This window comes from Asterias rubens, chromosome 21, assembly GCF_902459465.1.
Source record: "Asterias rubens chromosome 21, eAstRub1.3, whole genome shotgun sequence".
NCBI lineage: Eukaryota > Metazoa > Echinodermata > Asteroidea > Forcipulatida > Asteriidae > Asterias > Asterias rubens.
In genome coordinates, this window is record NC_047082.1 from 12,230,094 (window position 1) to 12,301,719 (window position 71,626).

A 71,626-nucleotide genomic window follows, 5' to 3' on the forward strand; every position below is an offset into this window, starting at 1 on the left:
GATAAAGACAAGAGACCAGCCGTCAATTTCACCAAACTCTCCCTAATCTTGGATTAATCTAGGACGAGTTAAGTTCCGTATCCAAAGACGTTGGGACGCATTGAACCACTCCTAAGTTAGGAGGATTTACTCGTCCTAATTTGAGTTAGGATTAATCCAAGCCTTTCGTGAAATCGGCTGCAGTATACGTGGAGCCGTGCTAGCGCACTCTAGCTGGCCGAGTGGCACCGCCGAACGACCTTTAATAGAAAAGTTCACCATTAGTCCCAGTATAATTATTGTTTAAATGTTTGTTTGTTTTAATTATATTTCTTATCCTCGTAGTTTTGACCCGGATCCCAGGGTTTACGTGACGTTCTGGACCGTTATAATTGGTGGCACCTTCAGCTGGCTTCCCCCTATGTCAGTGCTTCAGATCCAGGTACAAAGATACGGAACGTGCAAATCACAGCAGACTGCCCACATGTGAGTAAAATTATCGATCGATAAACTTGAACTGATTAGCATTTTGAACACAGTCATGAAAAATCGTTGTTTATTTATTGCAATATGGATCATAAATCTTAGTTCGTTACACTGCCTGTTAGAAATTGGCTCTGCGTATGAATTACGTTCAATCCCATTTCCGCTGACTTCTGAGATAATGTGTTTTTGAGAAACATAATTTAAAGTTTGAGTGGCCAGGGCAAGATCGTTTACCCGCTGGAGGTTTTACAACCTAGACTAGTCCACTGTCTATATAGTAAACTCTCCATTGACTATAAGACACAGATGAGCCTTAATATTTCGTTGAGTAATACAATTGTTGACACACCTGCCGTCGATTTAAAAAAACTCTTCCTACCTAAAGACTAATATTAGGACTTAGGACGAGTCCCAACCCTGCACTGTTGCATGCAGACCTTAAGATTAATCCTCAGTTAGGACGAGTAACTCGAGATAAGACGAGTCCTAACTCTTTGTGAAATCGACCCCTGCTATCAGTTTATCCCGCATCAGTATATCAAGCATTGCCAATTGTCAAAATAGCAGTTTTTATTATAAAGTCCCAAATGGAATCTTGCCTTACGTGCACTTGAATGGAAAATATTGTGGGTTGGAATACAACTTGAGTATTATGCCTTCGAGAGTTGCTTCATCAAATAAGTACACATAAGTGCTAAACACAAACATCATGTGTATGGTAAAACACAAATAATTTTAATCCATTTTAATTAGGGTAAGATGTCAGTACATAATAAGGAAATGATATATCTACAATGTGGTTCTGAAAAGAACCCGCATACAAGTACAAAGTCCTGCTCCTCACTTTCCAATGCTGTCCATGGTCTCTCCCCTCATTACATTTCTGAACTGATAACGCCTTACACCCCGACAAGGTCACTTAGATCCTCTTCACAGCTTCTTCTTCAAGTTCCCCCATACAGAACAAAAACGACGGTAAAAGAGCCTTTGCTTTCAGCGCACCCACCCTTTGGAACTCTCTTCCTGCTACTCTCCGTTTCCAGATAAACCCGGACCTCTTCAAATCCCATCTCAAAACTCACTTGTTCACTCAATGTTCTTTGTAATAATATTGCATTGTTTAGTTTATTTGTTGCTTTCTATTGTATAAATGTGTTTATTTGTTTTGTAAAGCGCATTGTGAGTACTTGCAGTACTGAAATGCGCTATATAAGCATTTCTATTATTATTTTTATTATACCACTTACAAAGCCTCCGCAACCCGAGAGAGATTTGTTCATGGTTTTACTGTTAACACATCTAGATTGCGTCATCAAAACATTTAAAGTCTGTAGGCCTTTATTTTACGTTGATCTCTGAGGAAAACCCTCAAAAGTTATAATTACTGTACTTTTCTTTGAGTTTACCCCGGCCACAAAAACAATCGCAAGGCTTCAATGCAACGACATAATGCATTGAAAACTTAATTTTACAGCGGTGGTCGATTCTGACTTTTAAATTTTCTTTAACATCATGAGTGCAATCCGGTCTTAATTGTTTTGGCATGTCCACTGTAAAATCTCTGCGATATTTTTCTTGACCATATTGTCTCATAATTATAACGGTTTGCTTATAACTTAAAGACCCTGGACACTATTGGTAATATTGTCAAAGACCGGTCTTCTCACTTGGTGTATCTCAACATATTATGCATAAAATAACAAACATGTGAAAGTTTGAGCTCAATTGGTCGTCGAAGTTGCAAAATAATTCTGAAAGAAAAAAACACCTTGTCACACGAAGTTGTGTGCTTTCAGATGCTTGATTTCGAGACCTCAAGTTCTAAATCTGAGGTCTCGATATCAAATTCGCGGAAAACTACTTCTTTCTCGAAAACTACGTCACTTCAGAGGGATCGAGCCGTTTCTCATCAACCTCTCCCCATTACTCGTTACCAAGTAAGGTTTTTTGCTAATACTTAGTTTGAGTAATTACCAATAGTGTCCACTGCCTTTAACTCTTCCCTCTATGAAACATTGTTTTACCTGTGTTTATAGGGCATTTGGCGTCTTCGTTGCTGGTTGCATCTTGTTGACATCCCTGTGCGTAATAGCCGGTGTGTCGATGTACGCCCTCTACGTTGACTGTGATCCTCTCTCGGCTGGATATCTTCGTGAAGCCGATGGGGTAAGTGCAAGTGGGGGTTATACGATCAGCAAAAAAAAATGAAAAAGAAAAAGAAAAAAAACATACACAAAAACACAAAAAACACAGAAAAAACACCCAACATTGAGTGTTTCCGATTTTCATTTCTGTGTATGGGTTCAATCTAGACCGTGTTTGGTCGCTAACTTGTTCATAGCCGATAGTAATGGTTTACATTCCACACCAGACTTTCTGCTTCAAAGGGCAACGCACTTATGCTGATGTAGTTCTCTTCTCTCTTCATCAGCTTCTGCCTTACTACATCTTGAATGCATTCCAGCATCTTCCCGGCGTTCCAGGATTAATGATTTCTGGTCTCTGCAGCGCTGCTCTTAGGTAGGTTTTGTCGAATTCGTTCTTAGCTTTGTGTGCTGCCTCGTATAAATTAGTCCAGGATAACCAGGTGTAGAGTGTCGTGGCCGAGCGGATGAGCACCGAACTCAAGCTCGGGTGATTCTGTTCAGCAGAGGGTGGCGTTCGGGAGTCGTGACACTTGCGTCCTTGAGCAAGACACTTTTGAATAACTACATGCTTTTCTCCAACCAGGCGGAAATGGGAACCTGTAAGGACAGAGATGGTTCTTGAAATTGATTTAGCCGAGTAGCGCATTATTGTTTGCACAGGCTGTACAAACACTTCCCACCAGAGCTGAGATGATTCAATGAGTGATTTAAGGCCCCCAATGACCAGTGGTCACAATATTGGAAGCGCTTTGAGACAGCCGTCTGATGTGAAAAGCGCTATATAAAAACTGGTTACTATTTCTTTTATCAAGCAAATATAGGTTTTCTCGGTCAATTTCGGGAAAAGAGCAGCCAATTTAACCACCGACTATTCTATTTCGCGCAAAATCGAATGCTAGACTCAAATGGGTCATTCGATTTCGTTTTGAGATTAGTCAAATGTAATGTTGTGTCATTCGAATTAACAAAATAATCTTTCAACTTAACAATTCATCAAAGAGGCATTCAAGTTCGCAGACGCTTCTTGGGGCGTGTGTGTCACGAAAAAAGAATGACGCTACGCTAAATTGAACAGAGTGCTTAAGGAATTTGACTCGACCCAAAACGAAATTGAAAGGCCGAATTCTGAATTTGAAACTGGAAAAGCAAAACTGCCGAATTTGAGCGAGAAAACCTATAGTACAGTCCAGGAGAAGGTTTTCTATCTGCTATCAGTTAACTTTTTTTTTATTTTTTTTTTTATTTTTTTTTAACAAACACAGATTGCTCTCTGCGGGAAAACAATATTTCGAGGGATAGAAATTATATTTTGAGGGTTAACAAATATAGTATTTTGTTTTTGTTTGAAGGTTGTTTTTGTTGAACCTTTTTAGTGTGTACACCCCTCCCCTGGGGCTACGTTATACCTATGGGCCTGTTCAAACTGTATGAATTTTGCTGTTTAAATGCATCACACTTGCCATAAGCCTTTTTGAGGTATGACGGACGTGATAGGAGTGCACTGTGTGGTTTGGATGTATAACACACAAATTTACCCGAACCTTAATAGTGTTGTAGCATTGTGTCTGCCATATCTCAAAAGGCTTATTTATTTATGTTCATCACCTGCTCCTCTAGCAGGTTTGGTTGAAGTAAATATGCCTTATTTGTTTTTGTTTTTCATCAGTACCACCTCTTCTATCTTGAATTCCATCGCAACAATTACTAGCGAACACGTCATTTCCAACATTTGGAAGGATTTGCCAGATTCAAGATATCTCATGATAACGAGACTTGTCGGTGAGTATTACTATAGAAACTATTAAAGCCATTGGACACTTTCTGAACAGAACAACAATTAAAAGTTCAAAGATTTACAAATAACTTACATGGTTTACAGAAGGAAAGACTCCCCTTGAAATATTATTCCATGAAATGCTTTACTTTTTGAGCAAAACATTGTGATACATGAAGTATGGGCCTTTGGACAATACTGTTTACCGATGTTGTGCGACTGATTTAAGAAATGTTAAATGTCTTATTTACTTCTTATTTAACCTGGGCGAGACGTCTCAGCGAAACACTGTTTTCCAGAGGTGCCCAACATCTACAAACAAGTTTTTTTTTTAGACTTTTGTCAAAAAGATAGTTACTAATTGGTTGGAAAAACCAAGTATTTATTTTCCTGGCATGCTCGGACAATGGCTTTCGTGTAAATGGTTGCAATTTATTTTGATTAATATAAAATTATTTCATTTCTTTTATTTTTAATTTCTCATCCAATAATAATAATAATAATAATAATAATAATAATAATAATAATAATAATAATAATAATAATAATAATAATAATAATAATAATAATAATAATAATAATAATAATAATAATAATAATAATAATAATAATAATAATAATAATAATAATAATAATAATAATAATAATAATAATAATAATAATAATAATAATAATAATAATAATAATAATAATAATAATAATAATAATAATAATAATAATAATAATAATAATAATAATAATAATAATAATAATAATAATAATAATAATACTTGTAATGCGCACATATCCACCCTGCTGCCATGGGTGTTCAAGGCACAGACGAAATTCACAGTTTAATTGTCATACCATTATAAACACTAAGCACCACGCAGATATAAATGATATCTTTATTGTGTTGATGTTTTTTTTTTTTTAGCCATGATCTTTGGATGTGTGACAATTGCCTCAGCGACGCTTGGTTCACGTATTGGGAGCATTTTTCCAGTAAGAGAATATAACACAAGTTTTATAACATTGCAATGGTCTCTTTAGTATATTATATCAAAGTGCTTCATAATTATCAACATAACTGCTGAAAGATTAATTCTAAATTAAAGCAAAAGTTATTCAAGTGGCCATCATCTTATCAAACAACATATCAAATAGTCATCTTTGAAGTTATGATCCTCATGTTTAAAGCATTACCCAAAACAAGTCCCTTGAAACGTCACGGACAGGCTTAAAAATTGAGGTGCCAAGAAAGACGTCTTCGTTCGTTTACACCTTGTTGTTGTGCCTAGAGCTCACTATTGAACTTTTGCAGATAGATCTTTAGTTCTCCTTATATGTCCCCAAAATGTGGACTAAGCTTCTTGTATACCTCATTCAAGCGATCCTGAACTCAACTGCCTTCAGCCGCCATACAATTTCAACTGTGTCTCAGCGCCTACAGACAACTTATTGATTATGCCGCTTTATAATTGACTTTTGGCCGATTGACTGACAACCTATGACAACCCTAACTCATTACTCCAACTTATCTGATCTTTGGAACAGCGGAACAGAATTTATTTCAATTTGATTTGCTTAATCTTGCTATAAATAGCACAGACGATCGTGTGCTTTTTACACTTACCTCCTTTTTTTTCGAGAAAATTTGCTTGAGCTTTACTTCAATCCTAGCCAAATAAACTTGACTTTAAACATAGCATTCCCCTTGGTTCAATGTTGTTACCCAAACTAGAGCCTCGCAGACGCTCAATAAGAGCTAACATTAACGGGGGCTGGGGGCGGGGCACAAATGGCAGCTAGCGGACATTATCACCCGTTACTCTACATTTCTGTTAGTAAATTTAGTTAACCACAGCAATGGGTCATTGGAAGTATGGTACTTATCAAACACCGATTACTACCTCGTCTCCCTGGTAAACATGACTGTAGGTACCTACCGAACACCATGAAATCTGAAAACGGTGCCTAATAAAGAGGTGTGTTTAACCTATAAATTAATGTCGTTATTATTCAGGCAGTCATCGGCGTCATTGGTGTTTTTAATGGCCCAATCTTTGCTGTATTTTTCCTGGGCCTATTCTTCAGGAGAGCTAACTCACAGGTAAATATTGTTCCCTGAAATGCTTTACTTTTTGAGAAAACATTAAAACAATATAAATTCTCGATATCGAGAATTACGGATTTATTTTAAACACATGTCATGACACGGCAAAACGTGCGGAAACAATGGTGGGTTTTCCAGTTATTTTCTCCCGACTCCGATGACCAATTGAGCCTAAATGTTCACAGGTTTGTTATTTTATATATAAGTTGTGATACACGAAGTGTGGGCCTTGGATAATACTGTTTTACCGAAAGTGCCCATTGGTTTTAACGGGCCGAATTCAAAAGAAGTAGCAATTGCTTTTTCTAGGCTTTTGCTTACATTTTCATACATACAAATAAGCAGTTGCTAGCAAGTAAAAGCTATATAGTTTTAAGCAAAAGCAAAGGCTTGTTTCTTGCAAGCAAATGCTACCTTGGTTAGCATTTGCCTAAATACGTAGTCATGGCAACAACCCTTTGCTTGTGTTACTCGGCAATTGCTTGAAGTGTTGCAAGATCCTTACAGGGTAGCTTGACCTCTTGCTGGTTCGTGATTTTACAATTTACAGAGAAGATTTCAGAGAAGATTTCATCGGCCTAAGGTGTACAAACCAAAAATTAATTGAGAAGAAATATCCAATCCTACCTTATCGTAAATTGTTTCGTTTCCACAAACAAAAATGGTCGATTTATTTTTCTTATCAGTGCCTGTTGCCACACTCATACCATGCAGCCATAAAGTTTTCTTATTTTTGTATATAGTCCTGCACAGCTGTGATGGACACAATTCTGCAAAAACATAATGATAAAATATTCATCACACGTTTGAGAATTATTTTTCTCATTTGTAGTGATAAAACTTAATAATATTTAAACTAAATACTATTTTGGCTTAATTCTTTGCATTTTGGGGTCAACTACCCCCCCCCCCCCCCCCCACACACACACACGATATTATAAGGGTTATGTTTGGACACTTTTAGACATTGGAAACAGGGAATAAATATTTACAAAAAACCTTAATATTCCTTTATGAAATGGGCAGATCTCCGGCATCCGCGTTTTTGTTTAAAGAACACTTTCATATTATTTGTAGTCCCATGGTGATTTATAGTTACTCAAGTTATAAAGTGATGCGACTGCTTTTTATTTTTGTTGAATACAGACTTTTACTATGTTGGATGGGACTTTAATATCAAGTAAGATAGAATAACAAAACCAACAATACTTGATCAAATCATTTCTAACGAGTACATTTCGTACTACTACTTTCATGTTGGCAACCTTCTTCAACATTGTGTTTGTCATCCATGTTCTTTTTTCCGGTGTGTGTAGCAATGTTGCATTGGCACCCTGACGTGCCTTCTTTCCTTGCTACTAGTTGAAATTTGTCTAATTGCACATGGTGTTTTGGGATGATTTTGACCAAAGCTGCACACAAGCTGACCAAAGCTGATCACATTGATCGCACATTAACAGCGCCTTTATTAAGAACCTCCAAGCAGTTGCTGGGCTAGCTTGAGAAAAAGCAATTAGTCAAAGCAAAATGTTTTGTATACATTTTTAATCAACTGCTTTTGCTTCAGCTTCTGCTGATGAACTTTTCCATTTGCTCGGTGCCTGTGCTTATAAGCAATGGGAGACTTTCTGGGACAATAGAGGGCAGCAGACTTACCGGGTAAATCCATTGTTCTCAGAATTATGCGCATGTTCAGAACTACGTAAACAATGGAAATTTACCCGGTATGTCTGCTGCCACCTACCGTTGGAAAGTCTCCTATTGCTAGTTTTTATGAATTCGGCCGTTAAGCAGACGTCTTTTGGAACGCAATGTGTACGCAGATTTATCAGGTAAATCTACTGTCCTCAGTAATGTGGGCATGCTCAGAACTACGTGAAACGCTCAGAAAGATACCTCTTTAGTCTGCTGCCACTAGCGTTCCAATTTGTCCAATATTGTTAATAATACCTCAGGGGACAATCGTTGGTTTTGTTGTTGGAGCATCCATTGGCGTCTGGATTTTCATAGGTTCACTGATCTATCTGCCACTACCTGGTAGTTTGGAGCTGAGGACGGATGGTTGTGAAGACTACGATTTCGCAGCCAATGCAACGACTGATTCTTCAGTGATGAATGTTGTAACTACAATGATGTCTATGGTTACCAACGAATCTTCAACACTCGTGCCGCCAGTTGCTACTTCAAGGTAACTGTCTTTTCATGTGTGAATTTTAATTATGAATTACACAGGTAAAAATGCAAAGTAAAAAATTAAGAACGATGAAGAAAACATAAATATTCACACATAAGGCAAGAGAGAAAACAAAAAAGTAGCACCCCTGATGGATTTCAACTCGAGTTGTCGTCGAAGTTGGAGGTCTCGAATTCAACTCAAATATTTTAGTGAGAAACTGATGTCTCAAAATCTACGTTACTTCAGAGGGACCCGTTTCTCACTGCTCTCCACTGCACGTTACCAAGTAAGTTGTTATTATATAACAAGTGATTTGGGTAATAACCAATAGTGTCCAGTTCATTTATAACAATTACTACAAACAATACTCACAATGTATTCATCCTCAAAGTTTCCAATAAACACGGCCTATTATAATTTTGTGAATGTTTTACCTTTTTGGTTAGAAATAAAAACAAAATCCCATCGATATTTCAATTTATTATTTACTTATTCACAGGCCCTTCGTAATAGAGTTGTACAATATATCCCGGCTCTGGTACCCTACGCTGTGCATCGTTCTCGTAGTGGTCGTTGGACTTGTAGCTAGTCTGATATTCGAAGGTATTTTATTTACAATTATTGCGTCTTGTTGGGTGGTGACGTACAATTCTAATGGATGCAACAATCGATCAGTCTCCTGACGATGACAAGAGCAAGCTTTTCGAAACGTTCAGACAAGTTTCAAAACTCACTCCGCGGCAGTGCAGTTAGTAACGATACTCTAAGCTAAAGTCGTATAGTCCCAGCCGATTTTCCAGAACTCCGGCCAGATAGTAGTAAAAAAGCAGGCGTTCTTTTCAGAACGTCTCCTGGACAATTCGATAAATCTACCCCGCGGTAGTAGAATATGATTATAGCAACAGTTCTCTAACGAACTCTTCCTGGCAAGTAGATATACACATGGTGATTCCGCAAACCAAATATAGGCCTATACTGATACCTCACCATGCAATGCCTCAAATCATAAAAACATTCGATCATTAATGAAAATATACAACAAAAGTTGAGAAGCGTGTTAATTGTAAAATTATTGATGTATTTTGATATCGCTGTTGCTTTGTATGTTCTACTCTAGTTGTGTTATTTTACAAATTATTTAATTCTTGAATCGCCATCGCTCAATATAATAATGTCTAACATCATCAACAGTTACGATGTGTTTACAATAATCTTGTTAAAGGAAATATTGTATTGAAATAACGATGATTACATTCTAGGGTCTGGGTACTTTTTGTATGACACAAAACACAATGTCTACAACATAATAATGGTAGAAAGCTTCCCTTCAAATCATACTTAACTGAGGACATGTAGTTTTTTAAAAAATGATTAAAACAAGTCACGAGAAATATTTTTCGTCTAAGTGAGACAAACATTATTTTAGCATTGTAAAAAGGCTATTTTCGTGACACTGTTTTACTAATTTCTCAAAAACTAGAGCACCTCACCAAGTAATATTTAAAGGAAAGCCTTTTGCTGGGAAGAAAGGGCACAATGGAATAATAATATCGAAGTCTTATAATATATAGCGCAAGTATCTACCAACAAGGTACTCAAGGCGCTGAGTAAATACAAACTTTCAGAAAGATTATTTAAGTGATGAATCCTGAGACCCATTTAAGCACCTTATTAGGGTTTACAAGGTGCTAAGGCACATTTAGCAGCCACAGCCAGGAACACCGATAAGTGCACTGGGTTATTTTACATGCGCTACACAACACATGGGACTACGTCCCATCCAAAGGACGAAGCAATGGTCAAGTGTCTTTCTTAAGGACACACGTGTCACGGCTGGGGATTGTTGTATTCGTAGGGAGAATTTCAATAATAATGTTAATTACTTTCAAGGACCTTTCCATTTTTCTGAAAGGAACCACTAAAACAAACTTTAAGAACCAAACAACAACAACAACAACGACACTGACAAAACAACAACAAACATGTAAGAAAGAAAAATGAAACACGCTTACTGCTCGTATTGCATACCCTCTGTGGACGTTCCTTGTTCTGTAAACTGAAGGAAAATCATCGTCTGAGCACTTTGTTGACTTGTGTAAAGTCCGCATGAGGTTTCAGAACCCTGTGCCTTTTGAGGTTTTTTTTTTGTTCAGGTCCATTTATATATCCTTACTCATTACTTGTTAATCCAGTAAACAGGGGACTCCTCTTTGGTTTCCCATTGTTTGGACTGTTTGTAATTTCCACTTTACAACGGTATCTTATAGCGATTGCTGGCAAGCAAGAGGTTGATTCCGCTCTACTGTGGAACTGGAGGGAATCATGTTGCTGCTGCCCGAAAACATCACAAGATGATGATAAGGTGAGTGTGTTTATTTCACCCTAAAAGCTGTAAAATTTATCCGACAGAAAGATAAATAGAATTTTGTTTAAAGGATTTGGGTACCCTTTCAAAATTTCCACAAATTTGCACTAAACTTACACGGTTTGAAGATAATGATAGTAAAAAGCTTCCCTTCAAATCATACTTGCGCTGAGGTGCTGTAGGTTTTGAGAAATGAGTAAAACAAGCCACAAAACAATTTTCGTCTCATGAGACGAACATTATTTTAGCATGTAAAGACCCGTTAACCAGTTATGATAAACATATCATAACTGGTTAATACGTTTTTACATGCTAAAACTGAGACGAAAATTAGTTGTTTTTACTCATTTCTCAAAAACTACAGCACCTCTGTAAGTAAAATTTCAAGGGAAGCTTTCTACTATCATATACTTCAAACTGTGTAAATCTGTGGACATTGTGTATTGATGTTAGGAATAAGTGCATTGACACTTCAAAGGGATATTACTAATTTCCTTCACATTCAAATGGCCGAAAACCACACATCCTTCTCACTAAATAACACAAATTATAAACAAAAAGAGAAACTGACTGGGTAAAATTGTTACAGATTTTTGGGGTTGAACAAAGATTAAATTTATTAATGTTATGTTACTTATGTCAATTCTTTGTTCAACCCCAAAATCAAAATAAAAACAAATTGAAGCAGGTTTACAATCAGAAAACAGCTTCACTGAGTTTGCCCACATTTTACAAACAACGGTCTCTTATAGCGATTGCTGGCAAGCAAAGGCTGATTCCACTCTACTGTGAACTGGAGGAAATCATTTTGCTGCTGCAATGTCGGAAAATGAGCAGCCAATTTAACCTCCAAGCTATTCTATTTTGCGCGAAATCGAATGCAACTGAAAAGGGTCATTCGATTTCGTTTTATGATTAGTCAAAATGTAATGTTGCGTCATTCACAAAAAAATCATTCAATTAAACAATTAATCACTAAGCAGCATTCAAATTCGCACGGAGCTTCTTGAGGCGTGTGTTTAGTCATTCAAATACATTTTGGGCAGTCATTTCTGGAATTTGTGCAATCTAAAAAACGTTTGGTATGGTTGAAAGGTTGAGTGAGAAACAGCGTAAACAATAAAAAATAATTAAAAATTAAAGGAACACGTTGTCTTGGATCGGTCGAGTTGGTCTTTGAAAAGCGTTTGTAACCGTTTGTTATACAATGCATACGGGAGAAAGATGTCTTAAAAGTGGAATACAATGATCCACACAAACATGCCTCGAAATTGCACGGTTTTCCTTTTACCTCGTCGACTAACACGGTCGGCCATTATTTTATGGGATTCAAATTTTTGACTCCCATAAATGGCCGACCGTGTTTTTTTCGCACAGTAAAAGGAAAACCACGCAATTTCGAGGCAAATTTGTGTGGATTATTGTATTCTACTTTTAAAACATCTTTCCAACCATAATGCATTGTATAAAAAACGGTTATTATTATTATTATTATTATTATTATTATTATTATTATTATTATTATTATTATTATTATTCGGTTGGATTTTTTTTGCAAATTTACATAAAGAAAAGTACTTAGCAATAATTCGATTTAAAGACACTAGACACTATTGGTAATTGTCAAAGACCAGTCTTCTCAAGGTGTATCTCAATATATGCATGAAATAACAAACCTGTGAAAATTTGAGCTCAATTGGTCGTTGAAGTTGCGAGATAACTATGAAAGAAAAAACACCCTTGTTAACGAAGTTGTGTGCTTTCAGATGCTTGATTTCAAGACCTCAAAATCTTATTCTGAGGTCTCGAAATCAATCTCGCGGAAAATTACTTCTTTCTGGAAATTTACGTCACTTCAGCGGGAGCCGTTTCTCGCATTGTTTTATATTATCAACCTCTCCCCCATTACTTGTTACAAAGTTATGTATATGCTAATAAATATTTTGAGTAATTACCAATAGTGTCCACTGCCTTTAATTTATTAATGTTATGTTCTTTATGTTTCGTTATTTTATTCTAGAAAGTGCGCATCACACGCATACAGAGCGTTAGCGCCACTTTTCCTGACGATGCTGGGAATAAGAATCACGACGACTCGAAGGAAACTGGCTATGCAATGGGTGAACTCAGTAGCACAGCTGTAGAATAAGTTGGGTAACGCCTAAATATTTGTACACAACTCGCGGTGTTTGAGTAAAACCACCCAACTTATGATACTAATCGCTGTAGGCCTATTATTCGGGTTAATTCTTTTGCCATAGCGCATTGTAAAGTCATGTTTGTTCTGGGTTTTTTTTCTGTTTTTTTTTTTTTTTTTTTTTCAATTCTGCCGGAGGCTAGGCCTATTTGCTATTATTTTTTAGGGTGCTTTCTCAATTTATGCGACATAAGGTTTTTTGGCAAGTGCTTTTTTGCATGTACAAACATTTAGTCGGACAAAACTATAGCGTTTTGATGTAGCTCATCATTCGGTTGTAATAGTTGTAGACGACTACCATGTTGAGATTTGAAACAGTTATGTGTGTGCCGCAGCAGTGAGCATTGTTGTTGTATGGTCAAAATAAAAAGGTAAGTCTAGTGTTTAAATTACAAGTTACAAGTTCCAAGCAAATTGTTGGGAGAAACAGCTGACCGAGTTCACAGCTGAAAGTGTAATAGAATAACACATGTCAAGATAATCTCAAGCTTAGGGTGCTTTTTGCAGCTAAGGGTGTCAGGTAAAGCGCAGTAAATTTCACAGTGAAAGTTTTGTAAACTACCCCTTCAAAGCACAATTATACAACATTTCCACTGTGAAATTTACTGCACTTAATCTGGCACCCTAGCTGTCAGAAAAGCACCGTAATTTGTACGTCTTTTTTCTGTTTTTCTTTTTACGGTGTACGCTAGTAAACGGTGATAGGAAACAATCAAGGTTGCAATAAGTATTTGGGGTCAAAATATTCACAAGTATAGAGATAAATGCCGTATAGGTGTCCGGGAAGGTCCTCCTTCCAACGTGCTGATTGTCACATAGCAGTATGATAACGGTTGTCTAATGAACGATGATGGAACACTTTTAGATGCTAGGTGGCAGCAGACTAATCAGTTCTGAGAAGGCGCATCAAGGAGGACATACTGATTGACATGAATGCAGAAATATTTTCATTTTGGTGTTTTGTAATCTTTCCCGTGTTACCTCAGAAGTCATGTAGGTTGATTTAGTAAAGCGATCTTTTTTTTCAACAGCTTATAAATAATTTATAATAAACTATTATGATATTATAACTATTATGGAAGGTTGGGGTACAAAGTGAGTTGTTAATTATATTTGAGTATAATAAGGTTTGATTTTATTTTTTTATTTTTCTTTATTAAGAGTTTTGGTACTTTTTTTTGAACAAAAAAACACAATGGCCACATCAGGTTTACATTAGATTTTCATTGTTTATGTATGACCCTATGACCCTTTTTTCTAAAAAAGTTGTCGGATTATTTTATCTTTTTAATATGATATGTATATAGAGACACGGTAAGTACGTCAATAATTATTTGCGATTCAGGGCGAATGTTTGCGTTCCATGAATATTGACTTCAATATTCACGTAAATATATATATTCAATGTCCCTTCAGGGCCAACATGCAAACCAGACGTGCTCAGAAATTGTAAGGGACAACATGGACTCGGTAGCAGTAAATTGTTTTTCTCTACCGGAGTATTTTTACGGGCAAATAATGGCACTCTATGCACCATGTTTTCAGGTTAACAAAATCAAGCATTTATATACTTCTCAATCACTTGCAAGATGAGTGTGGTGAACATATAGATAGGGACGTATAGTTAAATAAAAGTGTATATGTTTCTACAGATGGTCATTACATAAACGGGTAATTGGTTAAATGGTGTATAAATAAAAAGTTCGATTTTAAGGGTCGTCATATTATTTTAGTATAAATCAAAACCTACAAAAATAAGAACGAAACCATTGTTTCTTAACCGTTGTGCTTGCTGTTATAGCTTTATTTTAAACGTGAAAGCAGTGATAACATTAAACCGACACAAGTAGTTTTTGTATTATATCTAAACGAATAAAAAAAAAGTTAAATGTAACCAAAAAGAATACCCCACAGCAATTTGAAAATAACTTACTATACAATATTTATATGTTTATGAACCACTACCAATGAGCTGTACTTTTTATCTCGTTTATTCTGCATTACATAATTACCTTAACAAATCTTAGAGAAACAAAATAGCCAAAACAAAACAACACTTCAAACTAAAACCACCACAATTAACTACAAGGCTGCCACTGGACTTTTTTTTCCGATGTTGGAGTGGATGGTGCGTTTTTGAAGTTTTACCCGGGATGTGTTTTGCTAATTCATATCACTTTTCATTCATTCATTCATTCATTCAAACTGATATTTATTTCCATACTTCATGAAAACAGAGTACAAACAATGTTCTTAAGGAATAACCAATAAACAAAGCTATTTAATGAGGGTGAGAAAAATAAATACATAGAGTATGGAGGCATCATCTGGAAGCCGAGGCTTATGTAGGGATGCCTGGGGACAGACAATAAACTGGGACAAGAACGAACGGACTGACAAAACGAACATGAAGACAACAATGATGAGAACACTAATTGCACAATAATAATAACAATAATAATAATAATAATAATAATAATAATACTACCAATAATAACAATAAGAATAAGAAATCGAGAAATAATAAAAAATCGTTTGCTGACGACTTAGGCAAAAGTAAAATGAGAGCGAGAAGGCAAACTATGTCAAATACTGGGAGAGGAGAGCTCTTTTATATGCGCGTTTAAATCGACCCACAGATGATTGTGATCTAATCGACTGGCTTAAACCATTCCAAAGACGCGGCCCAAAGAAACGAAGTGTTTTTAGGTGGAATGATGAGCGGGTGAATGGCACATAAAGGTGTGATTTGTTATGTGATCTGGTAGAGTACCCCATGAGTGTCACGGACAAAGGTAAAGAATGAACGAAAGGAGGTGGGTAAAAGTTTGTGGGTGAATTTGTACATGAAGATACCCGTATGAAGTTTATTAATGTATGCAAGTGCTAGTGAGTGCAACTGTGCGAAAAGAGGTGCGGTGTGCTCCCGGGGATGCGATAAGGTGCATATCCTGATAGCCCTTTTTTGAGTGGTTAATAGTGAATGGAGTTTGTTTTTAGAAACTTGTGCCCAGATGATATTACAATAGTTAAGATATGGAAGAATGAGGGTATTATAAAGTTATACCAAAGATTTGGGAGGAAGAAAAGCACGAAGTCTAGACATAACACCAGTGTTGCGGGAAATGGTTTTAGTAATGGAAGAGATGTGTTCACCCCAGGAGAGTTGATCATCAATAATGACACCTAGAAAATTAGTGGAGTGAACTTGAAGAATAGGATTATTGCCGATACGAAGAATAGGAATGTCTTCTGAGAGATGAGAGGATTTACTGAAGAGCATGAACTTAGTTTTGTGTTCATTGAGGGAAAGTTTGTTGGCTTTAAACCAGGAAGAGACTTTAAGAAGTTCGGCATTCATAATATTTAAGGATTTAGCAGGATTGGAGTCAGAGAAAGCAATAGTTGCGTCATCTGCAAAGAGCGTAAAAGACAGAAGGGAAGAAGAAGAATGCAGATCATTAATATAGAGCAGAAAGAGGAGTGGGCCAAGAATAGAACCCTGTGGAACGCCATGATGAATTTCTTGCCAAGGAGAGTTGTGATTTTTAAAAGAAGTGAACTGTTGTCTATTGTCAAGATACGAAGAAAGCCATTTGAGAGCAACACCTCTTATGCCGTAGAAATTAAGTTTGTCAAGGAGAATGGAGTGATCAATGGTGTCAAATGCTTTCGAAAGATCAACAAAGACACCGACAGTGCTCAATTTATTATTTAGAGCCGTGGACACTTTATCAACAAATTGAATAAGCGCCATGTCTGTAGAGTGTTTAGCTCGAAACCCGTATTGAGAGTCAGAAAGAAGATGGAAGCGAGAAATAAAAGTATTGAGTCTGTTGTAGAAAAGTCTCTCAAGAATTTTAGAAAAGCAAGGAAGAATGGAGATAGGTCTGTAATTGCTGATGTTATGTTTATCACCGTTTTTGAAGACGGGAATGACTTTAGCAACCTTTAGATTAGAAGGAAAGGAACCAGTAGTCAAAGTAAGGTTGAATATGTAAGCAAGAGGGCGAGATATAAAGGAAATGCCAGATTTAATCACAGAAGAATTTATGCCATCGAATCCGCAGCTGGAGCTGCTTTTTAAATCATTGCTTATTTTAATGACTTCAATAAAGTTACTAGGAGTCAGAAAAAAAGAAAAGCACTATAGTTATTTCCCAGGAAGTTCCCGGGACCTTTTGGTCGACCTTTTCAAAAAAAATATATGCATCCCACACAAAGAAACCGACTATGATGCAGACAACAAGAAAGATGCAGAACACTTCTACAGCAAACAACGGCCAATCTGGGCAACTCAAACAATGACCAATCCAAGAGTAATAATATGAGAAACATCGCACATACATTGTACATTATCGAATAATGCAACGTTTGACACGCCATAGTGCAAAGGAGCTGTCAAACTGGAAAAACGTTTTATTTACTAAACCTAGGAACGCAGGTCATGGTGTGACCTTTGACATGAGCTGTACGCAAACTATACGTTAATACTGAATTTATGAGCTTGTGTAGCCAAGTGGGCCAAAGCAAATAATTATCACAGCTCCGCCATGGCTGAATGGCTCTTTACAAAGGTTTCCTTTGTATTATAACTCCCCTTCACTGCTTAGTACGCAGTCACCCGCAGGTCACTCGATATAATAGTTGTTTCCTTTGTAAATTATCTGCACGAGTTGGCGTGATTTTTCATGGTTTGAATATGTCCAAAGGGCTTTTGAAATTCAGTCTTTTTCGGCCTTATCTGAAAAGAATTTGACGAAAATAACAGAGAAGTGCATTGCAATGAAGAGAATAACTTATCTGTCGTTTTAAAAATCGTTGCAACTCAGGAGTTTTGGATTAACGGTGGAAATCGCTGTATCCTGACTGGACTAGGTACGATCCGGTCTCGCTTTTTAAAATTTCCAGGTAGAATATGAAATAATCTTACCATACATACCATGGAGGTCATGTTCATACTAATTTGGGATTGTTGCCGACATTCATAACGGGAAAATTTGCCGTGTTTTTGTGACTTGTTTTCTCTGTGTTTTTGAAGCCATTTTTTACGTACAAATTTCTCTTTTTAAAATTTGAGTTGCACCGATTTTTTTGTATACACAACAATAATAATAATAATAATAATAATAATAATAATAATAATAATAATAATAATAATAAGACTTGTAATGCGCACATATCCACCCTGCTGGGTGTTCAAGGCGCAGATAATTATGCTTTAATTTGTTTCATTTTACTGGTACATTATTTTGGTTGAGACTTTTCAGAACTAGCTGAAAATGACCGAATTGCAGAAGCCCTTTCGACTATAATTAATTCACACAGAGGTCACGCACGAAAAACGATGCATACTGTGCAGATGAATCACAAAGGGAATTAGTGACCTGCGGGTAGACTGGGTATTTAGGAATTTGTAAATGTGTTTAAATTTTAAATTTATTACTCGTATGAGTAATTTATATAATAAGCATTGGTTACTTTGTGGAGCTTGTAACTCATCCCATTAGGGTACACTTTAAGCAACATTTTGTGCGCTATTTTAATATGGGATTGAATATGGGATATTCATCACAATGCCGGGTTCAGTCTGCTTTAACTTTTTGGGATACCTATGATGCATTTTAGGCTTAGGGACACGATGCCTTGGATCGGGCGAGTTTGTGGCAGTGAAAAACGTTTGAAAACTGTTTGTTATAAAACTATGGTTAGTAGAACGGTGTTTTACAAGTAGAATATATTAAACAAGACAAATATGCCTCGAAACTATAACACGGTCGGCAATTTTGTGCAGTCAACAAAAAATAATGGCGTGACGTGTTAGTTCACGACGAATGCCCTATAAAGGCAGTGGAAACTATTGGTAATATATGTCAAAGACCAGTCGTCTCATATCCCATGCATAGGCCTACATTAACAAACCTGTGAAAGTTTGAGCTCACAATTGGTCGTCGAAGCTCGATATATGAATGGAAAAAAACACCTTGTCACACGAAGTGTTGTGTGCTTTTAGATGCTTGATTTCGAGACCTCAGATTCTCAAAATCAATTCGTGGAAAAATACTTTTTTTTCTCGAAAACTACGTCACTTCAGAGGGAGCCGTTTCTCACAATGTTTTTGTTTTATACTATCAACAACTCCCCATTCCTCGTCACCAAGTTTTAGCTATTCATTATTTTTTTAGTAATATTACCAAAAGTGTCCACTGCCTTTAAACACGCAATTACGAGGCATTGTTGTGTGGAGTATTGTATTCTTATTTCAAACAACTTTCCACCCATATTATGCATTTTTAACAAACGGTTTACAAACGCTTTTCATACAAACTCGCCCGATCGATCCAAGGCAACGTGTGTCCCTATTGTCCTTTGGCTTGGGAAGTCGGGGCTTCATGGAACTGGCAGCAAGCCGCCGGTTGGGGAAGAAACATAATTGTCGGGGTTTTTAATTTCTGGGGATATAAGCACAAGTTCAAAAGTTCAAAAGAAATCTGAAGTTAAGTTCTTATGATAGTTTTCATCAAGAGGCGGGTGATGAGAGCCGTCCACATAGCCGTCTCATAATTTTTTTTATTATAGCGCCACCAAGAGGTGAGTGTCAGCCATGCGATTTACATTATAAAAAATGGCGGCGCCCATCAACGTTGTTCCAAGGGAAAATTAAACATGATTGCATATAATCGTTGATTGGGGTATCACAGTTGAGTAACATCATGGCAAATGACGGAAATAACACGGTGAGTCCACATGTACATCCCAAAGCTCAACGTGGCTCAACTTGGCGCACCGATTTAAGTTGTTGTGGTGGCCGAGTCGGTTCAAGTTTTTTAACACTTAACCAACACTCAGTAAATATAATAAAACCGTTACCACAGTACACTACAGTTTACTCCTAGAACTATTTCGGTTTCGTCCGGCTATCGTCTCCTAGAACTATTTCGGTTTCGTCCGGCTATCGTCTCCTAGAACTATTTCGGTTTCGTCCGGCTATCGTCTCCCGTTACGGGAGACGTCCGGCTATCGTCTCCCGTTACGGGAGACGATAGCCGGACGAAACCGAGACGATAGCTGGACGAAACCGAAATAGTTCTAGGAGTAACTACAGCTGTATCACATCCACAATTTGTTTTTACTTTTTGTAATGAAATCAGACTAATGCCATGGATTCGAATCATCTTGATTGATTCTTGCAATCTTGGTCCCGGCATACCTAGGTCACAGCAAGTCTGAGACTGCGGTTATTTCTCTGCATGATTCACACAGAACCCCCTTGCCCTTGCATATTTATTTTCTACAAAATTATCACACGCTATACTTGACTTAGGCTAATGATGAGAAGCCGGCGGCAAGAAGGCACTGTTTCTGCCATTATCATATTATATTGGCTATTAATTAATTTGATGACGACTAGCCTGTATTAATTTATATGTAGCTTTTCCGATAAGAATCTTATCGGAAAAACTACTTGTTTTAAATTGTGCATTTTCAGTTTTTTTAAGCGCTGTGTAGTTTTCTATATGGGGAGCGTTTCTAAATACCTGTTATTATTATTATTAATATTATTATTATTATTATGACTAGTAAAAACCACGATCACAGACTTGGAACCAAGTCTAACTTGTGCCTGGCTAAATACCTGGAAAAGTAATATTTAAAATTAATTTGAAATATGTTGGTAGGCTACATATTATTGCATATAAATTATTTGTTACTGTGGAAACAAATATACCTTGAAGCATTTGATTGGAGGAATAAAGATAATTTTATTCTTTCATGCTTTTTTGCTTGGAGTTGGATTGGAGCAAGATACTTAAAACCTTAATCAGTTATGGTTTTTGGTGTTTTTAAATTATTTGAAGGAAATCCTTTCTCATAAAAAAAAGTTTTTATTTTATCAATAGCTACAAAGTGTCTAGTGCCCTTCTCACCAAGAAAGTGTTTACACGTGGTCAATTATTTTTGTGTAGGGTCTTCGACCCTACCTTTTAATTAAACCACATGCAACTCACTTTCAGCTGATTACACTTTAATAAAGGTCCACGTTAACAAAGCTCCCACGAAAAGTCGCCTGAAAGGAGGTCTCATCGTAGTTGGAGTATCGGGAGCTGTCATTGGTGGCCTTTATGCAATAGCAACACCCTTCATCCTTCCAGCCTTCCGTAAGATATGCTTGCCATATATTCCAGCCACAGAGAAGCAGGTCACCAATGTCTTCAAGATGCTGCAAAACTCTGGTAAGGCCAAAGGGTCTCTTGTGGATCTTGGCAGTGGAGACGGGAGGATTGTAAGTACAACACTCTTTCAACTAGATGTTAACTATCCTCTTTGTTCTTAAAACTGTCTTTTTCTGACAGCATCATAAACAGTCAAATCTGTCTGTCAGTGACGCTCAGTGAGCACTAAGCTATCAGTATTTTTTGCTGTAAGGTATGCAAAACTACGTTTTGAATGAGACCTACTCCTTCACATAGCACTATTAACAAAATGAAACCAATCAAACCAGGCCAGGAACAGATGTGGTAAACCCCTTATTTCTTGATTCCTTCATGTGAGCTACACAATACACAGGACCTTAGGCTTTACGTCACCATCCGAAGAACGCAGTAAAGAAGGTTAAGTGTTTGTTGCTATTAAAAGTGTCCCCCCATGACTCGAGCTAGCACTCTGCTGATAAAAAAAAACACCAGTGCTCTAGTCCGGTGTTCTAATCGCCCCAACTGATGTTACACCAAGACAAAAAAGAGTAAGGGAACATCTTTTTGGAGATGTAATGAGTCAAGTTAAGTTACAAGATAACCTCGGGAAAAACACCCTCATGTTTGAAGGAATATTTGATGACTGTGAGTGTGTTCAGAATATAATCCAAATGATAAAAGCCTTTAATCCAAATATTTGTAATACTTGACCAGGTACTTGAGGCAGCCAAGATGGGTTTACAAGCCACAGGGTATGAGTTGAATCCGTGGTTAGTCTGGTACTCCAAACTAACAGCACGACTTCAAGGATTACAACCAAAGGCTGCATTCTACAGAAGAGACCTCTGGAAGGTAGATCTTACCAGGTACGACAGCGCCGTTGTATTCGGAGTTCCACAAATGGTAAGATCTCTTGAGAGACACAAGGTGGAAGGAAACATACAAATAATAACAGTGATATAGCATATTTGTAAGGCACCAAAATCCACCAAATTAAGGTGCTCAAGGCGCACCATAGTGAATCCTCACACAGTGAAGGGAAGTCAGTCAAAGGCCCTTTTGTAATTACTGTATTCATAACTGACATGCACAATTTTTCAAACAGAGGTCAGTTCACCAGACAATGCTGGCGAACTTCATTTTAAAAGTCTGCCAACTGGTTTTTGAACAGCAAAAACGTAACATTGTCTATCTCGAGGCAATGTGGGTCACAGGCCAGTGTTTATGTCCAGTTTCATTGGCTATAAGCGAATGAGAACCATTGTAGTTCTCCTGGACAGGTCGCAGTCCATTGCATGTTAAACTCCCAAGCTCTGACAGGTGCCCATGTGTACTCCTGGGTGGAGAGTAGCAGTTGTGATAAAGTGTCGCGATCCGCGACTGACAAATCCAGGTTTTGAACCCGCGTTTTCTAAACTACAGAGCTTGAGTCCTCGGCTCAAAACCACTTGGCCAGGACCTACTATTTGACTGCAGATGTGTGTCAATCTTAATCGCAAAACAAAGTTTGGTGGTACTTGAAAATTCGTCTTTTGGATGATTCTTTTGCTTTGTGGAATCTAGTCCCGGTTTGGTTATTCGAGAGGGGACAATTCATTTACCCTTTGAAAAAACAAGTACCTACATGTATAATAAACAGACATTTTGACCACTGCTACCATGACGACTTCTCTGCCAAAATTAGATTTTGCTGACAGATTGTTGTGCACATTTAATTCTTCTTTTCAGATGCCAAAACTGCAGGAGAAGTTGGAGAAGGAACTTAAGGATGATGGTGTAGTGATTGCCTGCCGCTTTCCATTCCCTGATGATTGGGAACCTGCAGACTCCATTGATGAAGGCATTGACACTGTGTGGCTGTATAAGAAACAGCAAGCTGGAGCATCTGCTGGAGCATCTTGCATTGAGCAGGAAGGAGAAAGGGAAAGGTGACAGAAATAAACTGATGGATTATTAATCGGAAGACTGAGGCTTATCACAGGCTACGGCTACGGCTGGATGGCCATATCATTATTGGTTGAAGACATCTACATCTTCAGCATCTCCCTTACTAATGATAATAACAACAATTAGTTATTATGCCTCTAGCTATAGTATAGGGCAACCTCGGTAGTCTAGTTGGTAAGACACTGCTTTAGAATTGCAAGGGTCGTGGGTTCGAATCCCACCCGAGTAATATCTTGCGATATTTTTTCACAGGACTCAGGAAAGTACTGAGTATACAGTGCTAGCACACATCAGTGTATGGGTAAAAAAACAAAATTAATTATTATTTATTATGTTGTGCATTTTTTACAATAACGCATCAATGGGCTTTACAGTAGTGCCCTTGTCATTGGACCAATAACATTCATGTAACCTTTCTTAGCTCCATTAGGTTTATCGCGAATAGCAAAATATCAAGAGAGGGCTCTGTTGAACCCACGCAAAGATTAGATATAGGCGATGCGTGTGCGAGTCGTGCCTGACAACATACACCGCATAGCAAACTGCCCCATATGCCTTCCCACAACCGATTGCGGTTCTGAATCGGGATAAACCTTATGGGGAGTATACAAACAATATCAACCTCGACCCTCACTGGTACCCATTTGTTCTTGTGGGTGAAGAGAAACAGTAAAACATCTTGCCCATGGACACAAGTTTCATGACCGGGGATCAAACCCACACCCAGCAGCCCATTTTCACCCCATTAGGATTAATCATCATAACTTAGAATGGGTTCAATGTGTCGGTACGTCTATGATTACAGAACTTAACTCGTCGTAAGTCCTAAGATTAATCCCAAGTTGGAAAGATTTTGGTGAAAGCAATGTTTGTTTGTTTGTTTAATGATCTTCCCATCAAGGGAACTCGGCAAACTCCCACAAAGGGATATAAACACCAAGCTGGCAACAGCCAATCTCGCTCATACAAACATTGGTTACACAAATCAAGAAATTGTGATTTAGTAACTAGACGACAATATTTAATCTAGTCATTGTGAAATCAGTGGTAAGCAGGGGGATTCAAACCCACAACCTTGTGATTGATGGCTGGGCCCAATTTCATAGAGCTGCTAAGCACCAAAATTTGCTTAGCATGAAATTTCTTCCTTCATAAAAACAGGATTATCGACTAAATTTCCATTTGTTGGATATTGCTTGTTACTGGTATTCAGCTGTTGGTTGCTTATCCTGAAAATCATGTGGAAATTAGGCTGGTTATCCTGTTTTTATCAAGGAAGAAATTTCATGCTTAGCAAATTTTTGTGCTGAGCAGCTCTATGAAATTGGGCCCTGGTGACTTAACAAAACTATAATTTAATTTTGATGTTCTCAACTGCTCGGACATGGCTAATAACCATAGCTGTAGCTCCTAATTAAAATACAACACAATTCCTATCAGGTAGAAGTTTTGCCGAGTTCCCTTGGTGGGAAGATTTAATCTACACAATAAAATGAACTAAGAAGCTGAACATAGACTGTTGGACATGTGGACCTTAGCGGGTGCAATGACCTCAAAGTGAGCAAAAGGGGGATGTAGTGACAACTGATAAGAGTATGACACTGACTCGTGAGAGTCAATATAATAGTAATACTAATGGATTTATAGAGCACCTTTATGCGAGCCTCGAATCAGAACAAAAGAAAGGAGAACATTGTTTGGATAATAGGTTCACATCCAAAATTTGTTAATTTTAACAGAGGGCTCGAGGGCTTGCTTGCAGAATTTGAAAGGAAAAAGTGTAGCTTTCTACACAGTTTAACTTGTAAACTGTTTTTGTTTGAACAATAATTACCAAGAGAAGCTCATCTTGTTTTTAGGAGTGTGTAGACTTTGATCCTCGGCAAATAAGACAGAATCAAAAGATATTTATCAGACGAGACAAACTCAACATTTGACTTAAATGAGTGTTTTTACTAAAGATTTGAAATACAGGTATTTAATTGCTGGACCCCTTGGTTGACTTGTCCTGTCTTAAACAGCTACTTGATTATTCGAACCACTTTGTGGTTGTAATTATCGCGCGACCTTCGTTTTTGTTTAAATATGTTCAAAAACGGCTAAATGTGATGATTTTTTCAATGGACTGTTCTACTTCATTCCTGGAAGACCGTTGAAGTCATTTCTTAGTCTATTTTGTAGCAAAAATAGCCCAAATCAGCCGGTGTGCCCCTTTAAGCTTATTAAGGCATGGGGTGCGGATTGATTGAAGGGCAATCAAAATGATTTTTTTTTATTACATATATGAAATCTATTTATAGTCATTTGACTCGATTTCCTTATTGGTTGAAAACATTTTAAATGAAATTCAGCAAAGATTACGACTTGCACAGTTAGTTCAAGAATCCGTTTTTGCTATACAGAGTAAGAACTTCATGTAATCCACCATGTTAAAATCAAACCAGTCAGTTTATCTTGTTGTTTAATTACTTGATATTTATTATTAGTTGTTATAAGTCACATTCGCGTATTTTTCCAATCGGACGACCCTTTGCTGTACGGCAGCTGGAGGTCACACACACGCGCCAGCACATAGTTTTCTGGCGATGGCACGGGATTGAGACTCGAGTCAAGTCTACACGGAAGCTAAAGGTTATCTTCCACTGCCACTAGACTTGTGGAAAAGTCGTTTATGGTCCCACGTCGAGATAGTCGAGTTGTGGCTGTGCTGTGGCGAGATCACTGCTCTCGCGCGAACTGCTTGTTGCCGATTTCTACTCCCCAGTAGTAGTAGAATATCGCTGGGAGAGTCGGAATGCTATCACCGCGACAGACATTTAACGACTTGTCCACAACTCGAACCTGTCACCAACGAAAACTGATATCGAATAAAAAGGGGAAATGCCAATCCGGGCTGGATACCTCAGTCGGTAGAGCACCGGTACGGTAATTCGGAGTTTATTGGTTCAAGTCCCGCTCCGGTCAACTTGTCTTATTGTTCAAACTCTAGTTGTAAACAAATACAAATAAAGCCGAAATTGGGTAATTATTAATACACTGATTGATGGTACCTTTAAGGTCACCGTATCACAAAACAAGTTTTGCGTTGTTATTCGATTATTTGTTTGGTCTTTGAACTCGTGACTGGCTTGGCAATCATGATTTATTTATTTGCACACCATCGGTTAGATGCCAAAGTATTTTTTGAATTGTTGTACAGGGGCATTGACTGATAAGCCTACTACTTTGAATCTATTGCCGTGAAGTATTTATTCAGAATAAGTAGTGTTATACTAGCACCCAATATACATAGACATGTACATGCCTCTCTGCTTTCATATTATTTTGAAAGTCTGAAGATTTTGTGGACGTTTGTTTGTGGAGGTAGCGACTACGAAGGCGTGGAAGGATGGATGTTGGCCGGGCGGTTTTCAGCTGGGCAGACTATGTCGTTCTCAGTGTGGTCTTGTCTCTATCTTCATTCATTGGGATATTCTATGCCGTGCGGGCCAGGAATAGGGGCACCACCAGTGAGTTCATGGTAGCAAACAAACAGGTAATCGACACATAAACAACGGGGGGAAAGAATAAGGGTTAATTTCAGTTCAATTCTGGAGGTGAATTAGGAAACAGTAACTAGAACGGGATTTAAAGGCAGTGGACACTATTGGTAATTACTCAAAATATTTATTCGCATAAAAACTTTCTTCGTGACGAGTAATGGGGAGAGGTTGATGATATAAAACATTGTGATAAACGGCTCCCTCTGGAGTGCCATAGTTTTCGAGAAAGAAGTAATTTTCCACGAATTTGATTTCGAGACCTCAGATTTAGAACTTGAGGTCTCGAAATCTACCATCTAAACACACACAACTTCAGGTGACAAAGGTTATTTTTCTTTCATTCGATGACCGATTGGGCTCAAATTTTCACAGGTTTGTTATTGTAGCCTATGCATATGTTGAGATACACCAAGTGAGAAGACTGGTCTTTGACGGTTACCAATAGTGTCCACTGCCTTTAAACCAGTGGCCTCCGGATGGCGTCACCAGCCACCCTGAAAACCCAATCCACATAGTGCCCGTGGCGGGATTCGAAGAGGGTTAGTGGGTCTTTTTTCTTTCTTTCGTTTTATTGAAGATGGAGTGAACGGACAAAAACTCACTTTGGTTTTTTGTCCAGTTCTTTCTGTGTTGTTTTAAAGACAGTGTAAACTATTGGTAATTATCAAAGACCAGTCTTCTCACTATGCATAACATAGCAAATCTGTGAAAATTTGAGCTCGATCGGTCGTCGGAGTTGCGAGATAACTATGAAAGAAAAAACACCCTTGTCACACGAAGTTGTGTGCTTTCAGATGCTTGATTTCGAGACCTCAAGTTCTAAACTTGAGGTCTCGAAATCAAATTCGTGGAAAATTACTTCTTTTTTGAAAACTACTCAGAGGGAGCCGTTTCTCACAATGTTTTATACTACGAACCTCTCCCCATTACTTGATACCAAGTAAGGTTTTGAGCTAATAATTATGTTGAGTAACTACCAATAGTGTCCACTGCCTTTAAAGGGAAAGTATTCCTTTCGGGAAATCCTCTCAGAATTAAAACTTGGAAGCATGAAGTCATTTACAATAAAATAAAAATAAAACAAAATACAAATTCAATCTGAGAAGCGTTTCTGTTTTTGTTTAGTTAGTTTCCCTAATAGCGTGTAAGGATTAATCTTCCTCCTTCGACATTTTCACCCGGGATGTCAAAAAAAAAAACGTAAAAAAATGAAATTTCAACAGGTTAGTTTTCTTGTAGATTATATCTGCATTATTTTAGCATTAAGCATCGAATATTGTTCCAACAACCAAAGGTCAATGTTTGTTGAAAATTTTGCAGTTCAGTTTAGCTCAAGTAGGCATAGGCATACTCTGTGTATCTTCATATCAAGGTAAAATGATTATCGTTTGCCTTTCACCATGTATTTTGTTGTGGTATAATTTATACACATCGACCTTTGTAAGGAAGTCCAACAAATTATGTATTGTCAACAAGCCTAAAGTCCTTGCGTCCATAAAAATGCTCCCAAGTGTCCGAGATACTTGATCCTGTTTCTCCGAATCCTGAAGACCACGTGAACCTTGTTTAATACAATAAGTGTGACCTTATCCATTCTGTGAGTATTCTGGCTGGCAAGATATACACATTATGGGAAAGTTGACATTATTTGTGTCATAATTTTCACGTAAATCCAAGAATTATAAAAGTAAAAGTTGGTCAAGTTTTGAAATGTGGACCCTTTCATCATATCAAAAGTTGTTAAGAATTAGACAGTGCAATCTCCATAAAATATTATAAGATTTTATGTTTTCTTTCTTTAGGCTGTACAAATCACGTTGTAGGAATTCCAGGCTCTGTGGCTCTTTTATAAGCATGTGATGTCACAGGTCACATCGTCTATATGATTATTCAAGTTTCAGATGATCGATTTTAAATCAAATCCATCACATCCATATCATCTTCAACATTTTACAATGGATTTCGCACTTCGAAGTTAAAGATGCTATGTCAGATTTTTGGCCGATTTTACCCCCAAAATTCAATAGGTATTTTGATGGGGGTTGAGAAAGTTACAAGCTTTCATTTGAGCCATTGCTCGAAAAAGTCCGCCAATTATTAGTAGCAGTGAAAAGTTTTTGTCGGCATCCCGACAATATATCACGTGTCCAGTTCTTATGTGTTTTATAAGAAACGTTTTAAATTGTTGTCATGGTTCCTGACCATTAAAAGTAAAAGTTAAACTTTTTTTTCGTTAGAGCGGGTGATCTCTTTGAAATACCATTCACTCAAAAAAAATTTTTTTTCAATGTTATGGGGCCAAAAATCTGACAGAGCATCTTTAAAATGTTTCTCAAAATTCGTTATATACCTACTATCAGAAGTTGCTGCGTATAAGGTCTCTTACCAAAAGTGTGCTATCGCCATTCATTTTAAAGAGGGATTACCAAACGGACACACTCTATAAAATAGGAGAGATTAAAAAGTCATGCAAAGGATTGTATTTAAGAACCAGTCCATTTTTAGATTTAGAATTAAATCTTTTTAGATTTAAATTGTAAGTGCTTTGGGTTTATTTTTAAATTATACAATTTATTGGTCCCTTGTTACAATACTTATTTCAATGCGAACTCCCTCCTATTAAGAGTGCATTTGGCATTCCCATTTAGCACATTGTTATCGGATGAATCCTTTATAAAAGAGGACCCAATATGTACATCGCAGTACTTTCTTGTAAAACCAGAAATTACAATTCAATTTCCTCATATTAATGACATTTTTTATAATCTGAATACAAAGCAAATATTTCGTTCCTTATTTGTTTTTAGATGGGATTTTTTCCAGTAGCCATGTCTCTACTCGCGAGTCTATTCACCGGCATATTCATCCAAGGTACGGTGTCAGAGGTGTACTTCCGCGGTGCTGTCGTTCCGTTTTGCGGCGTGATACCACTCATGTGTTCCGCTTACATAGGCGGTCGCATTTTCCTACCTACCTTTTATAAGTTGGAGATCAAGAGCGTTTATCAGGTACGCAATAGCCAAGATTTTGAATAAATTTATCGACCTTAGGAGACATTTAAAGATTCCATTTGTTTTAAGTAGGTATTTATAGGGCCCACCCTCTATGGCGACCAGATAGTTTGACAACTTTGGTTTGTCCCTTAGCCCACGTTCAAATATATAATTTTTATAGGCAACGGCAAATAAACAAGCAAACACTTTCTAACTTTTGACCCTTTTTCCCGGGTTTTTCCCCTGTTTTTTCTTCTTCTTTTTGGAGGGGGGGGGGGGTGACGTTTTCTTCTCTCAAATGTCGTTACTATTAACTAAAATTGTTATTTATTAATTTTTTTTTTTTTTTCATTGATTGATTTATTAAGTATTTGTTATGTTGGTGCTTTTTGTAGGGGGCGGTTTAAATCTTTATCTTCCTTTGAGAAACTTGTTTTGTGCACTCAAAGTATGTTCTACATATTATGTTGGGTTCATTTATATATTTTCTTAAAGGGTATAATATGTACTTTTTCCTAACAAAAACACAATGTCCACAGATTTACATTAAACTTACACAGTTTGAAGATTATGATAGTAGAAAGCTTCCCTTGAAATTTTACTTACTGAGGTGCTGTAGTTTTTGAGAAATGAGTAAACAAATAATTTTCGTCTCAGTTTTAGCATGTAAAAACGTATTAACCAGTTATGCCATGGTTTGGTATAATATCATAACTGGTTAACGGGATTTTACATGCTAAAATAATTGTCGTCTTCCTGAGACGAAAATTATTGCTGTGACTTGTTTTACTCATTTCTCAAAACAAACACAACCTCAGTTAGTAATAGTTGAAGGGAAGCTTCCCACTATTATTATCTTCAAACCCTGTTAGTTTAATGTAAATCTGTGGACGCTTTGGAAAAGTACCCAAATCCTTTAAACCACCAAAATATGCTCACTACCTTTACGAATCTCTGTGTCTTTTTATTATTTAGTATTTGGAGATGCGCTTTAACGTCTCTGTTCGTAACTGTTGCCTCATCATTGGATACGTGTTCATGGTATGTGCCTCAATTTAATATATAAACAAATTCACAAAGAAAACCTAGACATCAGTAAATCCCAGCTATACGGCTACGGCTATAGTCCGACAGCTACGACTGGCTCACTGCGTCACCATGCATTGCAACTTTCTTTGGCTAGAACTGTTACTAAGGATCTGGCTTTACTTCAATGCTTCAATGCATGATAGCGTAGAGATCAAGCCATAACCATTACTGTAGCTACCAATGTATGGTCCGCCAAAGAGGCATTTAATCATCGGTGATGGTCTTTTGCAACCGGTGATTAAACTTGTCATCGGTGGTGGTCCTATGCGATCGGTGATCAACTTTAGCGAGCGGTGATAAAACACGATCGGTGGTCCATTTTAGCGATCGGTCATGCATATTCACGACCGTTGATGGCTTTTTGCAATCGGTGGTCAACTTTAGTGACCGGTGGTGGCTATTTGCAATCGGTCAACGTTAGGGATCGGTGGTGGCTTTTTGCAGTTGGTCAACTTTAGGGATCGGTGATGGCTTTTTGCAATCGGTCAACTTAAGGGATCGGTGATGGCTTTTTGCAATCGGTCAACTTTAGGGATCGGTGGTGGCTTTTTGCAATCGGTCAACTTTAGGGATCGGTGATGGCTTTTGGCAATCGGCCAACTTTTGCAACCGGTGATGGAATTTTGGGATATCCGAATTTTGCGTCCGGTCAGTGCAGGCCTACTCCAAAATCTATGATTGCGTAGATTGTTGGTATTTTCTAGTTCACACCACCATGGAGGAATAAATTACACTCCACTCACCAGCGGGTTAACTGACTTGCCAAACATTTTTAGAAGAGTACCATTTTATACCCAGATAACATACATACATTGGGCATTCAGTTATTCCAAATTATTACATTATTGCAATCAAGATTTATTAATATCTACAATTTTTGGGGTATTTTATAGAAAAAAAACTCCACAAATTACATTAATTTGTCATTTTTTAATTGTTTTGACAATCTTAAGACATCCTGTGCCACAGCTTTGATGACACCCTGCCCAATGGTGGTCGTTCCCAAATCAGTATTGGCACAAAAAAAGTTGTTTTATACCATTATTTGCCAAAATGGTGTGCCACTTCGAAACCAGTATTGGCCCAGAAAAATTGTTCTATACCATTTTGTCAAAATGGCGTGGCGCTAAAAAAAAAGTATTGGCCCAGAAAAGATTGTCTATGGTGCAGCTACAAAACCAGTAATGGCCCAATAGAGGTTTTCTACCATTTTGCCAAAATGGTGTGCCGCCAACAAACCAGTAGACAGATGACAGAAAGTAAAACTTTCATTATCAGACGAAAATTCAACCAGCATTTTAACTCGTAAATTTTTATTTATAAAAAAAGTTTATCAAATATATTAACTTTAAATGAAATTACTTTGCAATAACAAAGTTCATTACAATAAAGTGTAGTTGTCCATGATAAACAAAAAACATTAAAAAAAATGAAAAAACAGCAGCAATGAATAAATCAAATTAAAAATGCTATGTAAAAACCAATAAAATAATAAAGGAAGTATACATTTTAGAATTTTGTTTTATTAATAGCATTCGGTTTCTCAAAATGCCGGTACCATCAGGGGTCGATGTCACAGAGAGATAGGCCTAGTCCTAACTTAGGACATAGTCCTTGGAGATATAAGAAACGTATGGCTAGTCCTAAGTAAGGACGATTTAATTACTTAGTAAAATCTCATTATAGCTTTCATTTGTGGAAACTTGTGAGGTTTGAACTATGCTGATAATCGTTTTTGTAGTCTTGAATCTACTAACTACATTCAAAAGCCATTAAATTACGAAATGCAACAATGCATTGTGGTAAAACCAAAGTACCACTCACACGTTGGAACTGGTTTCTATGGACTCGTCAATTATTGAGGGAGGGAAGGGGTCTAATGGGTGCAGACTTCTTATTTACCTTTCACCGTCACTTCGTATCGATTATTCTTGCTATAGCAGCATTCAAGTGTGGATTATTCCAACTCCCTTATATTTGTATAATTACGCTTTTTAATAATTACATTCTTCATCTATTTTGTGTATCTTGTTTTAGATATTACACTGTGGAATAGCTACATTTGCCGCAAGTATCGTCTTAACTACGGGTAATCAGGTTGTAAATTACCACAAAACTCTTTTTGAAAATGTCTTAAAGACAGTGGACACTATTGGTAATTGTCAAAGACCAGTCTTCTCACTTATTGTATCTCAACATATGCATAAAATAACAAACCTGTGAAAATTTGAGCTCACTTGGTCGTCGAAGTTGCGAGATAATAATGAAAGAAAAAACACCCTTGTCAAACGAAGTTGTGTGCGTTTAGATGGTTGATTTCGAGACCTCAAAATAATTCTAAATCTGAGGTCTCGAAATCAAATTTGTGGAAAATTACTTCTTTCTCAAAAACTATGTCACTTCAGAGGGAGCCGTTTCTCACAATGTTTTATACCATCAACCTCTCCCCGTTAATAATAATAATAATAATAACGAAAACTTATAGCGCCAAAGTCCGCCTAAAAGACGCTCAAGGTACTTCACAGAGAAACAATTTAAAGAGCGAAGGCTAAATCTAACTTTCCGGGACTAATTTGAGTTATCTATGTCAAGTAAAATAATTATATACTCGAAAGATAACTCAGAAAAGTTGTTACCTGATGGCGAAGAGCCAAAGACTTACTAATCCATCACCTACAAATCCGTCTTGATTTACCTTTTAAATTATTGTCCATTTGCAATTACAGTTTCAGATTTGAGTTTCTTCGCCAGCGTAATGATTCTTTCCGGAGTGTGTACTTTCTACACAGCGGTGGTAAGAACCATTATTGTGCCGCCCAAATAATTCCAAATAACCACAAAGTACAGCTTGAAGACCTACTTGAACGGAAACAGCTATTCGTGATCTTGCTGCAAATTCATTTAAAGACACAGGACACCTTTGGTAATTGTCAAAGACCAGTCTTTTTACTTGGTGTATCACAAAATTGTATGCACAAAATAACAAACCTGTGAAAATTTGAACTCAATTTGTCGTCGAAGTTGCGAGAAGTCGGGACCTTGAAATCTAATTCTGAGGTCTCGTAATCAAATTCGCTTTTTAAAAGGTACAATAGTGTCCAGTGCCTTTAAAAAGAAATGCAATCATTAAGGAAATGAGTTCACATAAGTATAAATAGATTTTAGTTGTGTAAAAATAACCATTTTGAATACCCTTATATACGGTGCTTTTCAGAAAATTCACGAAAAGCTCTGTTACGTCATCAATCATGTTACGTCATGAGCTCCAATAGCTGCTTTGTTGCAGCATGGCGGTATAATGGAGCAAACTCCCAAGCTTGACGTCAAAGTATAATCATTTTGATATCAATATCAATATTACATATAAATGGTCAACAAACACGTTATAAACGAGTAGCATTCCCGCGTTTAAAACAAAAATCACTCACAAGTAGCTGTTTAAAGAACCGGTTTGATGAAGACAGTCGACAAGCCTTTGCATAAAGTATTGTCTGTTATTGTTTGAGGTAGTCCAGCTTTGGATAACTCCTTAGTTGTGTACCTATTTTGCTATCATGATATCACGGGACACTTGCTGAGGAGAGGGTTCAATTCCCATTCGAGATACTTCATTGCAAATAGACCGATCCAGTAGGCTCCGCCCACGACGCACGTGTGAGCAAGAACACGTGGGGCTCTCCAATGCCTTTCTGCACAACTCTGCCGCGCGCGCCAAGCATACGCGCACGCATGTCGTACCTTCGTTGCGTTGTGATTGGTCAATACACAATGGGGCGGAAACTATATCAGAAAATTGTTTTTTATTTGCAAAATTCTGAGTTGTATTATCTCCTATGTTTCTGTTTGCTGTGCGTGTCCAGCATGGGCAGCCAAGAGGGCCAAAACTAGTAAATATCTTAAACAGCTACCTGAGCGGAAGGTTTTTAACGGAAATGGTATTTAGACTTGTTTATAATGCACTTGTTGACCATTTTAATGTAATTTTGATATGTTTACACTTCTGAGTTTTTCGTCATTATCGATTAAAAAATCAGGCCCCAACCTAAAGGTTTTTAAAAACTAAAAACACTTCTGCCGTTGAGAGCGCGCGCCAAAGGACAATGCCGCTGACGTCATTTGTGGGAGTTTGCTTTGTTATACCTCCACGCTGCAACAAAGCGGCTTTACAAATTGGAGCTCCCAACTATGACGTTTTAAGAGTGATTACGTAACGGGGCTTTTCGCAAATCTCTCAGAAAAGCACTGGATAAGGGTATTCAAAATGATTGTTTTTTTACACGATCAAAATCTATTTATAATCATATGACTCGATTTCCTTATTCATTGAAAACATTTTAAATGGAATTCAGCAAAGTTCACGACTTTACATTTTCGTTCAAACAGGTCTTTAAGCAATAGACAAACTGCAACAACTAACTCTATTTTCGGGAAACTAACTATATGTTCGAAAAACTATCTCTATTTTCGAAAAAACTATCTATATTTTCGGGAAACTAACTCTGTTTTCGGGAAACTAATTTGATTTTCGAGAAACTAATTCTATTCTCGAGAAACTAACTCTATTTTCGGGAAACTAACTCTATTCTCGAGAAACTAAGTCTATTTTCGGGAAACTAACTCTATTTTCGGTAATACCAACTCTTTTCGGGAATCGAATTTTTTTTTCTCGGAAAACCAACTCTATTTTTGAGTAACTAATTCTATTTTGCAAAATTGGCGATGTCGCAGTTCTTTGCAAAGAAATTAGGAAACAATGTTTGAGATGGCTCTTCAGGGCCACCGTACTATTTTCGGGAAACTAACTCTATTTTCGGGAAACTAATTATATTTTCGGGAAACTAAGGACTGAGTAAGACCCAACGTTGGTGGCGCATGTTCATTTTGCTCTAGAACTTTTGTGCGCCTGTTCTATCCAGATGACGTTGTGTGTCTGGTTGGAAGGACCATGGAAGGACCATGGAAAGACGAAGACAATCGTCGTAATCACTGTCACCAGCAGTCACAGCAGTGTCGATATAGTTTGCTTCGCTAATATCAGATTGTTTGAGAAATCTTCATAATCACAAAGATATTTCCGATACTGTGGAATATCCCTGCAGAAATTATGAAGGCTGTACTGAATATTATCCGAACATTATATCGCAATTTTCAATATCTGTGTATCCTCTCCTGTTTTCAACGTATTATGATGGCTTTTTCTTTGAATTGCAAAAATAAATAAAAGTAATGATACCATTCAACTGTTGCCCTAATTACCTTCATTTGTTTGAAAGAAGTATGCAAACGTATATTAAAACTTGATGGAAAATGAAATTTTAACACCACACACCGATCTTCGATGACTTCAACTGGTCCCATTTGTTCTGAGTTTTTCCTGTTTTCGAGGCAAACGAGAAAGTATGGTTTTCCGGTGAAGCCATACATGGAAGAAACATCTGCAGTGACTATAAGTGTTCTGTGAGACTTTGTGTATGACTCTATAGCCATCAGTTGTTTTCAATTTATTCAAAATATTTGTTATGACATTTTAAAAGTAACCATGGTAATTTGCAAAAAAAAAATATATATATAATATTAATAATAACAATAATAATAGTTAAATAAAAAGTGTGAATAATTATTGGTTTTCAAATCTGATTTTTATTAAGTTTTTTTGTACTTTTTTTCTTCTTAACATTTATAATAAAGCGTATCAATAAACAGTGATAATTAAATCATCAAGCCGATGTTTAAATTTAAATATTCCTTATAATATTGATATGGGGTTGAAACAAATTAACTCTCCAAATATTTTAGAAAATTATAGGCACAATTACGGCTTCTTAAACCTTTGTATTTTTTCCCCAGAATGCTCAGTAGAATGTTCAGTTACATGATTTGATCATCATGAATTGTGAATTGAAATAGTGTTTGATGAAACTTATCAGGTGTGCAAATTTGTTTATATTATAGCCTCAACATTATGACACATTTTTGTAACTTGTAGAAATGCCTAAAATACAAAACTTTGCATTTACAAGTGCAACTAACCAGTGGAGCCTTTCGTGTTTCTCAGTTTTGGTCAAGGGACTAGAGGAGACTCTTTGCTTGGCAAGTCAAACCACAAATATTTTATCTATGGACTGTTAACATCGCGCACAGAGAGGTCATAGATTTGCCACGATTTTAGGGACACCTTGAAAACAGGACGTCCTACGAAATATAGTTTACGACTGGGTGGGCGTACGTGGGCGTCCATTGACTAGAATGGCAACAATATGTATACTATGTACGCACGGGAGGTACGGGACATGCGGCCGAGTAACAATCACAACTGTACACACGCCACCAACGTTGAGTTTTACTCAGTCTTCAGTTTCTCGAAAATAGAGTTAGTTTCCCGAAAATAGAGTTAGTTTCCCGAAAAAAGTAGGGTGGCCCTGAAGGGCCATCGCAAATATTTTTTCAAAACTCTTTGTAAAGATATTTTGGGACATCTCCAAAATTTTCAAAATAGAGTTAGTTTCCCGAAAATAGAGTTAGCTTCCGAAAACAGAGTTATTCCCGAGATAGAGTTAGTTTCTCGAAAATAGAGTTAGTTTTCCAAAAATAGAGTTAGTTTCTCGAAAATATAGATAGTTTCCCAAAAATACAGTTAGTTTCCCGAAAATAGAGTTAGTTGTGGCAGTTTGTCTTTTGCTTAAGATATTTACTAGTTTTGGCCCTTTTGGCCGCCCATAGTCCAGGTGTTAGTCGGTTATGGTAACTTGGTTGTGATTGTTACATTGACCTGGCTGAAAAACATATTGAAATAGGTGCAAACAATGCAATGACTTTGTTTGGTTATACCTGAGTTGTTTGTGTTTTTCATTAGTTTTTGTTTCTTCTTCTTCGTCCTCTCTTCTTCATTGAATCCAACTGATATTATGTTTATTTGTTACGGTGTTTGTAGGGTGGCATCAAAGCGGTCTTGTGGGCAGACTGCTTCCAGATGTTCCTCATTTTTTCACCGGTGGTTGGGGCTGTGGTTATCTCCTCATCAACCATTGGATTGGGTCGAGTTTGGGAAATAGGCGAAGAGGGCGGCAGACTCGACCTCTTCAAGTACGTGCTGTCTTTTCCTCAGCTGTTGAATCATGTTACATTGAAAACGTTATTAAACAACCTTTACGTTAAAAACGTCCACTTTTGAAATATAACCCGAATGTAATTTTGTCTACATAACTCTGCGTTTTAGGCAGTGGACACTATAGGTAATTACTCAAAATAATTATTAGCATAAAACCTTGTTTGGTGACGAGTAAAGGGGAGAGGTTGAAGGTCATTGTGAGAAACGGCTCCCTCTGAAGTGCCATAGTTTTCGAGAAAGAAGTAATTGTCCACGAATTTAATTTTGAGACCTCAGATTTAGAATTTGAGGTCTCGAAAACAACCATCTAAACGCACACAACTTCGTGTGACAAGGGTGTTTTTTTTTTATTATTATCTCGCAACTTCGATGACCGATTGAGTTCAAATTTGCATAGGTTTGTTATTTTATGCATATGTTGAGATAAACCAACTGTGAAGGCTAGTATTTGACAGTTACCTATAGTGTCCACTGCCTTTAAAGGGAAACGTTGCCTTGGATCGGGCGAGTTGGACTACTAAAAATTGATTGGAATCGTTTCTTATATAAAATGCATTTTGTTAGAAAGTTGTTTCCAATGTAGAATACAATGATCCACACAAACCTGCCTCAATATTGCGTGGTTTCTCGTTCAAAAGGTGAACTAACACGCCATTTTCTAGAATCAGATTGTGTACTCAAAAAAATGGCCGACCATGTTAGTTCTGAAAGTAAGAGGAAAACCACACAACTCTGATGCATGTTTGTGCGGTTCCTTGTATTCTACTTTGAAACAATCTTTCGAACCGTATGCATTTTTAAGAAGAAACCGTTACAAACGCTTTTCAAATACCAACTTGCCCGATCCGAGGCAACGTGTGTCCCTTAAAGGCAGTGGACACTATTGGTAATTACTCAAAATAATTATTAGCATAAAACCTCACTTGGTAACGAGTAATGGGGAGAGGTTGATAGTATTACATATACTGTGAGAAACGGCTCCCTCTAACGTGACGCAGTTTTCGAGAAAGAAGTAATTTTCCACGAATTTGATTTCGAGACCTCAGATTTAGAATTTGAGGTCACGAAATCAAGCATAAGCACACACGCCTTCGTGTGACCAGGTTATTAGGGTTGTTTTTTGTTGTTTTTTGATTTTCATTTATATCTCGCAACTTCGACGAACCAATTGAGCTCAAATTTATATGGCATATAAAGCTTCATAAAATTGTGTTGAACGTTGAATTCCATACAGTTTTTCTTTCGATCCTACGGAGTATATGACATTTTGGACTGCACTGTTTGGCAACTTGCTTGGATGGATGCCATCACAGTGTATTCTACAGTACCAAGTACAACGGTACATCACGTGCAAAGATATTAAAACTGCAAATATGTAAGTAAAGCGAGTCATATCTGTAACTAATATCTAGATCAGCAACATGTACCTGACTTTTGATTTGTCAATATTGTCCAAACAATAATATTAAGTGTCGTGACCGAGCGGTTAAGAGCACCGAATTCAAACTCTGGTGTTTCTGATCAGCTGAGTGTGGGTTCGAATCCCTAGCCGTGACACTTGCGTCCTTAAGCAAGACACTTAACCACTGATTCGTCCTTCGGATTGGACGTAAAGCCGTTTGTCTCATGTGTATCAAAATAGAAGGGGTTCGCCCCAGTGTTCCTGGCATGGCTGTGGCTGCTGTATGCGCCGTATAGCACCTTAAACTGTTTCTCACAGAGCGCCCGCTAGCGTTCGTTCATTACAAGCGTGTACAGTTTTTGCCGTGCATAATCGGAACGTTGGTTGTGTGTGACCGCGCAACACCAATGGTCTTGGAACCAAGACTAGGTCTCACAATTCACCAGTGCAAAAACCTATTTTTCTGAAAGTGTGTATTTACTCAGCGCCTTGAGTACCTTGTTTGGTAGATACGTGCGCTATATAAGACGTTGATATTATTAAAACTTAAAACTTAAAATGATAATGTCAATTGAATAAGACATTGGGGGAAACATGAAAATAGGGTAGGATTAGAGAGCAAGTTGCATATGCAACTATATCAAAGGTAGGATAATATTAAAATGCACATGAGGAACAAGTGTAGAAAACGGATCTCTGCAAAGGGAATAAGTTATTATAGCAAATAAAATATATTATTATTGACAGAAAAAGGGGTATTTGTTTCAAGTTCAGTTATTTGTATTTATCTTAAAGATAGTGCTTAATGTTAAATTTTCTTATATTGAACGACTGACCGATGTTGTTTTCCCAGAGCTTACAGCTTTTACACCTTTGGCTGTTTTCTTGTGGTTGTATTCTGTGGCTTGGCTGGTCTCTGTGTTTATGCTCAATACGTCGACTGCGACCCATTCACACAAGGACTAATAACATTTCGCGATGAGGTACGGTAAGGAAACTGAATGTCGCATTCCCCCGATTTTTGCTGATATTCTGTTTTTTTTTATCTTTGTAAAATAAACTTATGCAAAATTGTCTTTTATGTTTAATTCTTTGAAATGTGTGTAATTGTTTTCTCTGTGTAATTCGACTGCAATTCAGCATTTGGCGGTGATGGTCTTTGTTTTAATAAACCATTTCAAATCATTCAAATTATTTAAATCCTAATTTAAATTCCAAATCGGCAAAACCTTTCTTGATTAGTTCCAACATAAAACATTGACAATACAAACTATGTTCGCCAGGAGTTGTGTAGTGCAATAGCAATTGCAGGCACCGAAAATAGTACAACTTGTTTCGATTATGGCAATTATATAATGCAGTGGTGATTTTCTCTGGTATTCTATTGACAAGTAAAGTGAGATAAAAGTTCATGCACAAGCAGCTCTGCAGAATTTGCAAGAACACTTGAGTCCAGGGAAAAGAAAACAATAATAGTTTGCGTTTATTTCTTTCAAGATGCTGCCATACTTTGCCCTCGATACGTTTCATATTTACCCTGGCGTACCGGGGTTACTTGTCTCCGGTCTGTGCAGTGCTGCGCTGAGGTAAGGTTAGTTTTCGGTTAAACTATTAGTATTATGCATCAATCATCATCATCTGCCCGTTGACGCAACAACCGCTCACTTCTCCTTGGTTGTGTGGCTGGTGCAGGAGTGATTTTACTTCGCTGTATGGCAGCCGCAGTTAGTTCAGCCACGCTGAGGCCACTCCACCACCTGGTGAGTCCGTCGATCCAGCTGAGGGTTGGTCTTCCAACCCTGCGATGGTGTCCAGCTGGGGGTTCCATCAAGCACTGCCGCAGCAAGACCATTCTCTGGCGTACTGCATGACCAAGCCAAGCGGCTTTATCTTAACAAATTTTAATTTTTTCAAATTCAGTATTGTTAATTTAGGCAGACTTATTACAATAGGTTTAATCTGTTACAGAAGTGCATTTATATTGATCAACAGAAGAAAAAAAACAAAATTATTTGTATAAAGACTTGCCTGTTTCTTCTTATGTTTTTAACTTACAGTACTGTGTCTTCCGTCATCAATTCTATAGTGACTATATCTGGAGAGCACATCATTACTAAGATCTGGAAGGATGTACCGGATTCCAGATACCTGCTGATAACCAAACTATTAGGTATGTATGCTATCAATGCTGGGGACTTTGGAACGCTAGGTGGCAGCAGACTTACCAGGTAATTTGCCATTGTTTATGTAGTTCTGAGCATTTATGCGCACATTCCCTATCTGCTGCCACCAAGCGTCCAAAAATCTGCCATCGAAGTGCCGCCGTGCCGTGTACCAATCGCTACGGATACGGGAAAGCGCCATTATATGAAAGAGGAAAGAAAAACATTCTTTTCCTCTGCAACTCACACCTGTTATTTCCATATGATTTGTTTCAAAACAGTGGAGTTATTTGGATCGTTCTCAAACCATTAGTGCTGCCGACTGCACCATTAGAAGAATTGTGGGTCCCTTATACTCTAAACGTTTTCAAAATGTCCTTCAAAGGCAAACGACAAAATAAGAACCGCCATCTAGATTCCATGGATGACGACGGGCCATTGAGACATTCTTTTCCTTTACATCTTTATTGAAATATTTATTTATCCGCTTTTTAAATCTACAGCTGTTTTCTTTGGTGTTCTTAATGTTGGTGTGACATATCTCATGTCAATCTTGGGCGACATCATGCCGGTGAGTGTTACGTGATCATCCAAGTAAAGATTCAATTGATGTCGTCGTTTTTGATCCGATTCAAACAGTTTGACATTTCATGCAGAGCAAGTGCCATTGTTACGAGTATGATGCAGAATAATGCTTCGCGCTTTGGCATGCATTTGTATTCACTTGTGTTTGTGTTTGCAAATTAATATGACGTAACACAAGGGAAACTGACTTCATAAAAAAAAATGTGCAGGCTGACTAAATACACACAACACACAAACCTCTAACGACTCTTCCCAATTTATGGTTATCCCTTTAACCGTTTGCAGGGATTTGGTTTTGAACATCTGCTGATGACAGTTGTTATACTTTGTTTTAACATTGACAGCCCCTGTCTAAATTGTAATACAATTTTATGTCTAAAGATTTATTATTTTAATTAAAAAAATATAAAAATACCTAATATTATGCTTAATTCTTTCTTTTTTTCAGGCGCTGATTGGCCTCATCGGTGGTACAAATGGCCCTGTCATGGGTGTATTCATTCTTGGTTTTATGTTTCCGAGATGTAACTCAAAGGTAAGACAGCAACAAAGCAAAACAGGGGCACAAATTTAGAAACAAGGGCAAAGTGGATTTTAGTTTGTCACAAAAACTCATGCTACTCGCGTTTAATATGCGTGCTCTGTATGTAATGGATGGTGATAACGTACGCCTTGAATAACGAAACAGTATATGGAATATAAAGGCATTTGGAAGTTAAAAAACTATTATGGGTCTTGTTTTACATATAGAACTATTATGTAATATTATTGAACGTATTTAACTTTATTCGTATAGCACTCGCCCTAACCTACCTGAAGGTCTAAGCATTCAATATAAGAAGGTAGCAAAACTAATGTGCAAATTCAATATCGATGAACAAGGTAGACAATCACTGTACAAACCTACGGGAATGTCCACTATCCAATATAGCTGTACCAGGTAGACATTCACTGTACAAGTTACGGGAATGTCCAATATCCAATATAGTTGTACAATATCGAACATCGATGTACACGATAGACATTTACTGTACAAACCTACGACAATGTCCAGTATCTAATATGCCGTTAGGGTAGATATTCATTGTACAAAACTACGGGAATATCCAATACCCAATATAGCTGTACCAGGTAGGCATTCACTATACAAAAATACGGGAATGTCCAATATCCAATGTAGCTGATGTACAAGGTAGACATTCACTGTACAAACCTCCAGTATCTAATAGGCCGTTAGGGTAGATACTCACTGTACAAAACTACGGGAATGTCCAACATCCAATAGAGCTGTACCAGGTAGGCATCCACTGTACAAACCTACGGGAATGTCCAGTATCTAATAGGCCGTTAGGGTAGATATTTACTGTACAAAACTACGGGAATATCCAATATCCAATGTACAGGGTATCATTCACTGTACAAATCTATACTGGAATATCCAATACCCACTATCGATGTACAAGGTATACATTCACTGTACAAACCTTTACGGGAAAATCCAATATCCAATATAGCTGATGCACAAGGTAGACATTCACTGTAGAAACCTACGGGAATGTCCATTATCCAATATAGATGTACACGGTTCATTCACAATGATACAAACCTTCTGGGATGTCCAATATCCAATATCGAAAAAGTAACATTGATATTCGCTGTATACAAACCTTTGCGAATGTCCAAACCAATATGAAACTGACTTTACTGACATGTATTAAGGGGTGCGTTCGTTTAGCTTCCCTGGGTCGACCCCGGTGTGTGGCGGTTTTTTTTTTCCAGGACGAACGTGGGTAATTATCTGCACACGTTCGTCCTGGAAAAACAAACTGCCACACACCGGGGTCGCCCCGGGGAAGCTAAACGAACGCACCCATAATTCCATCAGGGTGCTCTTGTGGGTTTTATTTGTGGCATTACTCTCGGTATGTGGATCTTCATTGGTTCCGTCGTGTACCAGGAGACCCCACCCACCCTGCCTCTCTCCGTTGAAGGATGCCTCGTGGAGACGGTCACCAACGACACCATCAGCGCGGCTTTCGGCTACAACATGACCACATCGCCGGGTACCACCGATGTGGGTTATATCACGAGTAATCCAACAATGGGGTTGTATACGAACGTCACAGATGGATTAAACACAACAGTTGTTGAACCCGATAATGGAGGGTAAGGGTCATTAGGCAACCAGTTCCAGGCAATCTTAAATATTTGATTACATTCATGTCTGATTATTTTCTTGGGAAAGACATTGTTTGAAAATAAAATATATCCCAAAGTGCTACCAAAGTGGTCCTGTAGCTCAAGCTGCAGTTGGTTGCCCTGAGGAGTTAAGGCACTCAGACACGTTGTTATACACTCAACATTATTCGCATTTATTTCAACAGTAATGTTTACAGAAGAACCTAGGCCTATTGGTTTCATAACATCAAACACACTGATTTAAAGCCATTATACACTTTCGGTGAACAGTATTGTCCAAAGTCCCACACTTCGTGTATCACAACTTATATATAAAATAACAAACCTGTAAAAATTTAGGCTCAATCTGTCATCTGAGTCGGGAGAAAATAACGGGGAAATCCCACCCTTGTTTCCGCACGTTTCGCCGTGGCATGGCGTGTGTTTAAAAAGAAATTGGTAATTTTCGACAACGAGAATTGATAATTGTTTTAATGTTTTCTCGAAAAGTAGAGCATTTCATGGAATAATATTTCAAGAGAAGTCTTGCACCATTGTACCCTTCTTTAAACCCTGTAAGTTATTTGTAAATCTGTGAACTTTTTTGTTTGTGCCGAAAGTGTACAGTGGCTTTAATCATGGAAGTTTTCGTTAAAACGTGATAAGGTCATGCTTTTTAGGCTCAAAAATGGGCAGACTGCTGACAACCAATGTCATAAAAATAAACTTTAAAATGAAAACGTTAATTTCTCTTTGGTTTTTTTCTTTTTTATTAGGGGACTTTATATTTACAAGATCAGCAGGTGGTGGTATCCTGCTATAACCACATGCACAGTTGTAATAGTCGGAATGATTACCAGTCTTATTACAGGTAAGTCATACCGGAGGATGCTTGCAATTATGCCGCCACATCAACTCGTACATACACGATGTTCAAAGGGAAGGTACACGTTTGGTAATTAATACTCAAAACCATTTTGCTTAAAAACTGACTTGGTAACGAGCATTGGAGAGCTGTGTTGTGAGAAACGGCTCCCTCTGAAGTAGCACAGATTTTGAGAAAGAGGTAATTTCTCACAACAAATAATAAAGGACTTCTCTATAGCCAGAAGTGTTTTATTTCTATCTGAAAGCACACAAATTCGTCAACAAGGGTGTTTTTCCCTCACAATTTTCTCGCAACTTCGATGACCAGTTTAGCTCAAATTTCCATAGGTTTTTTATTTTATGCTCATGTTGGGATACACCAAGTGAGAAGACTGGTCTTTTATTGTACATTCCCTTTAAGTTTAGACTTGTCGTGTAGTATAGTTTGGCAAAACCTAAGTCTGTTAATAATGTGTTGGCTTACTGAAGAACAGCCGAAGGGAATAAGTAGGCCTACTATGTGGTGGCACTGCAGGGACACCAACCTAAACGTTAACATTCACGTTATTTGCACATTCGAAAATACTCACGCAAATAAAAAAAAAATGCTATTTAGGTACAAATTGTGAATAATATTCGTGATTTGAACCCCGAATCGTGAATGTGTACGTATCTATTTACGTGGTCAACGTAACAATTAAAGATTTGCGGGGTACAATCAATAACGTATCCAGTTTAAATATTCAAGAACGCGAGAATAAGTCAAATTCGAGGTGGAAGGAAGAAGACACGCTCATGGAGCCATTTGAATTTAAAATAACGGTTGGTTTTCTTTGAATTAAGATATTTTAGCAGTCTGCGGCGTAACATGTTGAACCTGCTGAGCAACCCAAAACAAGGTGTCAAAGCGTACAAAAATGTCTCTAATTTTTTAATTAAAAACAATAAATCCATCTCAGTTAACCAGAAAAACAGTTAAATTTATTCAATTTGACATTGTTCTTTGGTGAAGGTTTTCATGACAGTACTGGGATGAATCCGGATTTGTTCGTTGACTGGCGGTCATCATGCTGTTGGTGTTGGAACATAAATCGAGGACATAATATTATGAACATGGTATGTCGATTTACTTTTTGTTACTTTGTTGAACTGGTCTTTTTCTCTTGATGATCATAACATTTTCAATTCTTGTCTGCTGTTTTGTATTATTGTCACACCATAATGAAATTTGACTAAATTTAATTCAATTTCAATGTGCAATTTTATATGTGTTAATGTAGGGGAGTGGTTTAACTATTCCACATTTTGTTTAGTTTTAGCAACTTGCCTCCTATTTAATTTCTATTTTTACAGGCAGTGGACACTATTGGTAAAATACTCAAAATAATTGTTAGCATAAAACCTTTCTTGGTAACGAGTAATGGGGAGAGGTTGATGGTATAAAACACTGTGAGAAACGGCTCCCTCTGAAGTGCCATATTTTTCGAGAAAAAAGTAATTTTCCACGAATTTGATTTCGGGACCTCGGATTTAGAACTTGAGGTCTCGAAATCAACTATCTAAACGCACACAACTTCGTTTGACAGGTGTGTTTTTTCTTTCATTATTATATTGCAAGTTTGATGACCGATTGAGCAAAAATGTTCACAAGTTTGTTATTTTATATGCATATGCACACTAACGGTGAAGGCTCGTCTTTGACAATACCAACAGTGTTGTTTTGCAATAATTCAGCCTTTTTGCTGCGAGGACAGTTTTTTTTAATAAACCATTTCATCTATTATAATAATATCTATCTATCGAAACGATGCAAGGCAAATAGGCCATACTCAAACTATATTAAATAATATACTAACTGGTATTAAAGTCCTTATTAATAGACGAACAAACACAACTAGGTGTCGAAGGTGGCTCAAGCGCTAGACTTGACTCAAGTGCCAATCCCGTTTAGTCCTTTAATTTCCAGTCCCGTCGCTGAACGTCAGAAAACTCCCCCAACCCGGTGCCGCGCCTCGGGCTGCAATTCTCAGGACCCGTCTCCATTCGGGACAACAGCTCCATTCTCGGCGGATGTATAGGGACCTCTAGCACGAGAAAGACACTTGAATCAGGTCTTTTCTAGCACAGGCCGATACAAGTACCTTATAGACCTTATTGTTTATCCTTACCCCATCTGTTATTTTTACTTATTTATTTATTTTTAATTTAATTTATTTTTTATTCTTAATATATATTTAGCATTTTCTATTGGTTTTTAATTTTCTGCTTTTATTATTGCTTTGTGTACTATATTATGTTAAATCTATATTAATGTTATTGTGTACCCCAGATGTGGAGCAACAGATCTACGGATCATAATATGTATTTGCTTTTGTTGTCCCTTGCCCATCTTGGGGTATAATGTTGTCAATGTATTTTGTTTTGTACTGTTATGGCGAATAAAATAATAATAATAATAATAATAATAATTATGGATTGACGTCATCCAGCCGCCATCTTAGAGGAAAAACGGTGACGAAACAATCGAGACGTACAGATTTGTACGCGCGGCGCACAGTATTGGCCAATGAGCAACCTCCTTTTGACCTCAATGTGAGGGCACCCTACTGAAATGACGTCATATGCATAAGGTCTATTGTATTTCACAGTGATGTTTGTGTTTTCTTCACTTTTTTCTCTTCTCGTTGTTCTTTTTTACCCGTTTGTTTTTACTCACAGGACAACCCCGAGTATTCAATCGTGGATCATCATGGGCCTATGAGCGTTGCAGAAAGGCATAATGACTCCGATTCGGAGGCGTTCGAGAGTCACGTGGAAAAAAATCCCCTCACAATAACCACAGTCTAACTTATTCCTTACGTTTTCTAAACAAATCTCAAGACTTCATAATTGTATCAGAACTTTATTTTAGTTTTTTAAAATAAGCGGGCAATTTAAAAATTACAAGTTCCCCACTTATTCGCCTGAAAATGATCAGAAAAACTGTCATTCTTGTTTTTAGCTTTGATTGAGGGCACTCTTTTTTTAGTGCTTTCAAAATCAGTTTGTACATGTGTCATTGCTTGAGCTTGTCATTTTTAAATGCAGTTATCTATTATTATAGTGTAGTTTTAGCATAACATTGCTTATGATTGAAAATTTCCTCATATTAAAATGGGTGAATTTGATTAGCTTCCCATGGTCGAGCCATTCTGGCCCAGAGCATTTTTAGTAGCTTTTATGTCAACTTTTGTGGTCCCCCTGCATCAGACCTAGATCACGACGAAAACATTTACAATGGCTGCCATTTTGTTTAAATTCGTCAGAACCCTTTAAAGTGTGACACACTTTTTACCCGTAAATCAGTAACTCTTTGAACTTGATGCTTTTTGTTTTGTATTTGTAGTTCCCTACTTTTGTGTCAAATTTGCATGTAAAATCAATTTTACGTTGCGGCTTTACCTTGGCAATAAGTCTTTTCAATAACCCTCTCTGAGAGAGAAAATAGAATCAGTGGGGAGTCGTAGTAATTTTATCTAGCCACGAAAAATGAGCCCCGTGCTGCCAGAACGGTGCTCATTTTGCTTTGAAAGTGTAAAGAAGTGCTACCTGAGTATCGGATTTCAAATGGTGTACGTTAATAATTATCTTTATTATTAATTATTGTTTACTGGCTAGCTAGAAGTACGAAAAAGAAACAGAACGTTATTAATATAAGGGAAAAAAATGGAATTAATATCAAGTTTCGACTAGCAATTGTCTACTCATCCAAAGCAACTAACATTAATCCCAATGTATCAAAACATTATTTCCGAGCCAGAATTTACAATCTAGGGCCCAATTTCACAAAGCTACTATATAAGCACAATAGTTGCTTGGCATGAATTTGTTTTCCTTGATAACAACAGGATTACCAACCAATTATATTTTCACGTGATTTTCAGGATATGCAACAATTGGAAGTTTGGTTGGTAATCCTGTTTATATCAAGGAAGAAATTTCATGCTAAGCAAAGAAACAGGCCGAGTTTGCAGAAATCGGCGGGGTGAAATCATTATTGGGATGTAGATTTGTGGGAGTACTTTTGTTGGTGGCGCCCTTGGAATTAATTTTTGTTTCAACAGAGGGCGGTTGTAAAACAAATAATGTTTACTTCCGTATTGACTGACTGTGTGACGCAAACTACAAAGCAACAATTATTTTCTTGATACATTAGTGCACAAGATCAGATGAGGTTCCGGGATAACTAATTCTACTTTATGGTATGTATAATAACTAATATCGTATGAGATCGTTATTTTATTATCTAAAACATTCGAACGCAAGACTTAGTCACTAAGTTAGTGATTTAGTCACTGTCTAACTCTGTCTGCGACTGTGTCCTATCTCATATCTTTAAAACAAAAAAAGCGTAACGGAATGGAACGCTGGAATTGGAAGGGGAATCAAACTTTTTACATGTTTTATATTATTGTGTGTTCGTACACAACAACAGTGACTCTGCTCTGCTGAGTATTTTAGGGCCTACTAGTAGGTACTAGTAATACTAGTATAGGGCAAATGCAAAAAAAAATAGTTCCTTTTTTTCTGCTCACTCACTCACAGTCCACACCATCATTTTGCCCCACCTGTGTGGTCAACACGAGTTCTCCATTAATTCTACTTCTTCTACTACTTGGAGTTGGATGCTCAGTAAGGTCCATATGCCTAAAGCATGAAGACAGAACGTACTCGTAAAGCCATATTGGCATTAGCCTAGCTTTACGTATCACGGCCAGTGTTGTTGGTTTCGAGACCTTGTCTCGCCGTCTCTCAAGACCATTTTGCAAAAGTCTCGTTGTCCTTAGTAGGGCTGGTCTCCCCCTATGAAGGACTGGTCCCCCCTTTGGCCAAATGCCAGTAGAAATCGCGGCGGACCAGCTGAAACACCTTGCCAACTGGTCCGGCTGACCAGTCAAAAATATCGGCAGGGGTACTACAGAACTACGACTATTTTATTTACCATTTTCAGGCTCGAATAAAACGTAAGACATTCACTCAAGGTTTGGATAAAACGTAAAAAAATCACTCGAAGTGCCGCTGAACGCCGGCAAACTTCCGACGATCACGCTGCATACACAGCGCAAAATCCCATCATGCAATGCAAAGGCTTGTAGTCTTTGTATTAGTTCACGTGTGGCAAAAAGTGTAAGAAATATTGAACGCTAGAGGGCGTTTCGGAATATTCGATAGTGTGGGAATAGACGCCCTCTATTGGTGAAAGTACGCGATAGCTTACAAAACTAGCTTCAATCGCCTTGACAGAAGACCACAAAGCAAAACACATTCTGTCAGCAGCTAGCCTTGATCAAGGCTGTGTAATAGTTTGCTTACTTTAAAGCTAAAAATGTGCATAACCACAGCCGCACGAATGCGATGCCCGAATGCAATGCAACTCCTGTTCCGGTCCCCCCGACTGTCTTTAAATAGCACACCACGCTCTCTCACCCAAGGAAGCACACAACAGCTCTGTTTCCTCAGTCCAACACACACGTCCGCTACCGCTATCGCCCACAATCCTAGCACGTGAGCCGTCAGGCTCACAGCATTGACGATCTTGTACACTTCCGGGTCTTGCGGTTACTGTAATGAGCGCGCTCTACTTGTAATAAAAGGCTCTTGATTGGCCATTGGAAGTGGTCATGTTTGAATATAATGACGACGACGCGATTCCCATTGGGGCGGTCTGTTATAAAGGTCAAAATAAAGGTCAAATTTTGTGCAGCTGATTGGACGGCTGTAAATTAATGATTCATATCCATTTCCTCTCGACCAACAATAATGGTGTGTGATTGGCTATTAGGAATGATGTATTATTCATGAAATAAATCTTTGCATATCCACTCACCCCCCCATTTTCCACGGATTTGCGAAGAAAAACAATGAAACACATAAGCCACTCGGTTTACAAGATCGTCAAGGCTGTGAGCCTGACGGCTCACGGGCTAGGATTGTGGGCGATAGCGGTGTGTGGAATAGCGGTGTGTGTGGGGGGCTGCGTACATGTACAATGTACAGGCGCTGTGTGGTGCGTGAGAGAGTGCGGTGTGCTATTCTTTTTAGAGTCAGTCGGGGGACTGGTTGTATTATATCGCATTCCCGCGGCTTAGGTTTATCCTTGCTCTATGGTTTTAGCTAGAGTAATTGTCTACACAGCCTTGATCAAGGCTAGTCAGCAGCATGGTCGTCGTCAACGGAGCAGATGTCCGTGTGGGAATAAGAGTCTAGCGTGTTTACGAAAAACGAGCGAGACGGTGAGGCTTCATTCAACAAAAATTACCAAGTTAGGATACTCTTGATGAGCAAACAGTAGTATTTATTTGTGTTTAGCAAGGTTCTTCCGTCCTGATTTTGCGTAATTTTGTTGTTTTTTGGGGCTTGGTTTTTTTTTTGCGGGCGATTGGTGGGCGATCTAGTTTATTGTTCCAATCCATGGTTTTATTGGTCACATAATGCGCGGTTGTTTTTTTTCTTTTTTTTTCGGGTTGATTTCAAGAAAGACTTGGGTTCTAGAATGCAATCATGTGTTAAGGCGCAGTTGTTTTTGCTGCTTTTAAAAACGTTTTTTAAATGAAAATTTTGTTCACAAAACAGACGCCGGCACCGACCATTCCATACACATAAATGCAAAAAATACCGTAAATTACATATATGCTTCTTCATGGATGTTGCATTTGCAACTATTTTGATGTCTACTTTTTGTTGGGTGTTTTTCTGAACAAAAGTGGGAAGATTTTGGGAGCTTCGGTATCGTGTAATGTTTATGAATACTTATTAAAACTACAATAATAGGCAATGTTTATACATAATAAAATAACTTGAGCGGTCGCACATATCCCTCCCCAATACATAAAAAGTTATTGATATTATTTTAACAGTTGGTTTTAAAGTGGATTTTTTTTTAGTAAAAACTTTTTTTTTCTTTTTTTCATAAAAAAGTTCTTCTTACTTAGGAATACTTCGGTGTCGAGTGCTTTCAATAAACCGTGGACTTAAAAACTACCTAAATAAAGATCATATTAAATTTTCCAATTTGCTCTGACAAATTTTTTGACCTGTTTTTAAATTAATTTTAATAACATTATTGTTTAAAGAAAAAATACTCTCAAATAATTGAGCCCCTTACTAACACAATAAATAAAGGTGGTACACATAAATAAAGTATAACTTCCAGTGCATGTAGTCAAGTTGGCGTTGCAATTCATGTTGAATTTTTAAATAGCGACGATCAGAAATCGAGCAGTTGGTATACAACAGTATACTATTAGTTTCAAAAAAAAAAAAAAAAATTGATGGACCAGTCAAAAACATGGCGGACCAGTGAAAAATCAAGCCAACTGGTCCTGCTGGCCAGTTGAAAAAAAAGTTCTCGGATGTCAGGGTTTTGGTCTCGGTCTCGGACTTCCAAGTTCCAGGTCACGACAATAAGTGGACAACACTGACAGCACTGCCTACACAACTACAAACATTTTGTTCTTCTCTTCAACTAATGGAGTAACTATAGCATACAGGGCAACACTCGGCGACAACCCTAATCTTAACCATTAACCCTAACCCTGGAGTGGACCTGCTTTCTATAATTGTACCGAATAATTTTTTTTTCACAATTTCTACTTTTAACAGTGATATTCATCCAGCAATGCCATGGAAGAGAACACTAGCACAAGCAGTAGCAGCACCAGACTGGCTGGTAACCTTATTCTGGTAAGCATAATTTTTGTGCTTGCCAACTTTTTGTGCTTTAGCAGCTCAACATTATAAGATAAGGCCCTAATGATGCATGTCTCCAAACAGTCATTTGACGTTAAAGGCAGTGGACACTATTGGTAATTACTCAAAATAATTATTAGCATAAAACCTTTCTTGGTGACAAGTAATGGGGAGAGGTTGGTGGTATAAAATATTGTGAGAAACAGCTCCCCCTGAAGTGCCATAGTTTTGGAGAAATAGTAATTTTCCACGAATTTGATTTCAAGACCTCAAGTTCTAAACTTGAGGTCTCGAAATCAACCATCTTCACGCACACATCTTCGTGTGATAAGGGTGTTTTCTTCTTTCATTATTATCTCGCAACTTTGATGACCGATTGAGCTCAAATTTTCACAGGTTTGTTATTTTATGCATATGTTGAGATACACCAACTGTGAAGGCTAGTCTTTGACAATTACCAATAGTGTCCACTGTCTTTAAAAAATGGCCTAGCTGTTTAGAGCACCGGATTCAAACTACATGGTGTTTCTGAACAGCAGAGCGTGGGTTCGAGTCCCAGTCTGAACACTGTTTCCATAACAAGACACTTAACCATGATGCGTCGTCCTTCGGATTGGATGTAAAGCCGTTGGTCCCGTGTGTTGTGTAAGGCACGTAAAAGAACACAGCGCACTTACAAAAAAGAGGAGGGTGTTCCTGGTTTGGTTGGCTGCATATTGCATGACAGCACCTTGTAAACCATAAAATGGTGCTACTATAGCTATAAACAGTACAATGTAGTTCTCATAATTAAAAACGTAGTCCCACATCCTTGAAGGAAAGTACTGTATGTTAAAGCGCCTTGAGCGTCACTAAGAGATGGATATGCCCGCTATATAAGAAGTCACTACTTGCAGACATTTTCATTGTCTAAAATGCTCCTTCTCTTCTCCCCCAGAAACCAAATGAGAGCAGTGGCAACAGTCGGAGTAAAAACACGAAAAAGACTGTGTACCATTGGGGCAATGCAGAGGTGATACGCTGGCTAAGGAAACATCACACACATTACTACAATCAATACAGCCGGGTATTCCAGGAACATGACTTGTCAGGTGAGCCTTGAACAAGAGTACCACTGTGGCAATGCCACGAAGCAGTCTAGTTCACTGAACACAAGTTTATTTTAAGGATTAGGAAGAAAATTAGGCGGTCACGTTGCGCGTTCCCGTGGATTTGTATTGTTACGTCATTCATTTTTTTGCAATAAGCACCGGAAGGTTAGCACGTGTTTGTGTGCGCCTGTTCGTAAGCAGCGCTATGAAATTGAAATCGCCCAGTAAGCACAAAATGGCCCGCTAAGCAGCTCTATCAAATTTGGCCCTGGTGTCCCACCCCCGCCCCCCCCCCCCCCCTTCCTAGAGATTGACTTCTATTTTGTTTGTTTTTATGGCAGGGCGTGCCTTGGTGCGACTCGATCCAATTAGAATGGAGAAGATGGGAATCACAAACTCTGAACACATGTAAGTTGTGAATCACTCAATTGTAGATTTATTATCATTTAAACTATCTTAATTGCTTGTTGGTGCTTGAAGATGACTTCAATGTCAAGACATGATACAGCATGATAACTTGAAGTGATATTCGGTGGATGGTTTTAACATCTTAAAACAGAAAGAATATATATTTTAAAAAGAGAAAGGGATTGTCAAAACTACTTTTGTGGTGTACTCATTTTCCCAAGGTTCTCCTGTGGCATGTGTGGTGGGCGGAAAATTACAAGTATCTACCCTCACGCTTAAAATGGTGTAAACTGCACTGAATGCCCTCCCAGTGCAACATCACAAAGTCGAATATGACGTTGAATTTACCTTCCTCTTCAAGGATTTTGATTGGCCGTTTTTTTTATTTTATTTTAGCATACAAAGAAGCAAAAACAAAAATACAAGTTGGAATTAGCAGCTTTTCAAAAGACAAACTTTTTTATTTTATTTACATGGATTATATAATTTGAATAAGTTTAGTATACAAGTTATGTTCTGAATGGTAAGCAAAACATGATATTTACAAGTATAAAATATATTTGAAGGTTAAATAAATAATGCAAGAAAACAAAGTAGAAGTTGTTCTGTTTGTTACCCATTGTTTTTGTTTTTTTGTTAAGATCCTAACAAACTTTTTCTTATGATTGTGTAGGGCTATGCGTAATAAACACTTTAAAATCACTCGGGTGGGATTAGAATCAACAACCTTTGCATTTCTAGAGCTATGTCTTACCACTAGAACACTGCTGGCTAGCCCGATGGCCAGAGGTAGTTTGAATTCTGTGTGTTCAAATCCAAACCGAGTGATTTGCCTGTGGTTTTTTTTTTCCACTGAACTTGAGATCAAAGTACCAAGTAGTAGTACTTTATATCAGTCGGTGTTAGGGTAAAAACAAGTTAAATTGTTCAGACTGATGCAAAACTAACATATTAAATCGTTTCGACCCACCGCTAACACATAGTATTCAAACTGCCTGCAGCCCCTTGGCTAGCATGACCCAAGACCTTTTCATTGCTGGATCAGATGTCTTACCCCTGGACCACCATGCTAGTAGCATGGTGATGGTGGTCTGTTGGTAAGACATCTGATCCAGCAATGAAAAGGTCTATGGTGCGAGTCCCACCCAAGTGATTTGCTTGAACTAGGGAAAGTACCTAGTATACAGTGCTTTTAAAACACCCATCGTCGTAAGGGTAAAAACTAATTTTAATTTGATACCTAAAAGTATATAATGAATGTGACTTTACATTATGGATATTTTTAATAATAATAATAATGGAAATTTCTATCACCGGTGTAAAAAAAGCAATACAATTTGCATCACATACAGAAAATAAACTTAACGGAGTGCTTCTTTAGGCTATATATAGATGAGTTTTTAAACTTTTCTTGAATATGCCAAGTGAGTTTTGAAAGTTTCACAGTTTCAGGTAGGGAGAGCCAAAGCCTCGATACTGCGCTCTGAAAAGAGTCCAAATTTATTCTGGGTAAAAAGTGTAATGCTCTGACACAATAGTTTGTTATTTTATTCTCTTGTTAAGATTATCTCTCTTGATTTCAGAGCGGATTTATTGGAACACATATTCCGACTGAGGTTAAAACATGAGCAGAATGAACTGAAAATACTTCAGAGCACACACCAAGCCGCTCCTCCATGAACTTTCAGCAAAGGAGAAAAACAATCCCAGTGGCCCAGCACAATAATGTTGTTGATCTCTCTAGGAAAAAGGTACAGCCTAAACATTAAATTATTTATAGGGCTGTGCTGCCACTTAATACACCATGCAGAAACAACAGTTTTTAGGGTGTTTTTGTAGAAAGAAGGGCTTATACCCCAATTACATTTTATGTAGGATCTCAAACGACCCTTATTTCATGAAATATGCTTTTTACATTCAGACCCTACTGGTTGGCAAAACCATAGAGATTTGCACCCGGCAGTCTCACAATCGCATACTGCGTCACGCCGCCATTAGTCGCATACAATCTTTGTCACGCCGCCATTAGTCGCATACTAAAAAGGGCAATGTTCCCTCATTTTGCCTAACATACTTCATGGAAAGGGTCTATTAAAGCGTACGTTGTACGTGCAGTTGCTTGGTATTAGTTTCTTTTAATCGAGTGCTTGAGATAGAAGACGTTAAAATGGCTATGTGTATATTGTATGTTGTACATTTTCTGAGATTTAACTTTACATATTATACCCCCCCCCTTGCATTGGTTACCTGATACTAATGTGGTGGAAGTATTACACTTGCTCTACCATACCCAACCAGGGCACAATTTCATAGAGCTGCTAAGCACAACAAGTTGCTAAGCATGACTTCTTCCTTGATAAAAACAGGATTACCAATCAAATTTCAAGGTGATTTTCAGGATAAGCAAACAACAGCTGAGTCTAGCAACAAGCAAAATGCAACGAATGGAAATTTGGTTTGTAATCCTTTTTTTTTTATCAAGGAAGAAATTTCAAGCTAAGCAAATTTTTGTGTTTAGCAGCTCTATGAAATTGGGCCCTGTGCAGCTGAATGATTTTGAATAGTTGGGCAAATGTTAAATCCTATTGTGAAGTTAAATCCTATTCTGAAATCAAACTGTCTTCAGGCTTACCTTGTTAAAGACACTGGACACTATTTGTAATTGTCAAAGACCAGTCTTCCCTGTCTGTGTGTCTCAACATATGCATAAAAAACAAACCTGTGAAAATTTGAGCTCAATTGGACTTCAAAGTTGCGAGACCCTTGTCACACGTACATGTGGTTGTGTGCTTTCAGATGCTTGATTTTGAGACCTCAAATTCTTAATCTGAGGTCTCGAAATCAAATTTGTGGAAAATTACTTCTTTCTCGAAAAGTACTCCACTTCAGAGGGAGCCGTTTCTCACAATGTTTTATACTACGAACCTCTCCCCATTACATGTCACCAAGTAAGGTTTTATGCTAATAATTATTTTGAGTCATTACCAATAGTGTCCACTGCCTTTAAACTGAATACATGGCTCCTATCTTGCCATTCATGTTTATCAATAAACCCCTCCTCCTACTTTGAGACCATGTATCATCGTATACCCACTGGTTTTGAACGATACACTAGAGAAGAAAGTAAGAAGATAATATCTCCTATGGTGAATGCATCTACTAGATTAGTACACAGTCAAACCTGTATAAGGTACAACTGTATGAGGGCATCAATCAATTATTAATATTTATTAATTTAAATTATTGTTTATAGAAAAGTTAGAGATCAAACCTGGGCCCAATTTCATAGAGCTGCTTGAGCAAAAATTCTGCTTAAGCAAAATAATCCATGCTTAGTAAAATCAGAATACCAGCCAAGACTCCACTCATTTGTTATGCTAAGTAAACAATAGCTCAATATGAGTCACAAGCAATGTATAAGGCATGACATTTCGGCCAGTAACATGTGTAAAATAAGCAAGCTATTTTCGTGCTTAACCATTTTTTGTGGTTAAGCAGATCTATGAAATTGGCCCCTGTTAACACGTTAAACAGTAAACACCCTCGAAGTGTATGTGTATGTGAGGTAGTACCATGCCGGTAACACTAGCTGCTGTACCCAGTATTAGATTAAATAGGGGAATCAATGTGTGGTGAAGAGGTTTTCAACTAGTGGTTTAATCCCAACGAGGCCTGGCTCTTGATAATTTTACCGAGACGAAGTCGAGGTAAATTATCAAGAACAAGGCCTCGGCGGGTTTAAACCGCTAGTTGAAAACCGATTCAACACACTTTGATTCCCATTCATAAATACCTTTTCGGTCAAAAAACATCAAAAATGTTTGGTCAAAAAGTAAAATAAATGCAAAGATTCATTGTTCAATGATTTCTTTCAACACAACACCCCTCAAGCTATGCAATGGTAAGGCCCTCGGGTAAACAACTCCTTATAAGGGAATGCTGTGCGCATTGCGCGTATCGCGTGATGTGGCATGTGTGTCAGCCGTTGCTCTCGACCAATAGGAATTAAGAAACTGTCTTAAAACCACAGGTGCAAGCTCGTGTGTCACGCCTATGTTTCAACACTTTTTATTTGTTATAAACAAAGGTTTATACACACCCACATGACACGTTCTCCACCAATAGGAATAGCGAAACTGTCTGAGGTATTTATGAATACTTTATAATATAATATAATAAACCATATTATGGTTTAACTGAGTTTACACTTTATGTTAATTTAATTTAATTCAGTTCATCAACATTTATTTCCACACGGATACAACAATTGATACAAGTAAACTACTAAGTGGAGGCATTACACAAGAAACCGAAGCTTATTATGGCGGAAAGTCTTGGCAAAGGACTGTGCAAGTCTCGCGCGTGTTGGCCGATTCACCGTGACATCGTGATATTCGGTTTCATTTATAACAAAACAACAGAGACCAATAAACCAGGAATGTTCAACAATACCTGTACAAAAACCAGTCGTGAGAGTACAAATGTGAAAAACACAATCCATTAATCAACTTGATTGAAACAATCACTTGATACTGTGACAGAATTTGGTTTTGTAATGTTACTTTCAAGTCAAGTGGCACTATATTTGCCACAGTTGGCTGTCCATATAAGATTTGTTGGTCAAACTCTGAACTCTAACAAAGATCCCCACCTGTTAGCCGTAAGTAGCTAGTTAGTATGGTAAACCCTCTTTGTAGCAGTTCCCATTCAACCCAACTGGGGCTCCGCATTGTGTGGTAAACCCTCTTTTGTAGCAGTTCCCATTCAACCCAACTGGGGCTCCACATTGTATTGTAAACCCTCTGTTGTATCAATCATCATTCAGCCCAGATGGGAGTTTAGTATTGTAAGTTGAAAGAGCCTTCTTTTCTACCCATTGATCCTAACCCAGAAGTTTAATGAATTACTATTCAATTTATTGTGGCATGACTACTTGCTTTATACACCAATGGTGAATTTGGTATAAAAATATTGTTCACCATTGCTCATGAGGGACTTGTGACTGGGAGACCAGAGGGAGAACATGTCTTGGTGTGTTGTGTCCTCAACCCTGGTTTTTAAAGACAGCGCTACCTGGTTCTATATGTAAGTCTGTGCTTGCTTTTATTTATTGTACCTTGGGCCCATTTCAGCCATTCCAAATCTATTAGTTCTATTTTTCTGATCATAAATTAGGTTCATTTCATTGTATTTTTTACTTGAGGTTTTGACAGGGTGTTTCCGGTCATGTGGCCAAGGGCATTATTGTGAGGGTAATTTTAGGGGAAAGTTGTCGCTATTTGCTAGGGGCATAGCCCCGAATTCCGACGGGCTGTCATCCCGGAGAGAGCCCCCAGAAAGTAGTGTAAAGTGGTTTGCTAACATGTGCAGGGAACAGCCAACTCAAAGCCTCATTTTATATTAAAGTTAGCTGAAGTGCATTAATTGATTGTTCGTAAATTTAAGGGTTCAATTGTGCTTATTCCTTTTTGCATTATATCTTGTCCATTTTTGAATCCATACTGCCGTTTCTTGTAAATAATTTAATTAGTTAGTGGAATAAAAACCCGCTTAGAAATATAGCGGTAGCATTGGAAATTTTGGGTCCTTATCAATTCTTTCATTGAAAATGGTTTGTTTGGACTAATCCAACTGGCGTTACTCTTGAGGGGGTTCCGTTACAATACCTACTTAAAGTTTTGCAAAATTTACTATAAACAACGATTGTTACACCACAAATTCTTCTTAGTGTTAGCTATAATGATATGTACGGTGTTATAAGTAATATAATAGCATATATTTTGTCAAAAAGTATTCAGAGAATAATATAGGCTCATGGCTTTATAAGAAAACGTGTTTATTTTCTTCTTTTGTTCGAATCCTGGTTGACATTTCTGGCCGCAGAATGAGAAATGTTTGGTGTGGTAACCTTTGCACATCATCAGCACGTAGGTGTAGGTCACCACGTTCAAGGCACTTGGCTCTCTGTTATTGGTTAGCATAAAAACTTACTTTGTAACGAGCAATGGAGAGCTGTTGAAAGTATAAAACAAATTTGAGAAACAACTCCTTCTGTACAAAGAGTTAGTTTCTAACTTAAAAAGACTTCAGGCTTGAAGTTTTTTATTATGCATCTGAAATCACACATGTGCCAGAAGGATTTATATTTTGATCATCATTCTCTTGCAACTTCAATGACATTGAGTCCAAACGTTGTACGGTGTTGTTATTTTATGCATATGTTAGAATACACCAGGTTAAAATACTGGTCATTGAAAATTACCAAATGTGTCCAGTACCTTTAATCTGCGCTGAAATCATAGGCCACTCTAATCTAAACACTCGTGTACATTGAGGCTTAAAATAGACCAAGCAGGTCAATGCTGATGCGGATCACAGAGAAACCTCCGGAAAGAAAATAAACTGAAATAACTGAGTGACTTTGCAGTCATCTTTTTCTCTTGTGTCCAGAGTAGGCCTTTATCCTTGTTCCCAAGGCAAAACAAACAAATTCACCAAGACCGAGGTCGTGGGAAATTAGTGTGATTCTGTTACTGATGATAAATTTAGACTTAAAGGCACTTGACACTATTGATGATTCCTCAAAATAGTTTTAAAACTTTGTTAGAAACGGTTCCAACTGAAGTAACGTTGTTCGTTACCAAGTAAGTTTTTATATTAACAACTATTTTGAGTAATTACCAACAGTGTCCAGTGCCTTTAAAGCCATTGGCTCTTTCGGAACAGAAAACAAAATTGAATGTCCACAGATTTACAAATAACTTACAGGGTTTACAGAAGGTAATGGTGAAAGACTTCTCTTGAAATATTATTCCATTAAATGCTTTACTTTTTGAGAAAACATTAAAACAATTATCAACTCTCGATATCGAGAATTACGGATTTATTTTGAACACATGTCATGACACAGCGAAACGTGCGGAAACAAGGGTGGGTTTTTCCGGGTTTTTTTCTCCCGACTCCGATGACTGACTGAGCCTAAATTTTCGCAGGTTTGTTATTTTACATACAAGTTTTGATACACGAAGTGTGGGCCTTGGGACAAATAATAACTGAGTGACTTTGCAGTCATCTTTTTTTCTCTTGTTTCCAGAGTAGGCATTTATCCTTGTTCCCAAGGCAAGACAAATAAATTCACCAAGACCGAGGTCGTGGGAAATTAGGGTGATTCTGTTACTGATGATCAATTGAGACTTAAAGGCAGTGACACTATTGATGATTCCTCAAAATAATTGTTAACATAAAACATAGAGCTGCAGATAGTTTAAAGGAACACGGTGTCTTTGATCGGTCGAGTTGGTCTTTGAATGTAGAATATAATGACTACCTCGGTAGTCTAGTTGGTAAGACACTGCTCTAGAATTGCAAGGGTCGTGGGTTCGAATCCCACCCGAGTAACATGCCTGTGATATTTTTTTTCACAGGACTTGGGAAAGTACTGACTATACAGTGCTAACACACGTCGGTGTATGGGTAAAAACCAAAATTAATATTCTTTATCCCCGATGCAAATTTAACATCTATTATAATGATCCACACAAATTAGCCTCGAAATTGCGTGGTTTTCCTTTTACTTTGCGAACGAACACGGTAATTTAAACACATGTTCTGACACGGCGAACGTGCGGAAACAAGGGTGGGTTTACCCGTATTTTCTCCCGACTCCGATGACCGATTGAGCCTAAGTTTTCAACGTTTTGTTATTTTATATATAAGTTGTGATACACGAAGTGTGGGCCTTTGGAAAATACTGTTTATCGATGTTGTGCGATTGTTTTAACACACGATTTTGTACCGAGACATGGGAACTTGTATCAGATATTTTGACTGCACCCCTCGTTCTCTCAAACCGATGTGACCATGTACCCCCAAAATCGTCTCTTATTTACCCCTCCATTCGCCTCGCCATTGGCTAGCGTGTGGGTGTCATTATTTACTTCACTTGAAACATACCTATGTCTGCGGTACCGCAAGAACAAAACAAGAAAAATAAGGAGCAGAAAGAAAACCATCCCTGATATAATAACAACCATCGCAGTTGATGCATTTAGTCTAAACCTCTTGGAGTTGATACTGTACTGTTTCTTGACTTTGGACTCTGTGATTTCCACCGTTCCGCTTACGCTAGTGTTCAAATCCTCATACACCGAAACTTCGCAAGAGATAATGATTTTCCCAATTTCAGGGAAGGATTTTACAATCAAGACCGACTCGTTTGGTTTGTTGGTGTTTATTTCGATGTAACTGTATGTTTCGTGATTCCCTTCTTGAACCTGCAGATCGTCAATGAACCACCGGTACGATTTAACCGTGGGTAGACCACTGCCGGTACAAACGAACTCCACATTCCCAGTCCCTTGGGTGAGTTGAGTGAAATTTGGTTTGATTTCGGCAGTGGGGGGTACCATCATTGGCCTGACCCTACATGGTACCGGTTCTGTCACGGCGGCATTCCTCCCTTCACATGTGAACCATCTTCCATTATCCTCCGGTCGGAGCGTGATCATGTGCGTGTCGACTCCCTCAGGGTTCCACCTTTGGTCCTCCCCATTGAATTGCATCGTTTCGTTGTACCACCAAGTCAGGTTGGGTGTCGGCACACCGACTGCGTCTGCACAAATTAACTCTACCTTGGAATCCACAGTGATGTTTACCTCTGTGTCATTTTGATTCAGTTTAAAGGAACAGGATGGCGAGGGTATTTTCCAGACGGTCAATCTTGCAGCGGTGTATTCGGGTATCATTCGCGTTATGAGTGACCCTCCCACACTTATTTGATAAACACATGAAACAACACCCTCGTCTGACGGCTGGATATCGGTAATGTGAAGAGTCGTCGTGTGGATTGAGCCATTAACAGTGTAGCTGGAAACCAAAGACATTAAACACATCAATACATTAATTTAAACTTTTCATACCTTGTATTTAGGCCCCAAAGTTTCCTGTGGTACGGTTTAACCCCTTCTTAACGTTGTTTTTTTATTTGTGTGTCTGTAAGTTGAGAAAAAGGGCAGAATGAGTTTCCTATGCAGGGACAATAAAGTTGTATTGTGTTGTTAGCATTCTTGGTCATTGTCATGGTTGTGTAGATGATAAAACTGGATCGGGAATTGGAAATGGTTGTAGGAGTAGACAACACACTGCCACGCCCTCGTTTAAAAAGTTGAAACCGGACACACGTATGTGAACTAAATAGTAAAAAAGGGGGATTTATCCACACAAAAACAGCCACTCCCCCACAACTCAAATGTAGGCAGTAGGAATGTTTTACCTTGTCGTGTAAGCAGCATGTGTCTCAGTAAAGGCTGAGCTGTTAAACATGTACGTTGTGTTCTGTTCAGCTCCTACATGTGCATACTGAGGAAACTTCGTCGCATCCCATTCAAGCTGCCATATCAGGGTTTCACTCGGCAACTTGTCCGCCACCGAGCACGAGAACTCGGCCTCTCTCCCCTCGACCCCTACCGTGCTAACGGGGGGATTGACGGCAGCGATCGCCCTCACGCCACACTGCTGCTGCAAAATCATTCCAATAATACGGAAGAGTAAGTGGACGCAGAACATGGCCCGTGGAGTCGACGCCATCTCTTATGGCACTTGTCAATATTTGGAGTGATAAAATAAATGGGACGCTCATATAACAAGTGGAACACGACAGTATTGCATTCTCCAAGTCCCAGTTGCACTCGCAGCCGCCTAGTAGCTTTGAACTTGTGAACTCACATCAGTATGCTGCGCATTAGACAAGCTTTCAAAAGTCAACAGTATTAAGCCATCACTTTCGGTTGTATATAATAAAGTATCCCCGTATAATTCACTGTATGAATCAATCATTGCTGTGTATGCAGTAAAATTCCTGCTGCATGTCCTGGTGATATGCAACCTCTTGTGTGTGTTATTATAGTCGATGCTTTTCATCGTAATAAATGTGTCTGGGTTGTTTATAAATATATAGAGCAAATTTTTTTATGCTGGTATAAAGGTTGTCATTTATGATTTGCTATTGTATAACATTATGAAAAGAATTTCACTATAGTCATATTATTTGCTAACTGTATAAAATGCTGAAAAGAAGTGAATAAATGAGTTCTCTGTAGCTACAGAACCTTTCGAAGAAGAAAAAAGAGAGGACGTGCCACTGGTTTGCCAGCTGACTTGTCGCGAGTAACCTCGTTCACTGTCACTACTTTCAGAACCGGTATTGTGTTGCATTCTATCAACTCCCTAGGGCATATTGGCTAATCAAAGACCCTTGCAAATTGGGATTCTTTGTCGACTGAAACATTTGTTCAGACTCGTGAGGGGAGAGTGTAAACTTGCTGAAAGTTGAAGGTTAAACTAGAAACCAGGGCAGGCGTCAATGGAGTCACGGCAAGAACTAATCCTTTTTGGTAATTTTTTATCTTTCTTTCTCACTTGTATTGCACCGATGTGTGTTAGAACTGTAAACTCAGTACTTGTCCGAGTTACGTGAAGAAAATCAAAAGCATATTACTCGGGTTGGATTCGAACCTAAGACCTTGCAATTCTAGAGCTTTTTTTACCAACTAGACAACCTTTCGATTGACAGATCAACATGAAGGCGATGCAAACCATGGAGCAGGAACTAAATTTATAAACCATCGCGTTGTTTTCAATAAATTCGTATAACCACCTGATTTGATTGATTGTTTCGGGCTGGTCTACGTCTGCAATCGTTTTGTTAAAGGGTTAGGGAACGTATGCCGTTGGTTTTTGGAACCGTTCGATTGTTTTAATCATTAAAAATGAAACAATTTAAAGGCAGTGCTTCCAAGGATCTCTTTCCCGAAGAGCATTATTGGTGTGACTGTCCAATGTTAGAATTGTTATTTGTTTTTTAAAGCGGTGGACACTATTGGCAATTACTCAAAATAATTACTACCATAAAACCTTACTTGGTAATGAGTAATGGGTTTGACAGTATAAAACATTGTGAGCAACGGCTCCCTCTGAAGTGTCGTAGAGTCTTCGAGAAAGAAAATTTTCCATGAATTTGATTTCGAGACCTCAAAATTAGATTTTTTCTTCCTCGCAACTTCGACGACCAATTGAGCTCAAATTTTCACAGGTAATTTGTTATTTTATGCATAGGTATGCTGGGATACACCAAGTGAGAAGACTTGTCTTAGACAATTACCAATAATCGGATAGTGTCCAGTGTCTTTAACTAACCTGTGCGAATTTCGTTTCAAAGGTTGTTAGCATTTTTGCGATAATTAGTCCCCAATCTTTCATAAAGCAATATGAAGACACTGTACAATTAAAAATATTAATTTGTGTCCCATAAAAAAAATCACGTGTGGTGAAGGAATTTTCGAATCTATTTAGCACACATGTGGTGTGATCGATCGAGTATTTCTTACACATTCTTCGTATCTGTTTTGTTTTACCCCGCGCTGTCAACGTTCGATGTAGTGTAATATTGTATTCCGCCTGTCGGAGGTTATTAGGTCTCGGCGGAACCTTGCTCTCAGAAACATTTCCATCTTTCATAGGTATTCATTACGGAAGCGTATAGCAGCCACACAAAAATATGTTCGTACAATATAACTCGTATACGTACACGATACGTCTGATATTAGAGAGATGTTTTCTTATCCTTTTAAGGTAATCCATAAAAATACATAAAACAGTTTTATTTTGACGCAAAATTTGCTGACGATTGTTTTTGACTCTGCGTCAAGCTAACATGTACTCTCTAAATGTAAAAGATTGAACAACACACTCTTTACATTTCGAGTTGTACAATTAGCTCTTTGAACAGAGTGTTGGTTATTTCACTCTTTAAGAGGGGTTTCACTCCAGGGCAGAGTGACACTGAATGAATCACGCAAAAAGATGCAAACTTCAAAAGATGCGGAATAACACTCGAAAAAGAGTTGTCCCTCATATGACTCTTCAAAGAGTGCCTTTTCACTGTTTACATTAAGAGATTACTGTAGTAATAATAATTGATGTGAGGTTTAAGTGGGGTCCCACAGTTAGGTTTGTGAACTCCCACCATGTGTTGCTTCCGTTGAATTCGAGATGTCCCAATGGGACACGGACGTGCATAGATGCCGATGATACACGTATAGTGTCAACGACTTGCTCAATGGCCAACATCACGATCCAACACTTTGCACGTACTTACAAAGTTCAAGAACTTGCAGTATGGGTGACTTTTATGTTATTTTGCGGTGGTCTGGATGTTTCTGGAAATATTGTGTACCACGTACGGACAACTTCAATGTCTGTTTTTTTTTTTTTTTTTTTTTTTTACTTCAAAGGGGAGGTATACGTTAGCTGGACACTCTTAAAAGAGCAACAAACATAACATTATGTTGTTTTGCTTTTACTTATCTACCCCCAAACCCTAACCCCAAACCTTCAAGGCCCTACACCCACGCTTTAATAGCAGCGCAACAGTCGATGGTTCTATTCACGGCCGTATTATTAAGTGATTAACTAGTTTCCTGTGACGTCATCTCAAGTACTGCACCCTCTGAGCTTGAGATGCGTAAGATATTTATAAGAAATGAATCACAATCACAGTTTCCTGCATTCAACTTGAAATTTATTGGGTGCATTAACAAAACATCTTTAGTGCGATCGCCGGTTTTACATGTGCACTGTTCTTCTTTAGAGACATAGACCTGATCTTATACTGTATGTTTACGATGAAGGGGCCTATCTTGGTTGGTTTCGGTGCCGTGATTTTGACGATATGCACCCACTGTGTAGTTGCTTGTAGACGGTCGACATCGGTGGGTCCAGTAGCTCCGACGAGAGGCCAGGAGCAGCTTACCGGTAAGATTAATCATAGGCCTAATTGAAAACAAAAATGTCACACATATAACAAATATCTTGTTAAAGGCAGTGGATACTAAACTCAAAATATTTATTAGCACAAAACCTTACTTGGTAACGAGTAATGGGGAGAGGTTGATAGTATAAAACATTGTTAGAAACGGCTCCCTCTGAAGTGAGGTAGTTTTCGAGAAAGAAGTAATTTTCTGTTTTTCATCGAATTTGATTTCGAGACCAAGCTAAATGTATTATCTCCCAACTTTGATGACCGATTGCGCTCAAATTTGCACATGTTATTTTATTATTTTATGCATAATATGTTGAGTAACAGCAAGTGAGAAGAGTATCCACTGCCTTTGTAGATTAAATGTTGTAATAATTAGATCATGAAATCGTAAATTTCTGTTGGGGCCTTTTGCTTTCGTTTGGGACGCTTGGCAAAAGTTAGTGTGCTTTTGTAAGCTCCATGTTATAAAGAGCATTAGTTTTGGTTGTGTGTAAGATGAAAACAAAAATATCAACAAGTCTGATTCACATAATACAAAAAAAATAGTTTTATCTGTAGGGAAAACTTATTACATTTGGTATACTTATTGTTCTCCCTCTGTATACAATGGATGTGTGAATATGCAATAAGCAACTAATCATTTTCAATCTATGGTTTAATGCACCACCTCAGTTTGTTTCTGCACTAACCCAAATGTTAAACCAGCCGGAACTAAATACTTAAAGACAGTGGACACTATTGGTAATTGTCAAAGACAAGTCTTCTCACTTGGTGTATCTCAACATATGCATGAAATAACAAACCTGTGAAAATTTGAGCTCAATTGGTCGTCGAAGTTGCGAGATAATAATGAAAGAAAAAACACCCTTGTCACACGAAGTTGTGTGCGTTTAGATGGTTGATTTCGAAATTGAGGTCTCAAAATCAAATTCGTGGAAAATTACTTCTTTCTCGAAAACTACTTCACTTCAGAGGGAGCCGTTTCTCACAATGTTTTATACTACCAACCTCTCCCCATTACTCGTTACCAAGTAAGGTTTCGTGCTGATAATTATTTTGAGTAATTACCAATAGTGTCCACTGCCTTTAACTTCATCAGTAACATCTACACTTTGCTAATCTTTTGCAGCTACTACAAATTGTCGAAATCTCCTGTTTCCCCTGATCAGTCCACCCACTCAAACCCGTCCATGTCAATTTGGCATGACGCTATAAAGACAGTTACAACAAACTCTAGAAATCAAGTGTTCGTAAAGGGGTTTCGGTTGGTGGAACAAAGACAGATATGTCATGATTTCTTTCTTCTCGTACTCAATAATGTTAAGATTAGGTGTAAACGCTCAGGGAACTCTTTGTATTAATACGGCTTGGACCAAGGGAGATGTTTTGGGTTTTTTTTTTCCTTCTTTTTTTCTTCTTTTTTTTTCTTCTTTTTTGTTAAATTTGTTTCCCGGTCCTTTTCCCCAAGAGATACCGTACACAAAAACATCTTGCGTCTTCACTTTGAAGCTCGTCTTTATTTCTGACGGATAAAGACGGGGCCAATCCAATGCATATCGTTGCATCAAATCTCAGTAAATTGTATAAAATGAACTGTAGCCCATGTGGTTTTCCATTTGCGCACTATAGCTTGTTCAATTGCGATGCAGACAAGCAGGTACACCCGGTTCGAATCCTACCCGTTCCAAAAGGGATATAACTTTTACTGCAACTGTAATGGATTGGGGTTCGTTATGTCTCTCCCCAAAAAGGTAAAGGGTTGAATATTCAGGAAGCGTCCATGCAGTTAAAAGTTAATGAATTTTATAAACAATTTTTATTTATTCTGATTATTATTCAGATCCAATCGCTGACGTCTGGTTTGGAGAACTCCCTTTCTTGAACTACATGTGCGGCTGGCCGAATAAGACCACGACAGGCATGCACGTGCCAGCTAACAATCACCAAATCATCAATCCATTCGACTTAGTTCCTGACAACATCAAACCATTTCATACCTTGGTAAATACAACTTTATGATAAAAACCAAATATTTATGGTATGAGAGAAAAATCAAATGGTCCTCATTGGAATTTGAACTCCGGGGTCTTGGGTTCAGTTTCCCGTTAGGTCATTCGATTTTTGTTTATCTTATTGGTTATTTCACTTTTATTGTGATGTAGGCACCATGCCAAGTTGTTATTGTGATTTATGTACATTGGAGTAACATTAAACATTATAACACATTCTCCCAGAGTTAACTACAAAACGTTTGCAAGAGTGGATTTGTCCATACTTCATACGAATTTTGAAGTCATAATACTCGTAACTAATAACCCGGATCAGTCGAATGGTTGGACAACCACTGTGAAATATTCGCTGCGAAACAGTCATGTGACGAAATTCGTATTGCATTCGCATTCACATGAAGAATGAACCGGACTTTATGTACAAAACCGTTTTTCTTGAAATCGGTTTCAGGGGTCAATATTTCACAAAGATTTAGGACTAGTCCTACGATATTAAAAACGTATTGCTAGTTCTAAGTTGGGATGAATAACTCGTGCTAACTCGAGATAAGGTTATTCTTAACTCTTTGTGGATTTCAACCCAGAGATGCAACCAAATTTATATATTTCATAATTGTTACAAAAATATTTCGTTTTATCTGAAGGTTTATTTCAGAGGGGATGTGTTCGAGTGGGGAGCAGGGTTGATGCGATCATATGAGAACGGCACCCTGGGACGTGATCCTCACGGCTGCCCCATCAAGTGGACCTTACCCGGTCAGAGTAACTGCACCACTACGGAGATAAAGCAGGTTGCATCCACTTATCTGACACGTTTCGGTCGGTACGACCTGCTACTAAATAACTGTCATAACTTCTCCCGGAGACTGATTGAGAAACTACTACGAGGAGAGTGTAGCCCATTTTAAAGCCGTTTAATGAGGGGAAGGAGCAATAAATATTAACAGCGAGGTTAAGCTGCACGTTACTCGAGCAAATACGTTACGTTGTTTCTGGGTGACGTTGCCACGTTGGGCTTCCCAGGGAGGTTTAGCTGCACGTTCAGCGTGAACATGAACGTCAGGTACGTGCGCGCTGACGTCTTACGTGAGCATGCAATAAGCCCAAAATGGCGACGTCAAATAGAAACAACACACTTTTTTTGACGTTCATGTTCACGTATTTGCTCGCGTGACGTGCAGCTAAACCTCGATAGCAAGGTTTAGCTGCATGTATGACGTCGGTGCGCACGTTTGTACCTGACGAGAAAAATGACAAATCACGCATGCTAAAAACGTGAGATTTAAACGACATAATTTTTGAAGTTCTCGTTCACGTGGAACGTGCAGCTAAACCTCCCTATCTGTAGTTCGTATTAATTACTAATTAAGTCTCCAGAGTGCAATGACCCGGGAGCCAATTCGTTGATATCCTAGAATTGACCATTTCTCATAAAATGTACAGGAGTTTTTCACAAAATATGTAGTCGGGCAATCCGTCACTACATAAATGTAAAAATTGTTGGGACAAGAACACACTATTTAAATAAATTGGACTGTACTGTAGTAATTGGGCCTCTTGCTCCCTTGCGATAACGACGTGTTTTCTGCGCCCCTAAAAAGTTAAGATAATATTAAGGTAATAATAACATCAACTTCCGGGTAACTAATGAACCCAAGTGTTTTAAGACAATAGCTGGGAATTTCAAACAATTCAATTCAAACTGATATTTATAATCACTTGGATGTACACAATTGTTTGGATATGCACCGAAAATACTGATAAGTTTTGTAATAAAACGTTTCATGAGTTCAGAATTTGTTGTTTTATATTTTTAAATTGTGTGATATGTCCATCAAAAATAAACAAGTTCTGCGACAATCGGGCCGTGCAGCATTAATACTACTCTTATACAGACATCACTTCATACAATGAAATTAGTTATGAGGCTCTTTATTACTAAATTGGTGCTTACAGCACAACACATTACTGAAGACAATAAGAGCATCTGATGGAAACGTCAGGCTCTTTACAAGAAAAAAACATTACATGGTGTTAGCCTAGAAAAAATATATGCTTTGAGCAAACCGACAAATAAAAATACAGCCTAATTTTTAACAATACTGCAAATAAAAGCCATACTTTTAACTAGGGAAACACAGTGAATCTGTAGGAGGACCCAGTTTGTTACTGCCTGGCAATGAACGGGGTTGGATGACCTACCACTTTAAATGGATGAGTCAAAGATGAGGCCAGCCACCAAAACAAGGCCATTATAAGTGGTTGTACATTGTATAACAGAAACAT

General features: G+C 37.9%; 6 protein-coding genes across 6 annotated transcripts in view; 5 read left to right on the forward strand and 1 right to left on the reverse strand.

Annotated features, from left to right (window-relative positions):
• LOC117304380 (sodium-coupled monocarboxylate transporter 1-like) overlaps positions 1 to 14,999 on the forward strand; it is a 21,818-nt gene extending 6,819 nt beyond the window's left edge. Inside the window, exons 7-16 of the mRNA XM_033788797.1 lie at positions 325 to 465; positions 2,502 to 2,631; positions 2,897 to 2,985; positions 4,279 to 4,391; positions 5,303 to 5,370; positions 6,392 to 6,478; positions 8,437 to 8,669; positions 9,157 to 9,260; positions 10,925 to 11,019; positions 13,043 to 14,999. Of these exons, the coding sequence (XP_033644688.1) occupies positions 325 to 465; positions 2,502 to 2,631; positions 2,897 to 2,985; positions 4,279 to 4,391; positions 5,303 to 5,370; positions 6,392 to 6,478; positions 8,437 to 8,669; positions 9,157 to 9,260; positions 10,925 to 11,019; positions 13,043 to 13,171 (1,189 nt within the window). The 3' untranslated portion in view covers positions 13,172 to 14,999. The remainder of the gene's footprint in view (positions 1 to 324; positions 466 to 2,501; positions 2,632 to 2,896; positions 2,986 to 4,278; positions 4,392 to 5,302; positions 5,371 to 6,391; positions 6,479 to 8,436; positions 8,670 to 9,156; positions 9,261 to 10,924; positions 11,020 to 13,042) is intronic.
• Positions 15,000 to 19,836: 4,837 nt separating this feature from the next.
• LOC117304381 (ATP synthase subunit C lysine N-methyltransferase-like) lies at positions 19,837 to 23,579 on the forward strand. Its single transcript, XM_033788798.1, has 4 exons — positions 19,837 to 19,956; positions 21,255 to 21,503; positions 22,129 to 22,317; positions 23,143 to 23,579. Exons 1-4 carry the CDS (start codon positions 19,933 to 19,935, stop codon positions 23,344 to 23,346), a joined length of 666 nt encoding a protein of 221 aa, XP_033644689.1. The 5' UTR covers positions 19,837 to 19,932; the 3' UTR covers positions 23,347 to 23,579.
• A 1,071-nt stretch (positions 23,580 to 24,650) lies between these two features.
• Positions 24,651 to 44,412, forward strand: LOC117304829 (sodium-coupled monocarboxylate transporter 2-like). Its single transcript, XM_033789444.1, has 13 exons — positions 24,651 to 26,896; positions 29,711 to 29,911; positions 30,872 to 30,937; positions 33,023 to 33,074; positions 33,712 to 33,779; positions 37,917 to 38,068; positions 39,328 to 39,468; positions 40,349 to 40,478; positions 40,993 to 41,081; positions 41,553 to 41,665; positions 42,161 to 42,228; positions 42,691 to 42,777; positions 44,128 to 44,412. Exons 1-13 carry the CDS (start codon positions 26,750 to 26,752, stop codon positions 44,410 to 44,412), a joined length of 1,599 nt encoding a protein of 532 aa, XP_033645335.1. The 5' UTR covers positions 24,651 to 26,749.
• A 4,969-nt stretch (positions 44,413 to 49,381) lies between these two features.
• On the forward strand, positions 49,382 to 56,883 carry LOC117304310 (protein aveugle-like). The gene is made up of 5 exons (XM_033788688.1): positions 49,382 to 49,528; positions 52,929 to 53,009; positions 53,953 to 54,106; positions 54,448 to 54,514; positions 56,098 to 56,883. Exons 2-5 carry the CDS (start codon positions 52,950 to 52,952, stop codon positions 56,192 to 56,194), a joined length of 378 nt encoding a protein of 125 aa, XP_033644579.1. The 5' UTR covers positions 49,382 to 49,528; positions 52,929 to 52,949; the 3' UTR covers positions 56,195 to 56,883.
• Positions 56,884 to 62,250: 5,367 nt separating this feature from the next.
• Positions 62,251 to 64,576, reverse strand: LOC117304475. The gene is made up of 2 exons (XM_033788962.1): positions 63,786 to 64,576; positions 62,251 to 63,379 (listed from the first exon to the last, which is right to left on the reverse strand). The coding sequence occupies exons 1-2, from the start codon at positions 64,097 to 64,099 to the stop codon at positions 62,359 to 62,361; spliced, it is 1,335 nt and encodes a 444-aa protein (XP_033644853.1). The 5' UTR covers positions 64,100 to 64,576; the 3' UTR covers positions 62,251 to 62,358.
• Positions 64,577 to 67,194: 2,618 nt separating this feature from the next.
• The window catches only part of LOC117304830, a 4,528-nt gene continuing 96 nt past the window's right edge, over positions 67,195 to 71,626 (forward strand). The window contains exons 1-3 of the mRNA XM_033789445.1: positions 67,195 to 67,324; positions 69,172 to 69,332; positions 69,985 to 71,626. The exon at positions 69,985 to 71,626 is cut by the window's right edge and continues 96 nt beyond it. Of these exons, the coding sequence (XP_033645336.1) occupies positions 67,195 to 67,324; positions 69,172 to 69,332; positions 69,985 to 70,248 (555 nt within the window). The 3' untranslated portion in view covers positions 70,249 to 71,626. The remainder of the gene's footprint in view (positions 67,325 to 69,171; positions 69,333 to 69,984) is intronic.

Coding starts and splice junctions, on each gene's coding strand:
- LOC117304381 (XM_033788798.1), top strand. CDS start 19,933: ATGGCAAATGACGGAAATAACACG. Junction 19,957..21,254: donor CAAATGACGGAAATAACACG/GTGAGTCCACAT, acceptor ACTTTAATAAAG/GTCCACGTTAACAAAGCTCC. Junction 22,318..23,142: donor TATTCGGAGTTCCACAAATG/GTAAGATCTCTT, acceptor TCTTCTTTTCAG/ATGCCAAAACTGCAGGAGAA.
- LOC117304829 (XM_033789444.1), top strand. CDS start 26,750: ATGGATGTTGGCCGGGCGGTTTTCAGCTGGGCAGACTATGTCGTTCTC. Junction 33,780..37,916: donor GTACTTTCTACACAGCGGTG/GTAAGAACCATT, acceptor CGGTGTTTGTAG/GGTGGCATCAAAGCGGTCTT. Junction 38,069..39,327: donor GGCAGACTCGACCTCTTCAA/GTACGTGCTGTC, acceptor AATTCCATACAG/TTTTTCTTTCGATCCTACGG.
- LOC117304475 (XM_033788962.1), bottom strand. CDS start 64,099: ATGGCGTCGACTCCACGGGCCATGTTCTGCGTCCACTTACTCTTCCGT. Junction 63,380..63,785: donor CATGCTGCTTACACGACAAG/GTAAAACATTCC, acceptor TTTGGTTTCCAG/CTACACTGTTAATGGCTCAA.
- LOC117304310 (XM_033788688.1), top strand. CDS start 52,950: ATGGAAGAGAACACTAGCACAAGCAGTAGCAGCACCAGACTGGCTGGT. Junction 54,107..54,447: donor CCAGGAACATGACTTGTCAG/GTGAGCCTTGAA, acceptor TTTTTATGGCAG/GGCGTGCCTTGGTGCGACTC. Junction 54,515..56,097: donor ATCACAAACTCTGAACACAT/GTAAGTTGTGAA, acceptor TCTTGATTTCAG/AGCGGATTTATTGGAACACA.